Raw genomic sequence first — 72,089 nt, 5'->3', positions numbered from 1 at the left:
AACTTTAGATCCCTATACTTTACTCGAGTTTTGCTATAGGTCCTTCTATACTTTTTAATATTCTAGATCCCTATACTTTTATTTTTTTAGTATTTTAAGTCCCTTCATAACTAGTGTTATAGGGACTTAGAACACTAAAAATAGTGCAAGGCCTTAAAACACTGTAAAAAATGTATAAACCTATAACAAAAGTTGAGCAAAGTACAAAAATTCAAAGTTATGTTTTTCCTTTCTTTTTTCTTTGTTATCTCTTGTTCATTCAAATGTCACAAGTGATAATATTTTCTTTCTTGTTTTTATCTTCTCTCCATTTTCTTGAGTTATAAATAATGTGAATTTTTTATAAGTATTTTTATTATATATAAATATAAATCTAGATCGATGATTTAAAAAACCATGTATGCTTTTTCTCCCAAAATTTTAATCCTATATTTAAAGGTGCATAAATGAGAGGTTAGGCTTGGTTTGGGTAGCAGAAATTGGAGGAAAATAATGAACAAAAAATTGGAAAGAAAAACCTTTAAAAACATTGAAATTAAATGACTAGTTCATTACCCAGGAAGAGATACAGTTGAGGTAGATCCTCTAATCTCAAATCCATCTAGTAGGATTCAAATTTGTTGTCTTAGCTGGAAGGGTGGAAAATAAAGTCCAGAGAGGACTACAGTCTTAAAAAATAATATACAATTTATAGAAAATATCAAAATACCATTCTATTGCATTCTTTTTCAGAGGTCAGATTATAGAAAATTCCTGATGAATTCTGAAGACCAATACAAAAAAAAAGAATAATATTTTGATATTTTCCAATACATGTTATGCTTTCAAGATTATGGTCCTATCTCCATGTTTTATTTTTCCCTCTGTCATAGTCCTCCCATGTGACAATGTTTTTTCTTCGGGGAATCAACAATGGTGGAAATAGGTTGATTCGAGGTATACAATTAACATATATGTGTAAATATGAATTTACAGTTATTGATTTTTTTTTTTTTTTTGCAAAGTATCCTAATTCTTCCCGTTCCTATTATAAGATGTCTTTTAGAAAGATTTTTTTTTAATCCTTAATATAAAGCATGTGATAGGATATTAATTACATTTTTTCAATGTTACTCTTATTTAAACTCATTAAATATGAAAGAGAATATGATACAAATTCTAAAATCCTTCATTTAAACAAGGATAATATTTAGAGTTTATTCTATTTTCAAACAAAATTAATGACTTTACCGTATGTTATTGATTGTAATGAAATATTAAATAGATATGCTTTTTAATAAGGATAGAGGGAGTACATTTTAGACTAACATTATCTAATGGAAAATGCCTTATATTTTGGACATTTTGAAGTACTTCTAACTATCTTACCCAAATTAATAAGAAATAGTTAAATATTTAAAATAGTCTAAAAACGAAAAAACTCTTTTGGTTCAATGCTACTTTTTTTTGCCAGCTTGGTTTAATGCTGCATAAAAAGTATGAATTAAAAAGAGAGGACAAGTTCTTAGCACTTGTAATAAAGAGTGATTTTTAGAAAACAGAAAATTAATGTTTCGTTTTTCAATCCAAAATAACTAATTTATATAATCATTAATTTATTTTAAAAAGTGACTAATATATAGAATCGAAATGAGTGCGAGATGACTTTTAAAAATGCTATTTGATCCACAATAGGATATTATGTAATATTTACGTGTTTTTTTTTTCAATCTCATCTGTCTCTCAATGATTATTGGTTTGACTTTAATGTTTTTAATTGCATTGTGTTATTGGATTTTTTTTTAACTCCAAGATGTCACTTAATTTTGATCATTTATTGCATTGAAAGGTAAAATTGAAAGATTAATATTTCTTCCATCACAGTTTGTAATATACTTTTAATTTGGAGGTGATTTTTTTTTTCAAAATACAAGACACTTTGACAAAAATACGATTTTGTTAATTGTATTTGTTCCAATGTTACCCTTTCGTTCTTGTATTCTTCTGCTATCTCTATTTATTTAATGTTTCACAAATAATGATATATAAAAGTAATAGTATTTTTGAAAATTTATATTTTTATTTTGTAAAAAAATTGTAAAGTGTAGATTTACTAAATTTTATAGGTATACATAATTTTTTAAAAAATATCTTATAAATTGGTATCAAGGGAGTTACTTTTAACAAAAGAGTATAAATACCATTTTTTGAAAAAGTGTGAATTAGTTACTTTTATCCTATATTTTCTTTGGTCCTATTTATCAGTAAGTATACTTTTAAGTTTAGACATGCTTTATCAGAACTAAGGAATATTTTAAAAATAATTAATTCTCTCTAAAGTTATAATAAGTTTTTAACTTTGTTCTTATTAAATAGACATTTTTTGATTATACATTCTCTTACACTCACAGGTGATCAAAATGACATTTTGAGATAAAAATCAATGATATGCCTTATGATTAAGATAAAAAAATCTTTTCTCTACATCTTATAAATAGGAGCTAGAAGAGCACTCCATCCGGCCATGATATAGGATATTTGTAACTAGTTCATAGTTATAAAAAAAATTAGATAAAATCTTTATCTCTTAGAAAATTTTATATATTTCCAATTTCCAATTATACCCTTAATGAATACCCTATATAAGTGCCTTAGTAATGGCAATTGAAATTTAGATGCATCATTTTTAAAAAAAATTATTAATAAATGTAGTAATATAATCAAAAAATAATTGTAAAGATTACTAAAAATTTCTCCATACTACGGAGTGTTGAAGAAAAAATAATAAATGAAATAGTAATATAATTAAAAAAAACAACTAAAAAATTACTCCATGCTAGGGATTATTATATTTAAGAATGGTACGCTTGCATAAATGCATGTGAACGGGGAAATCATGCACCACGTGCAACACGTTCAGTCTTTGTGCTCATCTGTTAAGATTTTAATCTCATATTTGAAGTTTTCATTCTATATTTTGAGTAAACCAGTGACCACCCATCCATTTTGCTAAAATTAAAGAGACATGTCTTTTACTTTTAAAACATACACTTTAATCTAATCCTTAATACCATTAGGAATATTTTGTTAAAGATTCTAAAATAATTTATTTTGTATTTGTAATTATGTAAAAAATTTTAAATTATTAATTTGTCCTTATGATCTAATTGTTACCCTCTATCCCAATAAAAACTTTAAATAATTAAGATTGTCAATATTTAAAATAAATGATTTAGATTTTTTTGTTAAAATTAAAAAAATGAACACAAATCAATGAGTAATATGTTATATTAAATTATTATTTTATAAATTTTTTGATGAAAATATTTCTTAAATTTTTTGAGCTGCATGTTTGAGTATTATTTTGGCCAATTTATATATTTATTTTTTAAATCACTAAATAAATACATTTACATAATAAAAAATTTAAAATATAAATGAAAAAGTAAAAAAATATATGCATTAGTTTTGTAATTATTGACATTATTGCCCTGTTGTTAAAAGACCAAAATGTCCCTGGCAAGTTAGATTTGAAAATCTAAAAAAAAAAAAGATTGACCAGAGGCTTTCATAGGCAATGGAATGGGCAAACAAAGAGGAAGAACTGGTAACATCAGTTGCTTGTTAACTTCTTGGCAACTTGAGGAGTTATCTGGTGATACCAAGAAGACATTGATACCCAGGGGACATTGGCAGCAGCATTGGAGTTTTTGCAGCTTTGGGTTTGAGGTGCATTATTCGACACCCTTAACTTTGTTTCTGAACTTGTTTAATTTATTTTGAAGTTTCTATTGTGATTTATGGGGATCTTATCCCATGACCAGTAAATTACAATTAATTTTTGGCAATGTTGAAAGAGGTTGTGAACTTTAGGAAGTTTGGGTGGTAAGAAAGGATGGTGAAGGGGAAGCGGAACTAACAGTCTATCTCCATAACTCATTACTATCAACTTCAAAAAGTCCATGCGCAAATGTTATTTTGCATAAGAGGGAGATGGAGAAGAAAGTGGTATGCCATCCTTCCAATAGGATATATTTTAAAAATTAGATATTATGTTATGTACTTTGGTTATAATTTCTTTTTGAATGCATATAAGCGCAAAAATTTTATCAACTTCTTGTACATATGAAACCTAATGAATATGGAAAAATACCTAACTTAGCTTTCCAATTTGCACTTGTCCCACAGCAAGACAATTAGTGAGTATAAAATAGTTGAAATATATATAGGTTTTGAACTTCGTAATGGTTGACACATTTGGTTAATGTAGGCGGGACTGTGGGATGCATGTGATCTTGTGGTTGCAAAGATGGAAAAATGAGAAGAGTGTAGATTGGGATGACAATACAATGATGCCTACATGACATGTTCAAGTTTCTCTCAAGTTGAGTGAAATTGCATGATTAAAATAAATAAATGTTTTGTAGGAGGATATGACAAAGAAAAGGGTGGAATTAGTTTGGTAGCTGGCCACCCATGAGAAGAATAGATTGTAGGAGAACATGGTACATTTTTATCATTTGGTCTACAATCAAAGAAAGAAAAATAGATTATGAGTATAATTAGGATGGATTTTCTTTTTTTTTTTCTTTGTACATGTTCATGTCCATCAACTAGCTTTTATCTGCATAGAAAAATATATTATGTACCTTGTATTTAAAGTTTAGGAAATGAAGATTTGCATAGGATATCATTTCTATCATGAAAATTATATTTTATTATACATATATATTTGAATATCCTTTATGGTTATCATGAAAATATGTGTTACATAGGCTTTGCTATTACATGTATATATATATATTCGAATATCCTTTACAGTTATCCTGAAAGTTGAAATTACAGAAGCTTAGTAACATTACTAACTGTTAAAATTTCAGGATATCTCAAACGATTATCATGAAAAACTAATATTTATTTAAATATATAGGTCAATTATCCTGAAAATTAATGACACCAAGGTTCTAAAGCATTATTAACCCACATGCAAGTTATCTATAGCTGAATCCAATAACTCTTTAGCCATGTGCGATAAGTTTTCACATGTGCAGAGAAGGAATGTTGGGTTATTTATGATAACCATAGAGTATATTCAAATAAATGGCTATCCCTAAGCTCTAAATGCAATATTTGTTTGAATATATTGGTTACCTATCCAAACAAATTCTATATATGTACATGGTTATTGTACTAGAGGGAGATATGTTGCATATGTTAGGTCAAGTGCTTGTTCATGGAAAATAATTACATTCACTTGAAGATGTTTGCATTTATGGGAAAACCAGTTGTATATATTTGACAATGATTGCACCTGTGATAAAAAACATCTCAAGGAAGATAAATTGCATATTCAAACTAATTAGTTGCATATAAGGAAGACTTTTGCATATGAGAAGAACCTACTGCATCAAAGGGAGATATTTTACATATGCATGATCAATTGCTCATTCGTGGAAGACAATTGCATTCACTTGAAGATGACAGCATATATAGAAAAATTAGCTACATATGCTTGATAATGTTTGTACCTATGACAAAATCCACCTCAAGGAAGATAAATTGCATATGTGGACTAATTATTGCATATAGGAGAACTTTTGCATATGAGGGGAGCTTACTGCATTAGAGGAAGATGTTTTGCATATGCATGGTCAATTGCTTATTCATGGAAGACGATTACATTTGCTTGAAGATGCCTGTTATGCGGGAAAACTAGTTACATATGCTTGATAATGTTCGCACCCCTGACAAAATCCACCTCAGGGAAGATAAATTACATATATGGACTAATTAGTTGTATATAAAGAAGACTTTTGCATATAAGGAGAGCCTACTACATTAAAGGGAGATGTTTTGCATATGCATGGTCAATTGCTCATTCATGAAAGATGATTACATTTGCTTGGAGATGCTTGTATATACAAGAAAATCAGTTGCATACACTTGATAATGTTTGCATCTGTGACAAAATTGATTTCAAGAAAGATAAATTGCATATACAAACTTGTTAGTTGTATATAAGGAAGACTTTTGTATATAAGGGGAGCCTACTGCAATAGAGGCAGACCTCTTCCATATGCATGGTCAGTTTCTCGTTCGTAGAAGATGATTGCATTCTGTTGAAGATTCCTGCATATAAGAGAAGACCAATTGTATATCTTTGATGTCATATACACTCACGCATCCCATATATGCTTATGGCCTTTGTATTTGTATTCAGAATATCATAATTATGTATTTGAATAATGAAAGGATATTTGTTCATTTTCTGCATATTGATATTTTGAAAACGTGAATGGATATTCTAAAAATTTGCTCATTTTTCATAAAAACATTAAAGGATATTCTAAAAATGCAAATGAATATTCTAAAAATACAAATGATTATTGAAAAAATTTACTCATTTTTCATGAAAACACTAATGGACATTCTAAAAACATGAATGGATATTATGAAAATTTACTCATTTTTAATGAAAACACTAAAAGATATTCTAAAAATGCATATGGATATTCTGAAAATGAAAATGATTATTTTGAAAATTTACCCATTTTTCATGAAACACCTTTGATATTCTAAAAACGCAAACAAATATTCTGAAAATTTGCTCATTTTTTAATAAAAACATCAAAGGATATTTTGAAAAATTAAATGGTTATTTCCAAAACACCAAAGGATTTTGTTATATATCAAGCTTAATCATATCAACTTAAAGCATAAAGAACAACAATTGAACACCAAAAATTGGATTGAATCCAACTTCATTTCATTAAAATATAAAATTACAAATGGTCCCTCTTCTACAATTAAACAAGTCAATTGGCATTCCAATTGACAAATAACACAATCCAAAACAATAATTCATCTATCATTATACAATAACATGTTCTTACATCTATTAACAACATAAACTACACTACAATAAGATAATATATAATCTTCTTCTAGTTCTTCACATGATTCAAGTGCTGTCATTGCTATTTTAACTTTACCAAGGCCTTTTTGTTTTGTCACTTGATAACCTCAAGAATTTCATATTATTTGAGCACAATTTTCTTAGTTTCTAATATATTTTGACACAATAATGTATATTTTAGTTGCCCAAATTAGGAAAATGTGTATCTTGTACTACTACAAAATCGAGTATACAGGATGTCTCAGATAGGACAGTTTTATAGAAAACTATCCTATATCTAGCAGCCGGACTATTAGGCACATTTTTTTAAAAATTTTAAAAACCATAAAGGATAGTTGTATAAAAAACCATCCTTTATATTGAAATTATAAAGGACGGTTCCAAGCTTAACTATCCTGTATTTGATTCTGATTTTTGAAATTTTTTTAAATATATTTTTTTTAAACTTTTAGAGGACGTGGTCACTATAGAGGACGATTTTCATTTCAATTGTCCTATATAAGAAACCTTATAACATACCTACTACTCTACTTCTTCGATCATTTTCATTCGCGACAAAACCAGAATTACTCACATTCGTCATTACTTTCAGAAACCTAAAACCCCACCATCATTTTCGTTAGAAACCCAGAACCAAAACCTACTAATCCTTTAAGTCTGTCTTGGTTTGGTTTGTGAGTTCTAGAACTTTGTGTTTGTCTTGGCTTCAATTCATTGTAAGCTCCTTTAACTTCTTTGATGTGCTATGTGTGTTTGTCTATGCTCAAATTAACTAGGCATTTTGTCTTTTTACTACTCACTTTTGAATTTATTACGATGATATTTGGGGAGGAAAGAGATTATATTTATAGATTGAACTTTAGTGCACATAAGGTGTTCAATAAAATGTTTGAAAAGAGAAAATTTGAGCATTATAAGCTCAGATTAAACCTAGTTAGTTGGTCAAACAATTCCGCTTGAACTAAGCTTCAAATTACACCTAGAATTGTAGAGCTTGAAACTCAAAATTGTGCTTGCACCTATGTATTTTGTCTTCTCCCTTCCTCCCTTATGCTTGTGTTGCAGCTGCTTCACCCAAATTTTTTTTTTCTATTTTCTGAGTTCTATCATGCATTTAGTGTTCATTGTTTTTTCTTTTAAATTTTTCTCATGGGCAGCTTTAATTCTTGCTTGTGGTTGCTTTTCAAGCTTTAATCCTTACTTCTATGTCCTGCTTTAAGCTTTACAGGTACTTTAAGTTTTGTTTTGGTTTAATCTATGGATTAAATTTCATGAGCTTCATCTTTAATTTGCTTCTATGACTTTTTATGAGCTTGATGTTGATTTTAAATTAAAAAAATAAAGCTTGTGAGCTTTAATGATTGAATTCTAAGAAGTGCATTCAAATTTTTGTACCAAATCAAAGAACTTTGTAATGGAAAAAATTGCATATCATTAAAAACAATTGCCAGATGTAACTAAAAGTGTAAAATATGAAGAAAGGGTTAAGTACTCGGGAAAGTCCTAATTTTAAGCTGTTATGCTGTCGAATTTTTGTTTAACAGTACTAACAACTAGTTAGCACTCTTAAACAAAAAAATATGGCCTTTAGACATACACTTTTAACATATAGGCTTGGTTTTCCCATTTTACTCTTCTCAAACTATTCATCTTAATATCCTTTTATTCATATAGTATCATTTACTATCGATCTTTGATTCATTGAAGAGAGGAGTTTGAGTTGTTGTTGTCATTTTTGATTGAATTGGGTTAAAATTGGATTATTTAGCAATGAGTTTAAGTATGAAGAGAGGGCTAAGTGCATGAAAAAGTTTCAATTTTAATCCGTTATAGTACCGAATTTTCTTTTAAGAGAACTAACAACTAGTTAGCACTCTAAAATGAAAATTATGGCTTATTAGACAACTAAAAGAACTGTAAGTCAAAATATACTTAAATTTATTTTTAATAGTGGGGTTTTTAATTAGGGATCCCCACTATTTTGTATCAAGTGGTTCATGAGTAATGCATTGATGAGTTAGTAGTTAATTTATTATCTTCCACCTACGATGATTGAGGCACTCATCACATGTCCCTTAATAATTTTTTATAGATTTGAGATTATGGGTAAAGAATGAATGTCTGCAGATTGACGATCGAGGGAATATATGGAGGGGGTGAGCCACTTTATTAAGGTTGGTGTTGAGCATGAGGGAGATAGTAAGAGCATTGTGTGCCCTTGTTTAAGATGTGGACTTATGACGTGGATCACTGCATGGGAATTGGAAGACCACTTAATGGTTAATGGAATCAATCAAAATTATAAGTATTGGCACTACAACAACTTTTACTTTAGGCAACAGTTTTATTTGCAATAATTTTAAAAGTGTTATCTAATATGGGCATTAGTAACATTTTTTGTATGTTGCTATTGTTCTCATACTTTAAGCAACATAGTTTTGGCAACGTTTGAAAATTGTTTCCTAAAATAGAATAAGCAACAGTTTTTAAGTGTTGCAATAATTTTTTTGAACAGGCAACACAAAAATTGTTGCCTATAAAAGATCTTTTATGGCAACATTTTAAAAATGTTCCCTATTCAAATAGGCAACAAAAATGTAAATGTTGCCTATAGTTTCTCTTTAAAGCAACATTTAAAAACTGTTGCTTGTTGTTTTTCTAAACATAAAAATTTATTTTTAATTTATTTTTATAATTTTTTTAGATAATTTATTTATTTATTCTCTTAATTTCTCAATTCATTATTTGGATAAATTAAAAAAATTAATTTAACACGTGTATATATATATATATATATATTATTTTGCATTATAATATCAAAAAGTCAAGTTAGAAGAATGGTTTGAGACACCTATTCCTTTCAATAGGTACTGGGTTCGAATCTAGAGGGAGGAAGGAAATATTACATTTTAGTTATTTAACTATTTCGCAATAATTCTTAAATGTTGCCTATTTTATGTGATAAGCAACATTTGAAAAGTGTTGCAATAGATCTCCCAAAAACTATTGCCTATTCTCATAGTTTTAGGCAACAATTTTACAAACGCTGTAGCCAAAGGTAAGAAAACTGTTGCCTAAAGTAATAGGCAACACTCAAGTTAGAAACACTTGGAAACTATTGCCTATAATTTTAGGCAACATTTTTCAAGCCTATAGCAACACTTTTGAATTGTTCATAGATAACAAAAATGTTGTAGTGATGGTATAAGCATGGAGAAGTAAGGGACATGACCAGAACTAGCCACAGCTATGTGTCAAATGATTTTGACACAAGTGTAGGTGAGGTAGATCATGTTAAAGAGATGGCCAACATAGTTGAAGTGGAACTCAATGATTATCCTTAAATGCTTGAAAGGTTAAGAAGTGATGCAGGGATGGCATTGTACATTGGTGCTAAGGAACACATGTCAAAGTTGACTGCAGTGTTAAAATTATCCCAATTAAAAGCAGGTGGGTGGAGTGGTATGAGCTTCACAAACTTGCTTTCATATTTGCATGATGAAATGCTACCAAAGGACAACAAATTTCTAAGGCAGTTATGCAAAGAAGATGTTAAAATCTGTTTGCTTGAGCTATGAGAAGATACACACTTACCCAGATGATTGCATTTTATTCAGGAAAGAACATAAATCATTATCTGAGTGCCCTAAATGTTCAACATCATGTTATAAGGAGAATGGAAAGAGTCTAAAGAAGGTGCTATGGTACTTTCCTTATTAACTTATATTTCTTTTACATTTAGGGTGAGGCCGAGTGTTCGTTCCGGGCCAATAGCCTAAGTAGACATAGAGTTGCCATGAGAAAAATGTATAATGTCCTGGGGCAACAAGTTCACAATAAGTCTGTGCCCGAAGGGTAGGTCAAAAAGGCTGATTATCAAGCCTAATGATGCCAATTACAAGCAACTCAAACAAAACTATGAGTTAAAAATTATAGCAGATGCAACTAGTTCTTATATTGTATGGCCCAAGCATCTCGTCTAGTTGGGAGCAAAAGAAACTCCACCACAAGTATGTCATTAATTTGCACTATCTTAATTCAAATTCAAGTTACAGTCAATTTAAATTCAAATTCTAATAATTGATGTTAATTGGCACTTAGTCCAAGAGGAATGACCCCCTAGACAATCAAGTTAGCTATCAAAGATCGGGAAACAATTGACCTCCAAGCCAGCACTAATGGATGTTGCTAGCAAAGTATACGCGATTGGCCAAAATCACGGTGGCACAGTTTGTACTGCCAAATGATGACATGTATCGAAAAGAGGTCAATGAGATTATTGACTTTAACATAGTCAATACCGTCTTGACACACAATGAGGTCGTCCACAGCCCAGTGAACATTTATATGAGGTACTTAATTACTCTTCCTATTCATATATCTAGATTACAATCTTTATTCATATTTACTTATGTCAATTTCTTCATTTAGGTACTTGTATGATACCTTCATCATTCCTAGTAACTTGGGATCAAGGTTCGGGTTTGTCAATCCTCATGAGTTCCCAAGTTTTAAAGGCAGTCAGAAGGATAAGCGTTTACAACAACAATCTCAAACACTGACCATGTACTTTAAGGAAAGATCGGCTTCAAAGGGGATGTTATTTTTGATTCCTTATCTTAATAGGTTAGTTACGCATTTTATTGTCTTTCTCAAATTTCAATTATAACATACATCATCCAATTCTCCTAGGGGACACTAGATGCTTATTGTGATTGAGCCAGCAAATCCTAAAGCTCCAAAGGTATACTATTTAGATTCAGCTCCTCATAGTAGGGATTTAACTAACCGACCGGATATGATGGAGCTATTTAATAGGCAAGTATATTTAGTAACTAATATTTTATTTGTTTCTAAAATTCTACATTTCTAACATGTTTGTCTTCCATGTATTAGGGCTATTGTGCTATATCGCATCGATACAAATCTTCCAAATAAGAGATCATTCAAGGAATATAGGGATGCCATTGAATGGAATGTAATACAAGTATCTTTAAATACAGCTGATTGCTCAAATGTTTTCATTTGTTAATGTCAATAACATAAATATTTATGGTTTTCTTCATGTAGTGCCCCCAACAAATCAATAATAGTTATGATTGCAGCCACTATGTGATGAGATATGCTAAAGACATCATCATTCATGGGTAGCCTACAATCCCCCTCATGGTATCTATAATTTGTGTAATATATTTTTTATATTATAATGAATATTAATTATCATCAATTAACTTCATTTTTATGAATGTTGCAATACTATCCAGATTGTGCTACACCTCGTTTCGATGATACCCAAATTAATGAAGTTCTCGAAGAGTAGAGTGAATATGCATATGAAAAGTGAGTCACATCTAATATGAGGTGATAATATGTAGTTAGTCTAGGAATAGATTAGTTTAGTTGTCAATATATAATTTAGATATAATTTAGGGATTGGTATTTTATCTCAAATTGATTGATTTATATCATTGAATTTTAAATTCAATACTTTTGATGTAATTAAATTGTAAATATTATAGTTTTTAATTGAGTACGGTATATCTTCTAGGTTGTTTTAGAGTATTATTGAGTATATATGTTTTTGTATTACAAGGGGCTGTTGGAAAAGCAGCTAACCCATTTGAAAAAAAAAAACATGACATTAAAGGACGGTTATCTAATATAACCATCCTATATTTGTTTTATAGAGGATGGTTGTTACCATAACTATCCTCTATATAACAAATATAGGATGGTTATCTAATATAACCATCCTTTAAGGCCTATCTATTTTCAATTTTGACTAAAATTTGAACGTTATATAAGACTATTTATCTTCAATGTAGGATCATTTTATAATCATCCTATATGTCTTAGCAATAGAGAACAGTCAAATAGAGGACCATTGTCAACCATCCTCTATGGTCAAATCTGTTGTAGTGTTGCTTTAGGTTTGCACATTTGTTTTTTAATTCAATACTTTTGAGTTAATTTTGTGTTATTTTAGTTTAAGATTTGATTATATTTTTTGACCTTTGTTGATGCTTTTAGAAGGCTTTTGGATGAAGAAATCAAGTGCAAAAAGGATAAGTTTCGTTAATTGAGAGAATAGTGCAAAATAGAAAAAAGTCATCCCAAAGTCATGACTTTTGTGTTGCAACTTTTGACGTGATAGCAAAATGAAGCTTTTTATTTATCTAATAAAATTAGGGTTTTGGACTATATATGACCCATTCTCAATTTTAGCTGACATTGTGGACTTCTTGGGAGTATTTGGAAGCATTGGGTGTGTTAAGGCATGGATTTTAGTAGAGATTGAGCTTGGACTTGAAGATTGGAAGAGATTTTGACTTCACATTTTGGTTCTTCTTCTCCATTCTCCTTCCTTTCCTTTTGTTCAATGTTTGTTACTAATATATTTGTATTTTCTCATGGGTTTTATAAACATTTGTAGCAAAATCCTTGATTCTAAGATTATTTTGACCCCTTTGTATGGATAAAATACTCATTGCCCTTTTTGTATTTGTGATTAATGATATTATTATGTTGATTTTACTCCATATTTAATGCTTCTAGTTGATTGGCCATCAATTAGATTGTTGGGTTCACTTAATCATGCTCGAGAGAGCTAGGTTAAGTATAGAACTTTTGTTAAATTATGTGAGAACTTGAAGTTTGCAAGTTGAATAGATTGTCTTATTAATGAGGTAGAGATATGCTTAACCTCACATAGTCACATAGGATTTGCAAGAGAAATTAGAGTTTAATTAGTTAATTAATAGATTAAGGGATTAATTAAACTAAACACCTACTTGGAGACTTGAGAGAGCATTTGTGGGTAATTTAGTATCCTTGACTAGCATAATTCATCATTAAGAGCAAAATATATTAAGGATTGATTATCGAGTATTCTTGAAGTATACAGGGGGATAAATAATCTTAAACCTAATTACTTTCAAAAAGTCTTGAATTAATTTCTTTTCTTCGTTTTCTACTCACTTCGTGTTACTTATTGTGACCTATGCACTTGCGAAGAGTACAACATCACTCTTTCATCATATGGCTCTAGATGGATGCTCTAATTGCAATTCAATTTGTTTGACGATGAACAACTAACACATAAGCCAGGATTTTCCAAAAAAAATGATGAAGGATAAGAACTAAGTAGCTTCATCAATGTCTTTAGTGTAGGACCATTGTTAATTTTCCCATCTCTGAGGGAATTTCACCTATTAACCAATTAAATAAGATAACAAAAAATATGAACATGCAAAGCTAATAGAAAAAGTTCACCCAAATAGGACAAACTGAATAAATTGAAAGATTCCCAACAATCTAAAATTGGTAGATGGAATTAAGTTGATATGAAGAGAGAAAAATCCAAAGTAAAGACATTACACAACCTAAGACATTTACTACAAAACTACAAGTGGAATTAGTAGTTTAATAGGGCTCAGTTTTGCCAACACACACGTCACTTCTTCACCGACCTAATGTTCATAGAATTAGGCTTACTTTCTTATAAAAACCAATTGAATAGAGAGTATCTTCTGTCCTAGAAGGACAATGAAGTGTTGAAGTAAATAATCCAAAGTTCATTATGAAAGTGTAAGTCATAGCAAACAAAGCAAATTTTTGATGTATTTATGGAAGAATTCATACATGGCTTCAACTTATAATTTTTTGAAGAAAAGTAAATTGGTAGAGTACCTCTAGTAGCATAGAGTTTTGCTAAATAGGGATTCAAGACAATGGCTTCTCTTAGTAGATCCACTACATCATCCAACTTCCATGAGAAAGATAGCCAATCAAATTGACAGAGAAAAGTGATCTCTAAGAAATAGAGTGTGAGAGATCTCATAAAAAAGCATTATCAAGGAAATTTAAACCATGCCTTCTAAAATAGAATCCATGAATGTTCACTGCTTTGTTTACTAAACTAGGGTGCTTATAAAAGTTCATGGTTTAGGGTCTCTTCAAAAACTTTGATCTAACTTGATATGTGTGGCAATTAGTTCTAGCTCTGATACCAATTTGTCACACCCCAAAACTTAGGTGTGACCGACGCAGACTATGGGCACAAAACTCATATGCTTAAGCCTTGATTGGCGAAACTACAAAGCTGATACTTTGAACACATTAATAGGATGATTAAAATTTTTTTACAATATTAAATCAGATATTCAATCTTAAAAAACTTATGAAATCCTACCTATAGCATACGTGGAGCACTTAAAACCAGACTCTAACATAAGTACAAAGTTTAAATTTTTATCAAATTAGAATTTGTCTAAACTAATTCTTTTACTTTAGTTCAGCAATAAAACTTCTCAATGGAAACCTCAAGGTACAAGTTTAGCTGTACCATATGAGACCAAAAATAATTTTTTGGTAAATAGTATCCCAATAATAAATAATTAAATGTGTACAAAAAGAAAGTTTTACATAATTATGTGTGCTAGAAATAACAATTTTCACAAACAAATATTTAATAAATTTTGCCATAAAAAGACTTTATGTAACTTTAAATAAATTCTTGATTTGTTAAAATATCATATCAAACGTCATTATCATGTAATTTCAATAAAGCAAATAATTGCATAAAATAATTATAAAAATATGTCATTAATCAAAACCAATGAAAAATAGATCCATCAAATAATTAAAAACTCATAATTATAGAAATTTATCAGAACAAGCAACAAATACGAATACACAGTCCATGAGGGTAAATAACCAGCGAAAATAAATGTGGACACACAATCCTTGAGGATAAGTAACCAAATACAGTCTAAGCTATGAAACAAACATGGACACACAGTCCATGAGGGTAATGTTAACTAAGCATGGCTCGAAACCACGAAATCAAATATAGGTATGAAACCCACGAATAACAAACAAGAGTGCGATGCTCATGAAAGTCGAACTAGCTAGTTATAACCATGGCACACTGAGGGCTAACGGAACTTTCGTTAGCAACCAGTACTATGTAATAAGTCCCTTTTAAATTTAATTTCAAACATGCGAGAAAATGATCGGTAATAAATAAAGTTTTTATTTTTAGAGTTGAACTCACATGAATCATTCTCTGTATCAATCCAATATTTGATATAATGAAATCTTATAATCAAAATCCAAATTTGCAGTAATTAATCAATTAAAATTTCAAAATTGATAAAGGTAGTTTCACAAAATAAAGAAGATTAATAAACAAACTATTCAATAAAAACATCATTGTTATTAAAAAAATTTGCATAAAAAAATGTATTATTTTAATATAGGAAATTTTTATTAAAAAATCAGTTGGGATGCTATCCACTTACTTGAAAAAATTTTAAACAGATAGCTTACTCCTAATTAACCCCATTTGTGATATGGTCTGCATCTTGTTTCCCTAGTTCCCAAATAATCATTTTTGTTATCTCCTTTATTCATTTATAAATCCAAAATCTTAAATCTAAACAAATTTAAAGAATGGGAAAAGATAACATCAACATCAACATTTCACAAATAAGAACTCATATTGAGTTTAATTAATAAATCTTCAATAAACACATATATAAATAGTATTTAAAATTTTTGAGTCTTCACATAGAAAATAAACCACTTCTGTGATTTCATCAGCATTATCCATCACACTCATGTATGTGCAATTTTCATAAACTTCCTTCATCACACATTCCATCGGACATTTCACAAGCACACAAAAGTTAGCATAAGAACAAATAAACTTGATCTTTGAAGTATCAGCCAAGTACTTTTTAAATCTCTTAACCAAAAATCCAAACATATAAACAAATTCACTATGCTTCCTAAGCACGTTTCTTTATCAAGAATAAATTAAAATTCATAACACAGAACCTAAATCCATAGTATTAGCTTTTAAACCTTGAACATAATTACTCCATTTAAACTCTTCTACACATTTTCATGAACACCATAATAGCATTAACATTCAGACCACATCATCAAACTTCTTATATATTCCTCAAAACTAACAAAAAGAAAACCCCAAATTTCTCTTTTATTCAACGTCCAACAGTAATAAAGCAAAGCAATTCCAATTCGTTGCATACAAACACATCAAAGGCAGAAAAGATTTAATCAAGGACCGAACTTCCAACCCACTCACAATACACACATAGATTCGATGATAGGGGGAGAAAGGATAGAACTTGGCTCAACAATGAAGCAAAGAGGAACGATAAGGAGGAGTCAAAGCCCCCGTCACCAGAACAGCCCCGAAACAGGGGAGAAGAACTTGCGAACTGAATAGCGACTGGCAGCAGTTGACGAACTGCGACGTGAAGCATGAAGAAAAGGAGCTTTGTGCGCACGCTCAAACACCAACACGAAGACATCGACGGAAGTCAAGTAGGAGAAGAGGGACTCAACTCAAAACAGGGCAGAAAAAAAATATATTCGAAGCATTGAGCAGCAGCGGCCAAATTTCAAAGTGATTCCAAATTTCTGAGAGCATCCAAAACAATTTCCCACTCTCTACTCACACCGACAATGGAGAACAGTGGAGAAGAGAATGAATGGAGAGAGCTTTTTAAGTTCACTCCTCTCTCCCTCGTAGATGATAGATGTCAGTAAAGGGCATAAATGGGAAAAACATAAAGAGTATGGTTTTATGCTTTTTTTTTTCTAAGAGAGTTTAGTAATTTCCCAAAAACTGATGCAAAAATAATTATAATAAAAATAAAAATAAAAATCCCTCCTATTACATTACAAGGATTCAAAATAGAGATTGATGGTAAACATTGAGAAGAGTTTTCATTGAGCCACTAATACATCTTACAGGTCAATCTTAATTTATAAAAATACATTTAAAATACTTTATAATAAATATTTTCTTAAAATTTGAGTTATTAAATTACTATTTTTTTTTGTTGGCCATTTTTCCATCACAATTATTGAATTACTTGATCAATTAAATATTTATTGTATATTTCAGAATTTGATTTTTTTTTTTTAGGTTATTACACTCTAGGTAGCTTAACCATAATTATTTAACGAAGATTAATATGTAGAAACCTCAAGGAATTCAGAACCCTAATCCTTACATCAACTATCAACCTCAAATCGCCTAAAACATAAGAAAGGGAAGTGGGTTAGAGATTGGAGTCACTTACTAGAGAGTTTAGAGGCCTAAATCTGTTCTCCCAAACTCTAAATCAATGAACCCTAGCTCTCCACCCCTCTCTCCCAATTCTATCATTTGATAATTTCTGGAAAAAGTTGATACTGAAGTTATTCACACATGGCATAGATTGCATCCTGAAGTTAACGCATAACATTAGAGGTTTCCTACGAATCTATAGTTGCATGAGAACGAAAAATTAGCTCTTGTTATTCAATTACTATCTCAAATGTACAAATCTTTTTAACATAACATCAATTTAAAGCAGTTTGTCATTTTCTGGGACAAATTTATAGTTGTTGCAAATAACAACCCTTGTTTGAATATTATATTCCATCCCTACCAAAATATATAAAAGTTAGTTGGGAGTTTTGTTTTGGGGTTAAATGCCACAAATGATCGACTTATAAGAACAGAAGAACGCGAAGGAGTAAGGTATATGTATTACTTTGTTAAAAAATTATTTCTATTTATTATTGGTCATTTTAAAATTCCAATACAACAACAACAGCAATCCTTTCAATATAAGTATGTACTTGTGTTAAAATTAAAAATTTAAAAGTTCAAAACTGGACTAAATGCTAAAATATATTAACCACGTATTATAAAAATTAAAAGGAATTGTGAATAACATTATTTTGAAGACAAAAACTAGTGCCATTAACTCTTAATGTGGAGGGAGAGAAAAATAAGAACAAATACCCAATAAACTTTCAAAAATAGTAAAAAAAATTATTATTTTTGAATGTTTTCCTCCTAATATTTTCTCCTCCACATTTTCCTACCATTTTCCTTGCTATCCCAGCCAAGTCTAAACGAAAAAAACAAGAGATTTGGAATTAGTGTAATAACCTATAAATTTATAAGAAATATTAAAATATGTAATAACACATTTTAACAGGATTTTTATTTGTTTTGGGAACATACATAGTAATTAGTAAGAAAAAGAGCTAATCTAGTGGTGATTATGCAGCTACTTATGTAAGTGGTTTTGAGTTCAAACCTTTGAGGATCAAAGTGGAAATTTTTATTTGCTTTAGTTACAAATTATCATTTTGCCCATGTGAAAAAAAAAAAACAAAGAAAGGATAAGAGACGAAAGAAGGGGCCAGAAACTCACACCGCCATTTCTTTTCTTTTTTTCCCTCCGCGTTTTTTTTTTTTTTTTCAAATTTTCCAGAGCTCCTGAGATTACCTTCCTTTTCCTCCGTCTTTCCCATCTTCACCCACTGAAGGTGCGTCAAATTTTTCTCTTCTTCTGCTGTTTGTGCGCTGCCATGGGAGTACTGTTCTAGCATCCTCTCCCTCCTTCGTTTATGTGTTGCTGTGACGGCGCACCATAAATTTCTTCGCCCCATGAAACGCGTTGCTGCTGCCTGAGTGCTTGCTAGTGGATGAGAGATTTCCAGTGGTTTGATCATTGCTGGTACAGGCTGGGGTTGTGAAGGTTCCTCTCTCTTGCTCTGTTTCACCTCTGATTTCTGCTCCTCTTTTATCTCTATCGATGTGGCTGAAAGAAACACGTCTGGTCCTCTTCTTCTTTTAGTTCTGATTGTTTTCAGTGTTGTGAAGAGAACCGTTCAACTTGCTGACCTTCTCCCCTGTTTGATTCGACCGTATTGGTATGGCTGAACCTTATTCTCTTTCCTGTTCTGTCGTAATGGATCTGGAGCTAAGGAGCTTCAAATCCTTTTCTTCATTCCTTTGCTGACTTTGTGGTGAGTCATAAATCCATCTCTCCTCCTCCTTTTGTTGTGTGCATGTGCTGTTGGGTTTTGGCTGAAAATGGGTTTTAATTTTCCTCCCTCATTGTTTATGCGAGTGAGAGATAGAGAGTGAGAGAAAGTCAAGGGAATTCCAGCAAGTTCTGAATTGAGCATTAGAAAACCTATTTAAGAAAGAAACTTCATTATAAATTGTTTGGTGGATGTAAGAGGAGAATATGAGCTTATATTTTGTGTTGTTTGAGCTTAAATTAATTCTTGGAAAGGTATTCAATTTGTGAAGCATAATAAATTTGAATATTAACAATCGAAAATTATTGGAAAAAAAACAAAGAGAGAGAGAGAGAGAGAGAGAGAGAGAGAGATTTAAAGAAAAAGATGAACACAAGCAATGTTTGGTAAGATGTGTAAGATATGGATGTTGGTCTTTAATAGGAAATTTAATAGGGAAGTGGACATGTAAAGTATTGAAAGAATTGAAGGAATGGAGATTTGGTTAAGTGAATTATAAGGATTTGGAACCCAACTATTTATAGTGTTGCTAACCTTGAAAGATAATTATCTAATTAGAGTAAATCTATTAAATCCTTCTTTATATTGAATAGGGTACTTAGAGGAAGGAAGAGTTGATTGAAGTCCTAAGAGATAAATTATAATACTTGGAAACACTTGAGGTAAGTGAATAACGTCCCAATTGATTTATATATTTGAAAATTTTTTTTATCAAATATCATTTTCAACAATTTACAGTTATTAACATATGTCACTCAAGCATTGATTAATATTGTTAATTAAATTTCTTTAGCTCTTGAAGTTGTCATGATTTATACTTGTAAGATTGGCAGAAATGTTTTTGTGAATTCTAGTACCTTCTTTTCAATAAAGACAATCATGAAAATTGGCGAAGAAGTTTATGAAATGTTGTGAATTTTCATATTTTAAAGAATTGATGTGTTAAACAATTCATGTGAGTTTGATATTAAGAAAAGAAAACTTTATTTTGAAAGTGATGACTTTCTTGCATATTTGAAAATGAATTTGAAGGGGAATTTATATAAAACACTGGTTGCTAACGGCAATTTCGTTAACCCTTGGCGCGCCATGGTTAAAGACTAGCTAGTTTGATTCTTGTGAGCCTTGTTCTTATGTTTGTTATTCGTGAGTCTCGTACTCACATTTATTTTCGTGGCTTCAAGCTGCGTTCAGTTAGCATTACCCTCATGAACTATGTGTCCACATTTGTTTTATAGCACAATCTGCATTTAGTTACTTACCCTTGTGGACTGTGTGTCCGTATTTATCTTTGTGGCTTATGCCATATTTGGTTATTTACCCTCGTGGACTATGTGTCCACATTTGTGAATTGTTCTAATAAATCCCCAAGAGTATGAATTTTTAAATTAATTGATGATCTCATACTTTAATGGTTTTTATTAGTAAGATAATATTATTTTTATTTATTTAATCTATTTGACTTGTTAGGGTTGAATTTTAAAGATTCTTTGTCATTAAAGTTCTAAAGTTTCATGATATTGAAGTTGCATAAAAATTTGTTGTAAGTTTACCAATTTTATTATATTGTGTCATCTTCTCTTTAATTTGCATAAACATTGTAAATTATTCATTTTAATCCTACAAATTTTATTATTAACTGGTGTTGTATCTTCTATTGATTATTAAAGGGCTTTAGCATCGAGTGAAGTGCAGAATGGTGGGTCAAGCCCCTTCTAATGTTAACCTAAATTCATGTAATATGTATGTAAATATTATGTTAGGTGCTCCATATTGACTATAATTAGGTCTTTATATTGTTATAAACATTGTCTGTTGGTTGGATGGAGCAGAGCTCCTATTTGTTAAGATTTTCTGTTTAAAACTTATATTGTAGAATTTTTGGGAGGTTATCAAAATTTTACAAAATATATATAGATATATATTAATGCATATGTTTAGGGGAAAAACACACTAAGGATATCCTAAATTCAATATAAATATAATTATGATAAAAAAAAGAAAGAGAAAATAAAATAAATAAATTTTTTAAAAAACTAAGGCTTAAGGAATCTGTGTTTTATACTCATATTTCATGCCAGCCACTTTTATATTGGGGCGTAACAATTAGCCTTTTCTTTTTTAAACAAAAGTGAAGTAGGTATTAACCCGAACCCAAACACATTTCCAATTAGATAAACAAGTGACATAATGATTTAAAGTTTTGAAGATTGCATCCAGTTTAATTTTTAACATTTAAATATTACTAAAAAGTACGTGGAGCCCGATGAATTATGTAAGAAACAATGAATGGTGTTCATGTCTTGATTAATATGAATTTAAATTTGGATCAAATCTCTCGTTTAGGTACAAATTTTTTATAGATTTGGATTTAATTTCATCAAATCCATTTCAAATTATATTTTTTCTTGTAATTTCAAATTTCCTCTATAACCTAGTTATTTAAATTTATAATCATTTCAAACATATCGTTTTCTTCCCATTTTCACTTTTAGTACGTCTATGACTTTCTTATCTTTTCTCATCTCTTGTCAATTAAAAAATAAAAATAAACTCTTCATATGTAATTTTTTATTTTTCTTTTTGAATCTCATTTCATCTTTATTCTTTATTTGGATTTTTTTAAACTACCCAAACAAAAGATTTTAAATACTTTGATTTCAAATGTGAGATTTGAAATGCAATCCAAAATCATCAATCCAAATGATACTTGAAGGTTTAAAAGCAATTTCACCCCTAAATTATTGGTCTAAGAATGTATGGAATTCTAAACTCATTTTTGAAACAATGTTGCTTTTTAACTTTTGAAAATTGTACAATGTCACTCCTATCATTAATAAAAATTAACTTTGACCGTTAGTTAACTAAAAAATTACAAAAAAAAGGTCCTTAAAAATTAAAAAAGAACTCAAAATTTTCAAAACCATTAGTTGACAGGACACAAGAAATTATAGAAAAGGACTAAGAAAATTTTTTTAATAATATTTGTAATAGTAGAGGTAATGTAGTTGCATAAGAATGAAAACTATAAAAAAAAATAAAGAGTAAAGTTAACATTCATTAATAGTAGGGGTAATATTGCACTGCTTTAAAATGTTAAAGTGATATATTGCATAAAAAAATGAGTTTAAGGTCCTAGATTCTCTCATACTTATAGTTTAGGGGCAAATTTTCTATTTAATCCATAATTAAAAATAAATAAAAATGCACATAATCCAAAAAGAAGGACGGAGATGCAGAAGGTAACGGCTTTTTTTTTTTCCATTTTTACTTTCTATTTAATACTACAACATTTAATACAAAGATGTAATTAAAAGGTGGGATAGGAAATTGTATTTTCTTAGAAGGGTATTATTTGAAGAAATTCATTATTATACCTAAAAATTTTAAATTGTATAAGTACATATTTAGAGACAAAATGGAAATACAAATCAAAACATAAGAATAGAGGAAATACATATAGAAAGAGCTTCAGGCGAATTTCAGGAAAGTATTAGATTGCTTTTAGAAAAGCTCGGATTTCTTAATTATTATTTTGGTTTATGTAAAAAAAATGTTATAAATATAAATATTATGTGTGGATGTCCATCTCTCCATGTTATAATTATAAGAATGTTCATCTCCCCATATTACCTCACATTACTCAAAAGTTGTGACTCATGAGATTCTTAAGCTTCATCTTCCCACATAGAATTCAGGTCTTCTTCATGGTACATTATTGATAATCAATTGTTTAGACCTTTGAGTTGTAAGCGTTTGCCTATATATATATATATATATATATGGCATTCATTTGTATTATTGGAAGTATGAAAGAGAATGCAAGAATTCATCCTCATTCTATTGCCTCCATTCTTCCTCCCTCCTCCTCCTCTTTCTTCTCATTTATATTGTCCCTATATTTTATTCATAACATGTTATCAATACAAGCTTTTAATGAATTTGTGTAAGGCATAGACTTAAAAGGTTCCGTACTATTTACTTGAAGGTTCTTATCTATCATAAGAAGGTATGATATTTTGATTTCTCTTATTAAACTCATTTGAGACTATTAAAGGCTATCATAACTCTTTAACAACCACATTTATGGCCTCCCAACCACCAAATTCAATCCAACATTATGATCCCAAGCTTATGATACCTAAAACCATCAATACTAGGTTCAATTAACTCAAACAATTTTCATTAATTTCATTTAAGTCTATGGGTTCGGACCCATAGCCTCATAAGTCCAAAAATCACTTCCTAACTACAAATCCTAACTCAAGAATGGAGTAGAGAGGAAGATAAAGGGTAGGGAAGACTTACCGTCATGATTAGAAGCTACCAAATCTTCCCAAAGCCCTCAAAATCTTGTGCCCTAATAGAGCAAGTGGCGTGCTCTTCCTTTTTTCTGTTTCTTCTTTTTTTTTACATGAGTCTGAACGTCTAATTTAAAAAAAAAAAAATTTATGCCATATACCATGGCAGATGATACTGAGAAGGCTACATTCATTTTGAAACTAGCCTTCCACCGCGGTGAATTTTCTCGATTGTTTTCTTTCATTTTTTTAGTTATTGTCCATAATTTTTGGGTCTTTTACTATATGTATAAATTAACGGCTCAAATTAATTAAACACAAGTTATTTTCTAATATATATAAATTATATATAAATGTCACCGTTTATTCCCTATAATTATCATAGTTTCACTTTAGTCCTAATAATTTATTTTTCCAAATGGCTTCCTATTGTTTACAAACGTTTCACATTCAATCCTTAGATACCCTCAGACACTTGAAATTTAATCTATAAAGTATAGGTTTATCATCTCACACACACACACACACACACACACACTAATTTACTATAATTATTTGATAATTGAAGGATGGAAAGCATTCACACAGATGAAGACAATTTTCAATAAAATTCCGTCTGTAATTAATCGAGAAGCTAAGCGTTAAAGACAAATTTAATAGAGATTACATATATAATAGATTAATATTGTATGTAATACTATATATTATATCTTTAATTATTTGCTCATCTTGATTTTCATTTTTTTAGTTATAAATACTCCCGTTTCCTATATATGAATCCGCATAATTAATAGATTTGGGGATGTGGGAGGGGGACACAAGGAATCTCATCTTACAGTGATCTTAGTGAAACCCCAATGAGCTGTGTACTTCTTTCCAAAAAAAAAAAAAAACTTTTCTCTGGACATTAGAGATCTCATTTTTACAATAAATTATTAAAAGAGATATAGCGTTCTTTGTGTTTATCTCGTTGTCTAATTAATATATTTATTACCATCTGTTTAGAAACAATTGGTTTATCGTTTCACGTGAAACTTAAAAGAGCACATTTGATTGACATCTCACATATTTAGAGAGGCAAATACTGCATAAATTGGCTAGCTTTAGAAGGCCCGTGAAATAATGATCAACAAATTTAAGTCATATATAACGAGTGTGAGACTCTTGTTTTTCAACATGTGAGATGGGCCTCAAGCCTTGCTTCATTATTTTTGTTGGGGAGAATCACTATGAGGTCCCAAATCATTGAATTAATTATAGTTCTGTTTCAACAAAGTTTTTCAAAGAATGAGTAGAAGATATCAATTTAGGTAACGCAAATTTAGGAGTTTCAATTATTAATAAGACATTGAGTCCAATCTAAATGAAAAAATAACGAAGAAATCAGAAATAAAAAAGAATGGAACGACTAAAAATCAAATGGGGTAAAATCAGTTACATCATTAATTCATTATACAAAAGCTAATAAAAATGAACATATGTAAGGAAAAAACTTGTCTAATGGTTTCGACTTTCAATTCGATTGGAGGAAGTAAACATAAGAAAGGTTGAAAAAAGGGGTGGAGTGAATTATGTTCTAATTCTTAAATGAAATATTATATATACAAATCATATATGTGTGTGTGTAATAAATTATATAATAATAACATATACGTAAATAAACTTACATGGGCTAGGCCTTGAAAAAATAGATTAGACATATTTATCTAGATAGATCTAATCAAATGACTAAACTTGGGCTAATCTGTTTAATAAATAAGTCAGGATAGGCGTAAAATCACTACTACAAAAATTTGGATATAAGATGCTAAAAAAAATGACAGTTAAAAAAAAATGTCATATGTCATATATATATATATATATATATATAAGTGAGATGGATGATGGTTAGAAAATAAATTAGGAGTATTTTCAACACCTATTATTTAGTATTTTCTACCTGTCAGATAAAGCTTAAAATCCAGTTTTTTAAAAAAATTAAAAAATTTAAACAATAAATGATGGGTGTTTCAAACACCAGTCATTTATTGTGAAAATTTTAAATAAAAACACCCATCATATAACATTTCATATTCTAATTAGTAAAAAAATTAAAAAATTAAAAATTTAAATTTAAACTTTAAATGATGGGTGTTTCAAACACTCATCATTTAAAGTCTTCACAATAAATGGCAGGTGTTTGAGACACCCATCATTTATTTGGGAATAAAACAACATGCATTTAAACACTGGTCATTTTTTCCCTTTTAAAATGCTATGTTAGTTCATTTTTGGTTCACGCCCAATTGTCTTCCTCTCCTATTCTCTTCTCCACTTGCACAAAAAATTTTAAAAAAAAAACTCCCACAACTTCCTCCATTGTTGCCGTCAGCCACCATGAGTTCCTCCGTCATGAAGTTGTTGCTACCTACACTGTCGTTCGTCATCTTGTTTTCATTCTCTTTAGGTTTCAATCCTTCCTGGTTTAAGATGTGTTTCTTTGCTTTTTCTTCTTTTCTTTCAATATCCATTGATTTCTTGGTTGTGGGAATGATTTATTCAATGTTGTGGGTTGTTTTATTAGTTGATTTTACTTGTGTAACTTTCTGCTCATTTGTTGCTTATTTTATTCAGCATGACTTTGCTGTTGTTCATCCAGATCTACTAGTCCATTTGAAGTGCTAGCCAATTCACCATTTTCATCATTTGTTCACTCAGATCTAGAACAAAACTCGTCATCCATTTGCTCAGATCTAGAACAAAGTTTGTCATACATTTAAGAAGAAAAGGTGTGAGGTTTTAATAATACTAGTTGGCTGTATAATCCTCACGATTTTTACAAGTCAAGGGCCATAAAAAAGATGGCAACTTTAATTTGATTGCCCCTTTTCTTCAAGATTTGTCCCGTGTTCTCCGAAGCTACCAAACATCAACAGGTGCTGTTCAATTATTGCATCCCTTATGATTCACATGCTTATTCTTTTATTATTTATTTCCCTATCCTTCATCGCGTCCTCTCTCCCTCTGTCCTTTTTTTATTTATTTTGGTTGCCTTTTAGCTTCATTGAAATATCAACATGAATTGATTTCAATCATTGGTAATTATATTCGAATCTTTTCCCTAATTTTAATGAGTTCTATTTTTTGTTTCATTGTGAATTGATTTCAATATAAGTTCAAATTGATATTGTTATTGTTTGGAACTGCTACTATTGTTGTTTGAATATAAATTTTGCATGACTATTACAAGTGGTTGTTATAAAAACAAACCCCTATGTAAAAAATAAAAGTAAAAAATGACAGTTATTTAAATAAATATCTTTTTTGTTATAATATATGACAATTATTGTAAATAACCATCATATATTGTGCCCATATATGATGGTACAATAATCGTCATATTTTCTTTTGTTCATCTAGAATAATTATAATGGAAGAATCCTTATATGATAAGGACATTTAACCATCATATATAGTCAAATATATATGACGGGATATAACTATCATATAAAGGAATAAACTTTAAATGACAAGTCTATAAATGATAGTTGTTAGCTGTCATTTATAGGCAAAATTAAATAACCATCATTTATGTCTTTTTTTTTTTTGGTAGTAGTAGTAGTGAATAGAACAAGCTAAACCCTTGATAGGCCGCGTAGCTTACTTCCATTCTTACGACTAAGACAACATTGAATCATTCTAGATGGATTCGAGGTTAGAAGATTATCTCAACCCTTTCTCTTTCCCCTAGTGATGAACAAGTAATTACATTTCAATGTTTTAAAAACTTTTCCTTTCTAATTTTTTCACTATTTTCCTTCAATTTTTCCTATCCAAACCAAGCCTAACTTCTCATTTATGCACATTTAAATATAGGATTAAAATTTTGGAAGCAAAAACTATTTCCAAAATGAATCCAATAAGTACCACATGGTTTTAAATCATGCATCTATATTTATATTTATATATAATAAAAGTTCTTATAAAAGATCACATTATTTATAACTCAAGAAAATGGAGAGAAAATAAAACCTAAAAAAATATTGTCACTCCTTTTGTTTGAATGAAAAAAATAACAAAGAGAAGAGAAAAGAAGCAAAAATCATAACAGCTATAATACCTTTTTGTCAAAATATATAATTTTCAATGTAATTACCTATTATCTTTATAAAAGTAATTTGAAGGCAAAAGTTACATTAAAATTAAAATTATCAAAATAATTTAAAATCAAATTATTGAATATATTTTCATGTTATTTATATATTTAAAACTAAATAATTCCTGAGAAGGGCCAAAAAAAAAAGCTAGTTAAATACTCATAAATAAGATGACCAATAATTTGGATTTCTGGCGAAGTTTCCCCTTTTAAAATTTACGATAAGATTTTTTGTTAATTTATTTTGTTAATCTGAACAACTTTTCATACATTTATCATTGAATTATGTGTATATATATATTGATACATCTTTATACTCAATGGGGCGGTTTATAATTATATATGAAACTTTTCTAATAGATACTCCGGTCTAAAATATAAGTAGCCTTAATAATATTTGCAAACCAATAAAATTCTTATTCTCATGAAAATATATACTCTCTTCATCTTATACATAAGGTGTTTTTAACTGAATTCCCTATATCAATAAAAGTTTATTATGTAGTTGAAATCATAATAATTTTTCAATGTTGTCCCTAATAATGTCAATTAATATCATAGTGGGGGCCTAGTGGGTTCTCTTTTTTTTTTTTCAAGATAAGAGCAAAATTGTCTAATTGCTTGAAAATATCATGACACCCCTCTATTTATGGACAAAATAAGTTTCTAGAAATTGTCTTATATATAAAGATAGAGGGATATATAAGGATGGAGGGAGTATTGTTTTCATTTTTTTACCCTTAATTCCAATTTATGATGAGTGAGAAGAAAGTCATTAATTCACTGGCACAAGAATCTAGATTAAATAGAAGGGATAAAATGGAAAAAACAAATTTTTACAAATACTAAATTACTTATATTTTAGATCAAAATTAACTAAAAAATGCTTATAATTTGGATTCGAGGGAGTACACACACATAGCAACTGAACACACAATATAGGTTGTATTATTGTATTCAAATTTAGAACCGAATACAACATCCTTAAACCACAATACCACACGACTGAAATCAACAAGGTACCACACAGCTGGACCCAACAGGATCACTACTTATTCTCTCAAGCCATTACACAATCATTAAACCACACACAATCAACTTAACACCATCACACTATCAAAGCCTTAAACAAAATCACGGACCGACTTTAATTATTGACTCCAATATTACCAACTTTAATGCCTTATATAATGGCATTATCGAACGACTTTACTTATTGACTTGTGTGTACATTCAGCTTATATTTTTCTGTAGACGTTCTCTCCTCTCCTTGACAAGTATCTCAGCCATCCTACATCGATAACAAAACAAAAGAGACTCAATAACCAGACATTAAGAACTATATATTGAAGATGCCAAAGTAAGATACTAAGATTCTTGTTTGATCTAGCAAGGTTTTCAAGTTGTGCAAGTAAACTCTAAAGAAATAAGCTATATGTTAGGGCTATGTATATATATATATATATTTACTTCTTAATAGCCTCTGCATTTGTTGAACCACCGGGTATAGGTTCAAGCTTGAAGGTGTCCAAGTTCATCCTCGTCTCTGTTTGGTTTAACAGACTATTTGCTAAAGCTTCAAGATCGTCCAAGTTCTCCTTAGTAGCGCAATCCAAATCAGCCATATTTTCAGTCAATACATCCGTCTGCAGAATATGAATGAAATAAATGGTTTAGTCAAATGTGTGTGTAATAATAGGCTTTCAAATTGTCTTTGGCAAAACTTGGCTCTGATACAAAAGAACACCACATCATAATTCAAATCTTAAGACTCAAGTTTATTGTTCCTCCTTTTTTATTATATATTAATTGTGAAACCTAATTTTATCTAGTATGAGAATTCTTATATGTACTCAAGTCCACTCACATTGGTTCCTAACAATAACATGCATACATAGCCATGCGTTGAAGTGTGGATAATAAAATATGAGATGATGGATGTACCTGAATTCGAAGGTAGTTGCTCTCAGCACTAAGGGCACGGAAAACAGATGCAAGACGGTAATCAACAAGGTCTTGACTTCCATCAAGTGCAAATTCAATAGCAGGTTTAGCCCATTTCAAAATACCCCACTTCTGTGCATCTATGGCATTATAAACATTGGGTTTCAGGAATCCAGTTCCAAATGATACCAACACCATACTCTTGTAGTCGTTTGGCTTAAAAGTTGAGAAATCTGGATTGTTCTTTGTTATTTGTTGTGTCACCTCACTTATAGCAATCAATGCCTACAATGTTTTCAAGTCCTTTCAAATTTAATAAATTATATGTCATAGTTTTAAACATATATATGCATGGGAGTTATTAATTAGCTTACAGGATTATTGGCTATGATACCACCATCAATCAAATTGAATTCTGTTTCACCATCTTTGAAATAATAAGGTGGTAGATAGGTTGGCGCAGCTGAAGTTCCAATGCAAATATCTGACAGCTGGGCATCTAATTAGCCACCGGGGAGCTGCATCGTCCATATCCATCCAAGTTTATTAATTATCAACTTTTGATGATCATTGCAGCAAATTATTGCAACAAAATTTCAACCCTTTAAATCTATTTCATAATTAAGATGGTTTCAATGGAGAATGAATATGATTATTATATATATACACACACACAGACGCACGCACCTTCAAGCTTGAGAAAATAGTGGGTCGAACTTCTTTCATATCGAATGTTGGGATTACAACCCTAGTCAATGTGTCATGCAGTCTTTTTCCATCCAGATGGTACTGTAGTGAACTATGTAAATACTCTCCATCGTACTTAGGCTTGTAGAGATAGTGCCAGATAGATTGGAACCAACTTGAACAAAACAATATTGAAAAGGAGTACGTGAGTATCATATAAAAAATTCAAAATTGAACAGCTGAAACCATAAACAGTGCTTGGGTTTCTCATCACATAATTACTTTAAAGGATATTTAGTCATACAAATTTAAAATTTACATACTTGTTTGGGGGGAAAATTTGTGGGGATTCATTTCTATAGAAATCTTTGATTTGTGGAGCAGAAAACATTGGACGATGGTTCCCATCTGGAGCTGTGAGCATTGCGGTGATGATTCCACCTGTGCTAGTTCCTGCGATCACGTCCAAATAGTCTGCAATCCTGGCATTCTCATCTCCAGAAGCTTTCTGAATCAAATAAAAAATAGAGAACATCATATCTTAATTCAATGGATGAGTTGACCCAAATTTACATACTATAATAACAATGTGCGTACCTGCAACTCTTCCTCTAGTTTCATAAGTAGGATAGCAGGTATGATCCCTCTAACCCCACCTCCGTCAATACTGAGAATAGTGATAACATTCCCAGCTGATGGAGGTGGTAGCTTTGCTGTTTGTAATAACCCAAAATAAAAAATAATAATAAATAAAAATACAAGTCAGACTAAAATTAGTGAAAAGACATTTTGATTATAGGATTTTATATTTTGGAACCAACTGAAGAAGGTGAATTGGTATCTTAGTGGATGTTGTGATGGTTATGTATCTGTAGGTCGTGAGTTCCAATCTGACCGGTGCAGGACAAGAGTTTTATTTTTCATTTAACCTATGTAAAATTACCATTATACCTTTATCATCAACCAGATTTTTTCCTCCCCTCTTCTGTATTTCAGAAGCAGCGAACTCTACGGCAGGGGAGAGGAGAATTTCGAATACCCTTCCTTACCCTTTTTCCCTTCGGCCTCTATCATTCCTCCGTCGTTCTCCACCATCGCAGTATCGCGGACCATCGCTGGAGTGTCTGAATTCTTTCCCTTCCTTCCTTGTTCGTGCGTTGCTTTGGAGGTGCCGCAACCACTCTTCCTTCTTTGTCCTTGCTGTGGGGTGGAGTGCGTCGGACCCTCTTCTCCTCCTCCTCCTCCTTCCTTGTTGCAGCGCTGTTCACCTTGCCTTAGTCTTGCTATCAGCCGTCGTCGGTCGTCGATGCTGGTATGGGTTTATAGGAGTCTTATTCTCTCTTTTCTTTTATATATGCTGGTTGTTTTGGTGACTGAAAGAGGAAGTTTTATTTTAGCTACAGCTTTGTTAGATGAGTTTTGCTTGAAGTTTTATTTTCTGAAATTCCGTTTAGTGGAAGCACGACAGATTGGGTGCTTTAATTGTACGTTCAAGCCTAATCTTCTCTTCCTTGCGTCAGTCATGAGTGAGTTTTGTGAATCTGGGTTGTTGCTGGAATTTTTATTTATTTTCTTCTGAATCAACTGTTGTGAGTACAAAGGAGAGCTTACTTTTCAAACAAACTTAAATTGAAAACTTGGTAACTCATTCTAGTTAAGCAATTGACGTAATGATGTCTTAAGCAATTTGGTTACCCAAGGAAGGAAATTGATTTAAATGTTGTTCTTTTTTTTAGGATTTAAATTGTTTTTTTAATAAAGAAGTGTATTTGGGAAGCATATCAAATTTAAATGCTGATGATTGGAAAATTTTTTAGAATGATATTTAAAGAGTAGGACTGTTATTGTATGGTTGCTCCTCAAATTTGATTTCTGTTCTGTCTCTCTCTTTCTATGTATATTTGATCTAGTAGGTAATTTACACATTTGGACATGGAATTGCAAATTATGATTTGAAATTTGACTGCTTTTTGCTGTTGCCCATGTCCATTGTTAGTTTAGCTTTAAGTGAGATCTAATCAAGCTTTTGATACTTGAATTTATGATGTGGTTTGTTCTATGTGATAATTGGATTTAATGCTTAATATTTAGTAAAGCGTCTGCCCAATGTTTCATTTTTTTTTTTTGGGGATGGTTATCTTAGTTGGTGTGTGATTGGGATTGGTGAATCTACAAATATTAGGTTGCATATTGACTTAAAAGAGATTAACAATCCAGCGATGCATAGGTAGCATGATCTTCAATTCTTCTCCTTATTACTCATTCTTGAGTTGTAAACGGTATCATCAATAGAAGTCTAGGCAGTTTGGAAAGGCAATGGCATATTGGAGTTTCGTGCTCATTCTTGTAAATTAATTACCCAGTTTGGATAGTTGTCAGTTGTGATTTGTGAATGGGAGTGGAGGAGTTTTATATTGGCTTGGCTCTGTGGAATGTTGATGAATATGTGTATCTGCAAAGGTTAGGCTACATTGAGATAAGAATTTTGGAACACAGCAAAGCTTCTTTTCTTAAATTATGTATTTGGGAATATCTTAGGCAAATGAATAGCATCTCAATTAAATTGTACACAAAATTCCTTTTTGTCAAATATTGTTTAAGCATATTCACATGTATACTGGTATAATTTTATTTCTAATATAGGTTATTGTGATTGGATTGAGTCTGAATATATATACTAATTGGTTTTTAGAGGAAGAGCTAGAATTATCCTATCATTGAACATTCTTGTCTATTTAATATACTGATGATGATTGATTTTATGACTTAATGGTTGATTAAACATTATGATCCATGCATGGAAAAGTTGGAAGAATTTCTTGAATACAAAATATGATTAGTTTTGTTGGGAAAAGAAAATTTATTTATTTATTTTAAAATGATTTTTGGTTGATGAAGTCATGCATGGATTTTTTTTAAAAGGAGATTATGAAAGGTGATTTTGAAAGGATTGATGTTTTAAAAGGATCACGCGAGTTTGATATTGATAATAAAAAATTTTATCTTGAAAATGATTATTTTCTCACATATTTGAAAATTGTTTTCAAGGGATTGATTTCAAAACGCTAGTCAATTCCGTTAGTTCTTAATGCACCTTGTTTAAAACCTTGCTAGCTAATTATTTGTGAGCTTTGCACTCATGCTTGTTACTCGTGAACATTGTTTCTCATGTTTATTATTTGTAGGCTTCATACTTGCACTTGTTTTGTGACTTCTAGTTGCAGTTAATTATTTCATGATTTTAAGCTGCGCTTGTTAGTTATTTACCCTCGTAGACTCTATATCTATGCTTATTGGTTATTTACCCTCATGAATTGTTTGTCCATACTTGTTATCCATTTTGATTAGTCCTACTAAAGAATGAGTTTCAAAATTTATTTCTTTTAAAATGATTATGTGAAACAAGTGGTTATTTTTCTTCCTTTAGGGATTCTATATATATTGAGTTATACTTAATTGGTTAAAACAGATGTTGTAACTTAAAAATGAAACTTGATTGTTTTGTAATCATTATTCGAGAATATATAAGTTCATATATTTATATAGAATTGTTTGGTATATGAGATATGTGCTCCTGTTACTTTAAATGGTTATCTTTAATAAATTCATAAACGTTGCCACATTCTCTGTTTATAAATCTATTCAATCTTTCAAAATAAATAAATAAATGTTAAGCAGTCCCATTTATTTTGATCTAGTGATTTCTGAATTTGATGTTATATTCTCGGTTGGGTTCAGTCAGCCAATGTTGCTGCCCTTTTCTATTTATTATAGTCAAGTTCTATGATATTTTGTTATTTCTATTTAGGGATTGATGATTTATGATGTTGATGAAAATATTTTGATTCCAGGATTTAGAGATTATACTATATTACATTGAATTATTCTTCTTTCAATTGTGTATATAATTTCTTGAAATTAGTTATATGCATTCGCTTAATTTTTATTATGGGGACATTATTCATTTAAAAAAAAAATGGCTTCAAGTAGATTAGTTGAACTTGCATCTCAAGATGATCATTGAACGGCTTTATCACTAATTCGAGGAGGAAGAACTATTTTTGGACAAATTCCAACTCAGAAGTAATTTTAACCTTATATTAATTTGACGGTCTGTCCTAGGTGTTCCACATAGGTTATATGCAAGGTCCTTGCTTTCTTGAACTATGGTGTATAACCATTGTTTAGTGTAGAGCTCTAATTCAATTAAATTGTATTGTATTGATTCCATTGTTATAAAACCTTCAGAGGATTCATTTATAGAGTAAACTTTGCCAAATTTTCTTCAAAAGCTTTTGACCTTTGTTAAATGATATACATGTATGATTAAAAACAATTTTGTAGTTTTTAGGCTTAAGGGATATGGCTTTCTCCTGAGCTTGCCACACCTTTATTTTTGGGGTGTGACACTGTTGCTTCCATTACTTAACCACCAATGAAGATCTTAGACAAATGATGAGACACACACACACACACAGAGGGGGGGGGGAGAGAGAGAGAGAGAGAGAGGGATTGCTCGTGTGCTCTTCGTTCGTTGGTGTCCATGGTACTTATAGACCTCACTGGGATACAATAATACAATAAATTCTGTGTCTATGACTATGAAATCACATTTGTCTTAGAGCTAAATTTATTTACAGAATGGACACTTTTTTTTTAATTTACGGTTCTATCAAACAAGTTTTTTACTTAGTTATACTTCCTCATGTCCTAAATATAAGATCTTTTTTTTTACAGAATATTATGAATAAAAATATATAGTTATAACTAGGTAACAACCTTAAGTTTTTTTTTCTAAAAAAATTATACTCTTTTTTTCAAATCCACCACTATTCAATTTTATTGCAAAAAAAATGAGATAATGAATATATACTCTATTTTTTCACCCACTTTTATATAAATTGAATGAGATATATTTAAGACAGAAGGAGTATTATTTAAAAATATGAAAATTATATTTATCCAATTATATAACATATTGATGGATGTGTCCAATTGTGCTAACATTTGTGGGAAAATTGGTCACGAGAATTAAGAAGTTCAATTATTTGGATATAATTTTTAAATGTTGAAATAAAGTCCACAGAGGACTATGGTCTTAAAAAATATATAATTTATAGAAAATATCACAATACCATTCTCTTGCCTTCTTTTTCAAAGTTCAGATGATTGAAATTTCCTGATGACTTCTGAAGACCAATACAAAATATATATATATATATATATATTGATATTTTCAAATCCATGTTATCCTTTCAAGATTATGGTCCTTTCTCCTGGTTTTATTTTCCCTTCTGTCACAATCCTCCCAAGTGAGAAATGACAACGTTTTTCTTCGGATTCGAGGAATCAACAATAGAGTGGAAATATGTTGGGTCAAACCAGGTTTTAATTTGGCCAAATAGGCTGAGCTTTTGTAGGAGATTGGTAGTTTGAGTTTAGCCTATAGTTCATATAAAATTTTTTTCAAGGCTCATGCTTGAGTTTATTTAAAGTTTGGCCTGATCTGAAAACCTATTTAAAAACCTACTTAAAAGTATGCCTTTTAAATATACTTATATTATAAGCTTTAAAGATCTTGTATAAGTTTTAGAATTATTAAACATAACAATAAAGTAACAACATTAAATTCAATACATGCATGAGTCCAATCTAATTGAAAAAATGACAATAAAATCTCTTTGAATTATATAAATGACATTCTGATCCCTTGAAATGTCATAATTCCTCTGAAGCCCTTAGGAATTTTTTTATCATTAAGAAATTAATATAAATGATTAAATTACCTTTAATTCAAACTTCCAAAATGCTGTTAAATTCTTGTGATTTTTAAAAAAATTGTGAATCTTAAAACAAAACTTGTGAATGGCAATTGACATTTGTAATATTTGAAGAATATCAGGATTTTAAATGTAAACTTAGAAATTGTTGTTGAATTTTTGTGATTTTAAGAAGAAAATTTGTAAATCTTAGAACAAAACTTGTGAATGGCAATTGATATTTGAATTAAGGGTAATTTAGTTATTTATATTAATTCCTTAATAACAAAAAAGTCCTTAAGGACTTCAGGAGAATTATAACATTTTGAGGGACCAAAATATTATTTATATAATTTAAAGAGATTTTATTGTTATTTTTCTTTGAAAAATTAAACATAACCAAGCAACTAGAAATGAAAAGGAACATATTGATAAAATATCAAATGGTGAAACCAATATATTTTAAATTTATCATACAAAAGATAATAAGAAAACATAAGTAAAGAAGAACTGTCTAATGCTTTTGAGTTTTGATATAGAAGAAGAATAAGAAGGGACTAAAGAAAGGGGATGGAATTGATTATATTCAAATTTTTAAATTAAATATTGTATATTACATATTATGTACACATAATATATTATATAATAATGTATACGTAAATAGACTAGCCTATAACATTCAAAGGCTAGGCCCTATTAAAAATAAGGCTGATCTAAATCTAGCATAGCCTATTTAAGTAAATAGACTTGGCTTGAAATAAGCCAACCTGTAGGTCCCTGATAAGGATCTGACTTACTTTCACCCTTAATAACATGACATGAGTAGAGTGATGTCAAGCTAATAACTTAATTATTTTTAAATTTTTTATATAATATCTTTCTACAATACAATTAATAATTATATGTGTAAAAATTTTTGAGCTATTGATTTTTTTTTTGGTAAAGTATCCTACTTCTCATTTCTATTATAGGATGTCTTCAAGAAAGATTTTTCAGTTCTTAATATAAAGCGTGTAATAAGATATTAATTACATTTTGTTCACCATGCTATCTTTATTTAAACTCATTAACTACATATGAAATAGAATATAATACAAATTTAAAAAATTTTCATTTTAACATGGATAAAATTGGAAGTTCATTCTATTTTGAAACAAAATTAATGACTTTACTATATTTTCTTGATTCTAATGAAGTAGTTAGAGGTTCTTTATGATAAAGATAGAGGGAGTACATTTTAGAGTAACATTAACTAATATAGAAAATATCTTATATATTTTGGACATTTTGGAGTAAGTACTTCTAACTATCTCACCCAAATTAATAAGAAATAGTGAAATCATTAAAATGGTCTAAAAATGAAATAACTCTTTTGGTTTAACGCTACTTAGAAAATGAATTGAAAAGAGAAGACAAGTTCTCAGAACTTGTAATAAAGGGTGGTTTTTATAAAACAGCCAATTAATGTTCCGTTTTTAAATCCAAAGTAACTAATATATATAATCATTAATTTATTTTAAAAAAATGACTAATATATAGGTTCGAAGTGAGTGCAAGATAACTTTAAAAATGCTACTTTATCCAAATAGGGTAATGTGTAATATTTACGTGTTTTCAATCTTCTTTCATAAATGCATGATCAAGTATGTGTTTGGATTAAAAAAAATTCACTACTAAGGTTAGAGTAAATTGAGGATAGAAAAAAAGTTTGTAACTTTAATGTGATTTATGTCTGAATATCTTTTTTTCAAAAATCAGTTGAATAAATTAAAATTTATTTGAATGATTTGATTTAAAAGTCAGTTTATATATAATAATAATAAAAATAAATGTGAATTTTCTTGTATATACTTTTGCAACTAGTTTAATATTTTTTAAAAAAGTATTGAATTTAAAATTATAATTTTTAAAAAAGTAGATTACAAAATATAAAATACATTGATAAATAAAAATATTAATTTTAAAAAGGTAGAATGAAAATGTAAAATTTAAAATATTCAATTATGAAAAGTTAAATAAATTCTTAAATTAAAAAATTTAACATGTAAATAGATAAAAAAATACACATACTTTTTGTATTTTTTTAAAAGAAAACTTATATACTTAATGTTCTTAATTCTAATTAAATAAAGACATGTGAAATTTTTATAAATTATTTATTTTATAAATTTTTATTATTAATATTATTGACATATTAAAATTCACTTGTCTTGATTTAATTAAATAAAGCTAAGTGCATAAGTGTTGCATTTTCTTTTAATTCTTATTTTTTACCAGCTTCTTTTAATTATGAATTTTTTTTCTAAATTCAATCGCTCTCACTTCTCTCCTCACAAGCCCAACACCCCTCACAAACCCTACATCAATTCTCCCTCCTCATACCAAATCGCACATCACTCCCTTCAACAATAATTATCTTCTTCTTATGAGGGCGAAGGATTTGCACATAGAAATTATGACACAGAATATTCAGATACAAAGTGAGGTTGAACAATTTTAATTGACTCTAAATAATCATGCACACTCATGCTCAGCCTTAATCTGAAATTTCTAAAGATCTCGACCTGTCCACATCAACACCGCTGTCCTCCACCGGACTCATCTTTGTCATTCTCTCTTCCTCCATTCCTAAACGCCATCTCCCAAATCCACATTGTCAAGCCATCCCTCGTTAGTGTTGTTGTTTAGATCTATGCTCATCCTCACATGTGAGGTGAAGACTAAAGACAAAACAAAGAAGAGATTAGTAGCGATCAGGAGGTGAAGATAAAAAGGAGGGAGAATCTGTTACCAACATTCTACCCACTGACCATCAAAAAGCTCACTCACCTACACTACTAGAAAAATGTAAATTAGCGAGAAAATTTAGAGAGGGATCGTCTATTCCTCTCTAAAATACCAAGTTAGCGAGAAAATTAACGAGGGATGTTGATTTCGTAGCTTGACTTAAAATTAGCGAGGGACTGTCAATCCCTCTCTAAAATAAGAGAATTAGCGAGGAAAATAACGAGAAACTATCAATCCCTTTCTAAAATAAGAGAATTAGCGAGGAAAATAGCGAGAGACTGTCAATCCCTCTCTAAAATAAGAGAATTAGTGAAGAAAATAGTGAGAGACTGCTAATCTCTCTCTAAAATAAGATAATTAGCGAGGGATTTAATGAGAAATTCTATCCCTAGCTAATTATTACAAAAAAAATTAACTTTTGACAATGACTTGTAATGATACATTTAATTATTTTCATTTAAAAATGATAATTAAATTTAAAAATTAACTAAAATATTCATAATAAAATTATTTAATATTTTCTTTATTTTAAGTTAATTTTAATTAATAAAATAATATTTTATTAAAAATATAATATAAATAATAATTTAAATAAAATATAAAATATTTTTAACATATTAATAATTGAAAATAAAATTTAATATGTATATGTGTTTATTTTTATAATATATTATTTGATATATTTATGTAGTTAAATAATATATATATATATATACATATTTAATTTCTTATATAATAATTGCAGGTGCTTTTCAGTTCAACTGGCAAAGAAGGAGAGTATAAAGCTTGGAAGGTATGAGATCAAAAGTTCAAACCTTGGCTTTGGCATAAATATGATGAATATATGATATGGTAAGGAGCAAGTGACATGGTGCAAGGTGGATAATGACGTGTCATGAGTTGTCGCACATGTGGTGGGTGATAGGGCACAGGATAGTAGGTGACATGATGATTGTCAAAGCATGAGGTTGTTAGTGATATGTCACAAGTTGACATTACACATGGCGGGTGATGTGGCATAATTATTTTTAAATATAAACATATTTAGTGAGGGATTAGTGGTGGACTAATTCCTAACTAAAGTTATCAAATTTTGAATAGTAGTAGAGAGTGATTAGCAAGGGATTCAATCCCTAGCTAATTTTAGCGAGGGATTGAATCTCTCCCTAAATCCCTCACTAATTAGCGAGAAAAATACAATTTCTTGCTAAATTTAGCGAGTCCTTTTTTAGCAATAAATTTAGCGAGGGATAAAATTCTTGGCTAAAATACAATTTAACTATGAAAAATGGCATTTAGTGAGAGATTCATCCCTCGCTAAATTTCATTTTTCTAGTAGTGCTAGCTTCACCTCAAACACTTGTTTATGGTCTACTGCTCGTTTAGTTTTTGGATAAAGGTGCATTTTTGCTCTTGAAGTATTTTTCAAGAAGCACCCAATATCCAAACATTTTTGTTGGAATAATTCTGCCTTTCAAGTTACTTAAATGGAGTATTTTTGCTCTTTCCATCAAATTTTTTAATGGTCAACATGTGAGGTGAACATTAAAAATTTGACGAAAAGTGCAAAAATGCTCCGTTTTAATAACTTTAAGGGCAAAATTACTTTAACAAAAATGTTAGGATGTTGGGTGTTAGATGCTCTTTGAAAAATACTTCAAGGGCAAAAATGCACATTAACCCTTAGTTTTTTTTTTTTTTTTTGGTTTCAAAACAAGATATATGGAAAATGGCGCATCACGTGCAACACAATCCGTCTAGAATTTAATATCATATTTAAAGTTTTTATTTTATATTTATTAAAATAAAATTATAAAAATTTTAATAAATATATTTTATCATCAATCTAGATAATTTATATTTAATTTGAATAGCCTACATTTAATATTAAAATTTTTATAAATTTATTATATAAATTTACTCTAAATGATTTAAATTTAAAATTTTTAACTTCTAATTTTTTTAAATTTTTGAAAATTTTCAGTTATCAATATTTTTAATATTGTAGCTACTAAAATAAAATTATAAAAAATTTAATATTAAATTTAAACTGTCCAAAATACATTTGAATAATCAATTTATAAGAATTCTAAAACTTGTAATATTAATTAGACTATTTAAATTAAATATATATTGCTCAAATTGGTGATAAACATGTTTATAAAAATTTTTAGATTTTTTATAAATTATATTTATTATTTTAATAAATATAAAATAAAACTTTAAATTTGGACGTCCAAATTAAATTCTGGATAGTTCAAATCTTATCATCTCTGATGATGATCTTCGTTGTAGTGATGAGCACCGAAACTTCCAACTTGTATTAATTAGGATAAAAAAGTATTTAAAAATGGTAGGAGATGTCCTTGTGCTCTCGTGAATGCATGATTGAGTTTCTTGTTTCATAGGTAACGCATGGGAATTGAGCACCATGTGCAACTTGTACTAGTCCTTTGTAATGCAAATTTTGTTTTATATAACGTGTTGTATAGTAAAATTTGATGTTAATTAAAATAATCTCCCTTGCATATATAAAAATAGATGAATGAATTGAAGTTTATCAAAATTAAAAACCCACCTGCAGTCACTTTCACCCATTATAATCGCACCCACTCATCTTCTTTCTACTCATTCTAACCCATTATTGCGCCTAAACGGCATAGTTGCTGCCATAAATGTAACACCTCACTTGCTAAAACATTTTTAAACAATATCTACTGTGATAATGAAATCTAAAACCAGTAAAAATATTTATTATGATAGAAAATTTTTAAATCTAATAAAAATATTCAAATATATTTTTCCAAAATACATACTCTCTACCATAGTAAAAAAATATCTTATTGTGATAATTAAAATTAAAAATCAACCTGAAATTAGAATTTAAAAAAATACATTAACAAAAGGGAGAGTGACAAAGAGGTCCCAAAAAAACTAATTAATTCAAGTTAGATCTTAAGTGGCAAACTCCAAAAATTTATAACTCAATCTCTTGGTGTGCCATGGTTAAATCAAAACGTTGGTTGTTAACAGCAGTTCCATTGACCCTTGGTGTGCTACGGTTAAATCCTAGCTAGCTTGGCAATTCGTGAGCATCGTACTCATGCTTGTTATTCATGGGTTTCATACTTGCATTTATTTTGTAGCTCTTGCCATGCTTATTTCGTGACTTTAAGCTAGGCTTTACTAGTTAGTTACTCTCGTGGACTGTGCATCTATGGTTGATTAGCTATTTATCTTCGTAGATTATGTTCACACTTGTTATTCATTTTGACAAAGTCCTGCCAAAGAAAATTTTGAAATTATTGTTTTAAAACTAATCCCATTAATAAGCCAGCTTTTATGAATGGATTTCTTTATAATGAGCAATGCATCTCTTAACTATTTGATACAATCTTGATAGTTAGAATTTAGAATATGATTGTTGTGTTATCATCAAGAGGATGTTTGTGGATCAAATGTTTAAATGAATTTATTTTTATTTGATGTACGAACTCTTGCTATTGTAAATAACAGTTTTTGTTAAACTCATGCTATTCCATTTATATTTTTTTATTTCCTTTAATTTTAAATTTGGGATGTTATTCATTGTAGAAATATTTTTTATCTTAGATATTTATTGAGATGTTTTGTCGTTGGAATTAATGGAGTGAAAGAATTATTTTAGGAAAATCTTATTTGATGTACATTGAACTTTATATTAATTTAATGATTTAGTCCTAGGTGCTCCACATTGGCTATAGGTAGGATTCTCATCTTTCTTATAAGATTGCATATTTCTTGGTAAGGAGCGAAGCTCCTTTGTTTGAAATGTTGTTCTTCTTTGTTGTTGATAAATTTTGGGAATTCTCATTTTTAAGAAAGATTTTGCTGAAATTTTTGTAGGAAATTATGAATTTTGTTTGCATGAAAAATATTGAAAAGAAAATAATAATTCTATTTCTATATTAAATGTGTTTATGCTTAAAAACTTAAAGTTTCTTAAGTTAAGGCTTATGAGATATGAGTTTTGTATATATATATCTCATGCCTGTCACACCTTATATTTTGGGGCATGACACTTTCAAATAATTAATTAATATGGAGGACATTATTTATAAAAATATTAATTGCTACATAGATTTAATTTTGAAAAATAATTTATAAATAGGATCATGTAAGGTTTCTAGAGAATAACATATAAATTGCATAGGAAGAAGTATTCCAAATATAAGATATTTGATAAACCTAAAGTATTAGTTTTTCGTCCTAATTTATAAGACAATTTTGAAAGTGATTTTTGTTTCAAAATATAAGAAAATTTAATAATGATAAGGTTTAATTAAATATACTTTTCAATATTACCCTTCCCTTCTTATTATATTATTTCTCTAAGGTAATTAATTGAAGGGTATTTTTAAAAATTTATATTTATCTTTTGAAAAAATAATATTGTAAGATGTCTTTAATAAGATTTATTAGTATGCATAATTTTATAAAAAAATTATCTTATAAATTGAGATGAAGGGAGTATAAGATACTCTTTGGATTATTAATTGCCTTTTTTTTTTTTAGAAAGCATGATATTAATACTATGATATTAATTTTGACATTATTAGAAGCAAAATTAGAAAATTGTTGTAGTTTTATATGCTTTTGAGTTTCGATTAAATAAAAAAATTTTATTGATAAGCAGAATTTGATTAAAATTATAACATTTTATATATACGAATGAAGGGAGTATTTAATTATAGTTGAATGTCTTAATATACCTAATCCGAGTCGTTAATTTTTAGGGGCATTTAGGATAAATATATTACTTATTAGTTAACAATCAGTTGTCCTAGCGGCAATATCACCTTTCTCTCTTGGAAGACGTGCTAGGTTCAAACTCAACATTGACATGATTAATGGTGTGCATGGTTGCATGTGTTTATATTTTTTATGGGAAAGGGCTGGGTTAAAGGTAAAATTTAAAGGAAAATTATATTAATTATTCTTGACATTCTACAAAATGCCAGGGAATATCAATAACTCAAGAATGAATTATGATGGAGAAGCATATGAATATTATATACCTTCAAGCTTGAGAAAGTAGTCGGTCAGACTAGTTTCATGTCTAATGTTGGGATTACAACCTCAGTTAAAATGTCTTGCAGTCTATTTTTTCATTGATGGGTTTCTCTCTACTTTTTCTCAATATTACTTTTTTATTATAAATCTAAATCATTTAAATTAAATTTGTACCTGTAAAAATTATTAAACTTAAATTATCAAATTCAATTTAACAGTCTAGATTTACAATAATTTAAGTATAAGAGGACAATTCTTTTTTTTCCCCCCATCCAGATGGTATTGTATTGAACTATGTGAATACCACTTGGGCTTGCAAAGATAGCCCCACATATTTGCTGCCCAACTTGAAACAGACAACGAGGAGGAGTTAGTATCAAAATTGAATAACCAATTAAACCATAAACATAGATATTTTCTAGGATAAGATCTACAAAGATATTTGGGAGAATAAAAAATAAATCCCATCATTATTTGAAATTAACATTATTAAGCTCAATGAACTGAAAAAATGTTTTATAAAATTAAAAGATCAAACTAAAATCTTTCATAAGATCTGAGGATTATACACTTTTACCACGGAGTTATTTTAAGAAAGTTTGTTAAATTAATACATAAATTAATATTCTAGTTTCCTACTATACGCTTGCAAGATATAATTTTATATATAATCATAAGAATAAAAAAAAATCTATTAAGGTATGTTTGAATAAAAATTAAAGCTAGTAAAGTCTGGTAATGAGATAACAAAGGAAAAATTAATTTCACCTAAACTTATTTTTTCTTTTTATAGTATGTATGATACAATACAATGAAAGAGTAAAAATAAAAGACTTCCTAATACAATACAACTCATTTTTCTTTTGTATAGTATGTATGATACAATACAACGAAAGAGTAAAAATAAAAGACTTCCTAATATTGTTTCAAATTTTTTTAAAAAAACTGATCTTTTAAAGTTCCCCACTTGAAAAAGAATGACGAGGAGAAATTTTTTCAAAATAAAATAAATATTATCTATAGATACGCCAACAAGCAATTTTCGAGCCAGTCTTAAATTAAACTTTAATAAATTAAAGTGAACAAGTGGTTTATTTAAAAATAATTATATTACTCATTGACGTTTTCTATTTAAGTGTTGACCTATTAGACTCAAATGAAGACAATAAGACCCACCGACTAAAGAAATTAAAAGATTGTGATAAATGCAAGCCAATGATCACTGAGTTCCCAAATATGAACACGAGCGTGTGAACTCGAAGAAAATAAAGGAAACGAGCTGGCTAGTTACCAAACTGCTTTTGTGTCTTTTTCTTCAGTCCTTTTCGTTAATTTTTTAATGCGTCTATTATTTTATTTTGTTGTTCTCCTCTTTTTCTTAGCCTTTGGATTATTATATGCTTTATCCACTTAATCCACAATGTTTTAGTCCGCAATGTTGACGTAGAATACTTTCAACCTGTATCACACATACTAAGAAAAAAATATTCTTTAAAAATATAATAAAAAATTAGCTTTTTTTAAAGTTTTGTCCTTATAATTTTCTATGCATAATTACTCAGCCCACATTAACTAATATAGGGGTAGATAGAAAAGATTATTTTTTTAAAACTACAAAATATCTTACATTTTAGACTAACAATAACGCCTAGAAAATGACTTACTTTATAGAAAAAAGTTTACTTAACAATTTGGCAATATTTTTTTTTTTAAACAGTTTAGGTGAGTTGGATTTGGGGAGCTCATCAGAGTCAGGACATGCCTTTAAATTTAAAGAGCACCTAAAGAGATACTTGCAATTAAATCATCCACCAACGATATCTTCACATTGATAACGAGATTTATTCCCACACCTTATGGGTTATAATCCAATTTTTTACTTACGGGACCAACTTTTATTGACAACATTTTGATACTATGAAGCCATTCTTTTGAAAGCTTATTTTCGTATCATTCTTGATTTGATTTTAGTAACTTCCGCAATTGATTTTGACATACCTTTACCATTCATGTAACAAAACCTAAATTCATATCTTTTTGTTTGTAATGTTGAAATAGTATGCTATCCATATTGGGCAGTGCCAACTGTCAAGTTAGTTAATATTGGGCCAAACTTGCCCCAATAAAAAGTGAGATATTTATTAAAAATTTTATAAATTTTTAAATAAAATCAAATTTTATTGACCCCTTCTTTAAAAATATAGTTTAGGTGAGTTGGATTTTGAGTATTTATCAAAGCCACAGTATGTCTCCAAGATCAAAGAGCACTTACAAAAATATTTACAGGTCATCGACCAACAAGGTTCTTTACATTGATAATGAGATTTGAATACATGATTTTGTAAGTTATGAGTTAAATCCTTATCAAAAGAATTATTTGGTAATAATCTTTCTTCACTAATAAAAACATAATTCACCTCATTCTAGACATATTTTGTTGAAAAACAGTTTGGATTTTATCTTTGCCAAAAAAATTAATGTTTGGATTGATAGTCACATTCTTCGACGGTCAATATTAATACTCAACATTTATTCAATATTTTTAAAATATTCAAATTATAGGAAAAAGTCTATATAATATCATAAAATCAAATATTCGGTGAGATATATAAAAAAACCTTATAAAGTCAATATTTGAAAAATCACACACACACACACGCATGTAACTTGGCACAGGGTTGGATCATTGATGTTCTGTTATTGATCTATAATTCAGAATCCGCGCGTAAACTCTGATGCAGTTTGTTGTCCTGCTCTTTTCTTTAAAAATTAACAGTGACAACGCTCTTTGAGATCAAAATATAGGACATTAATAATTAATTTATAATTTTTAAAAAATATTAGTTGAAATTTTAATTTTTTTTTTTAAAAATTGCATCTTTTCAATTATACTCTCATTAAATATCTTATATAACTATCTTGATAATGATAATTAAAATTGGAAGAATATCAATTAAGGACCATTGGAGAAAATTTATATCAGTCAATGATTATTTATTGTCAAAACTTAAATGAATAGTTATTAATTCATGTTAGTCTTTTATTAATAAGTATTTATTTAAATTTTAATAATAAATTATTATAAATTAACAACAGTTCATATGAGTTTTTTTTCATTCAAATTAAAAGATTGTGATAAATGCAAGCCAATGATCACTGAGTTCCAAAATATGAACACGAGCGCGCGAACTCGAAGAAAATAAAGGAAACGAGCTAGCTAGTTACCAAACTGCTATTGTGTCTTTTTCTTCAGTCCTTTTGGTTAATTTTTTAACGCGTCTATTATTTTATTTTGTTGTCCTCTTTTTCTTAGCCTTTGGATTATTATATGCTTTATCTACTTAATCCACAATTTTTTTTAAAGAAAAAAAACAGAAATTTAAACCGCAATGTTGAAGTAGAATACTTTCAACCTGTATCACGCACACTAAGAAAAAAATATTTTTTAAAAATATAATAAAAAATTAGCTTATTTTTTTAGTTTTGTCCTTATAATTTTCTATGCATAATTACTCAACCCACATTAACTAATATAGCGGTAGAAAAGAAGAGATTTTTTTTTTCAAACTACAAAAATATCTTACATTTAGACTAACAATAACTCCTAGAAAATAACATACTTTATGGAAAAAAGTTTACTTAACAATTTGGCAATATTTTTTTATGAAAAAAGTTTAGATGAGTTAGATCTTGAGAGCTCAGCAGGGCCAAAATATGCCTTTAAATTTAAAGAACACTTAAAGAGATACTTGCAATTAAATCATCCACTAACAATGTTTTTACATTAGCAGTGGGATTTATTCCCACACCTTGTGGGTTGTAATTCAATTTTTTACTACCTGAACCAACTTTTGTCGACAACAATTTGTCACTATGAAGCCATTCTTTTGAAAGCTTACTTTCGTATCATTCTTGATTTGATTTTAGTAACTTCCGCAATTGATTTTGACAAACCTTTACCATTCATGTAACAAAACCTAAATGCATATCTTTTTGTTTGTAATGTTCAAATAGTATGCTATCCATATTGGGCAGTGCCAACTGCCAAGCTAATTAATATTGGGCCAAAGTTGTCCCAATAAAAAGTAAGAAATTTATTAAAATTTTTGTAAATTTTTAAATAAAAACAAATTTATTGACCCTTTTTATAAAAATATATTTTACGTGAGTTGAATCTCGAGTATTCACCAAAGATAGAGTATGTCTCTAAGATTAATGAGCTCTTACAGAAATATTCACAGGTCATCGACCAACAAGGTCCTTCTATCAATAGTGGGATTTGAATATATGATGTTGTGAGTTATGGGTTAAATTCTTATCAAAAGAATTATTTGGTAATCAACTTTCTTCACTAATAAAATTTAATTCACCTCATTCAAGACATACTCCCTCCAGTCCTATTTATAGGGCAAAGAAAGAAGAATTTTTTTAGTCTTATTTATAAATCATGTCATTAAATTTTTATCACAAATTTTCTCTTTTACCCTCCATTGAATGTTGGAGAGAGAAACTATATTATTGAAATATGTATATTTAATAGGGGCAAAGTTGAAAACTTATTAAATTTTAAGATAGATTTAATGAGTTTTAAATTTTTTTTGTTGTACTAGTGAAATATGTTGAAAGTGACTTATAAAGCGACTCAATGAATATTTTATTGAAAAATAGTTTGGATTTTTTCTTTATCAAAAAAATTAATGTTTGGATTCAATGTCACATTCTTCGACCATGAATAAATACTCAACATTTATTCAATATTTTTAAAATATTTAAATTAAAGGAAAAAGTCTTTATAATAATCATAAAATCAAATATTACATGAGATATGTAAAAAACCTTATAAAGTCAATATTTATAAAATCACACGCACACACACGTGTGTAACTTGGCATGCACAGGGTTGGATCATTGATGTACTATTATTGATCTATGATTCAGAATCCGCGTAAACTCAGATGCAGTTTGCTGTCCTGCTCTTTTCTTTAAAAATTAACAGTGACAACGCTCAGATCAAAATATTGGACATTAATAATTAATTTATACTTTTTAAAAAAATATTAGTTAAAATTTTAATTTTTTTAAAAAATTCATCTTTTTAATTATATTTTTATTAAATATTTTATGTAAGTATCTTGATAATGATAATTAGAATTGAAAAAATATCAATTAAAGACCATTGAAAAAAAGTTATATCAATCAATGATTATTTATTATCAAACTCGAATAGGTAGTTATTCATTTAGATTAACCTTTTATTAACAAGTATTCATTCAGATTTTAATAATAATTTATTATAAATCAACAACAATTTGTTCGAATTTTTTTATTCAAATTTTAATAACAACTAGTTCTTAAATGATATAAACTTCTTTCATTAGTTCTTCATTGCTATTTTTTCATTAAAATTTCAATACATCATTTTTAAAAAAAATAATAATTAATAAAGTAAAAATATAATTAAAAAATAATTATAAAAAATTAAATAAAATTTTTAAAAAATATCTTATATCATGGTCAGTAATATTTCTAGAGGATTATATGCCAATCGACGAGTCTCTATTCAAAACCTTACCCAACCAATAAAACGAAACCCAGAAATTAACAAAAACGACAAAAACTATAAAGTATTCGAAACTGAAAACGACATGCAGACGTCGTCATGTCAATCATTCTCTATATATTAAAATAAACTTATAGTCAATCGAGCTTCCAATTTCTTTTTCTTCATCATTCTCACTTTGTCCGGTTCATAGACTGAACAATTATAATAAACACCTTCAACTCCCTCAGCTAGCTATAGTATTACTACCAGAATCTGACGATGAGATTCTCTTTCGTGTTTGGTGTGATCTTCTTTCTCTTAACCCTACTTTTAGCTTGTGATCGCCTTCGAAGGTACTGGTTTTGCTCAAATTCTCTGGCCGTCGGAGAAGAAAGCAGCTCCGATGGCGTCGTCGACGGCACTGATCATGAAAGCACTTTACAAAGAAACTCGAGGCCGCTTTTTTACTCCGAGGCGAAAAAGATCAGTTTCTTCAATCCTTTTTCGTCTGCTTCTTCTTCTTGTTCTTCATGTTGTTCAATCTGCTTCATGGATTATAAAGAAACTGATAAGTTGAGATTGCTTCCTAATTGTGGCCATCTTTATCACCTTCACTGTGTTGATTCATGGCTCAAGTTAAACCCTACTTGTCCCTTGTGTCGAACTTCTTCTTCTGTAGTTTCTAGGCGGGACACAGTGATCATCAGTGTTGCTTAGAAAATTAGGTTCGTTGAACAGTTCAAAATCACGAGGCGATGAACACAAATCTAGACTCTGTCTAAATCAAAATTAGACGATGCAGCTTTATCATTATTTCATTTTTATATTCTCAGTGATGATATTAGTGTTGTTTAATTAGTGGAGTAGGTGATTTTGAACAAAGGAAATCACCTGTGTGTTTGAGTAACACAATGAAAGTGGTTATCCGATCTAACAAATTTTTTAATTTTAAGAAAGTACGTTTTTCTTTTCCATTATTTGCTGAACCTGGATTGAATGTCTGAAACAGACAAATCCAAATACTTGCATATGTTTTTCTACTATAAAATGTTTTAAAAACTGGCACAAATAGGAAAGGTTAATGGTGGGTTGCCGTTCTCATAGTTTAACCAATCATATCGATAGTTGAACGGTATCAATTCTATTGTTCAAGTCGATCCGTGTTTTAAAAGATTGGTACTATAACCGGTCTTTTTTGGGACAAGGGTAATATCGTATACTTACAAAACTTTTTTTTATGTTTTGGTTAATTGCATATTTCAAGGTTCAAAAGATAGAGTCATAGAACAAAATCATCGCTCATTCGACCGAAAAGGCAAAAGCTAAAAATTGGTTTTGATTGGACGTGAAACAAGGAGGATAAAAAAGAAGAAACTTTATTTAGACATTGAGACACATTGATGAGACATTTAGACAATAGAAGAGAGAGAGAGAGAAACTTTATTTCCCTCTATTATCTTCACCAACTTTTGTTTTCTTTTTTCTGTTTTCATCATGATAATTTTTGTAAAGAAAAACAATTAAATCCTAAAATATTAAATTATCAACTGTAAGATTTTTAAATAATTTTTTAAAAATAATTTATAAATATTATAATAATATTTTTTGAAATTTAAAATAATTTATTTATAATTAAAAAATTTAAATTTATAATTATTTAAATTAATATTTTTAACTTATCAAAAAATTAAAAAACTTAACTATAATCCATCCTAATGTTTAATTCTCTCAAAAGCTTCTCTCCCTATTCCATGTGACCATGTCTCCACTCTTTATCTTTGCGTGTCAGCTTTTGCTTCCCTACATTCACCTATTTAGAAGTTCCCAATGACATCACAAAAGAACCAAGAAAAAAATAATAAAACTAAAGGCAAGGCTTAATACTCCACTTTATATATTTAATATATTTATATTAAATTAAAACATAACATATAAATCTTAATATATTAATTTAATTAATAATAAAAATTTTTTATAAAAAATAATTTATAAAAAGATTTACATGTCTTGATTTAATTGGATATAAGTATCTTAAATATATAAGTTTTTTTCTAAAAGTAATAAAATTCTCACACTAATTTTTTATAAATGATATTATAACAATTATTAGAGAATTTAAAAAAAATAATTTCTATCCATTATTTATAATTTTATGATTACACATGTCATTTGACTTTTTGAATTTGAATACTAAATTATAAAATGTCTTATCCTTGAATTATTTTATTTTTAATTATGTATGTTAATATATATAAATAAAATATTAATTTAATTATAACCGGTTATTCAACTAATAAATTTTAAATTTATATCTTGATTGATTTAGTCATTAATAAATAGGTTAAAACTCCTCATAAAAAAATTATCCCAAGGGTTCTTCGTGCTTGGGAAAAACATGTAGGACTATATATATCATGATAATTGTCAATGAGGGAAGAACTCAAGACACTAAGGGTTGATTTTAAAAAAAGCTAACATCAGAAACTTTGAACAAACTAAAGAGTTTCAGTATCAAAGTGCTCGAAGAGATTAGAGTGCCTCAAAATGATCAATAACGTCTTTCATCATTGAATATGTACTCCTTTAACCCTATCTCTTTGCTGCAGCAATGATTAATGAACAAGTCATCACGTTTTACGGTGGTTTTGTGGATACAGTAGAAGGAAAGGAATGAAGTCCAATGAAAAAGGTACGCATATACATATCTCTCACTTGCTTTGGACAATGATTTTTTACTTTTCTCATATATAAAATTAAGAGAAAACGTAGTTGTTGGAGGAACCAGTGCCTATCCCTCTCGTGCAACACTCTGAAAACTCCAAGAGCTCAGTGACAGAAAATTTTTAATTATTTATATAAACACATATTACGCATACTTCAAGTTCAACATGTTTAAATATTTGTCTTTATAATTTGAATTATACTTGTCAAAATGTTAATTGAACTTGTCAGTTTAGTAATATTTACTTATCAATTTACTAAGTGAAACTTGTTAACATTCAATATGCAATATGACAATTATAACCTAAGGTGTACTATTTATCAAAATTATATGTTAACTTATCATTTCAGTAAACTTAAGTTGCCAATTTTTTGAGGAAAACTTCTTAATAATGTTTAATATGCAAATAAACATTAGTAAAGTAACAATTTTATGATAATAGAATAATGACAAATTCGATTAAACTTTTGATTAGTACATTTAATCTCATAAAAAAACTTGTGCATATTAAACTTTCTTCAACAATTTTCTTTCATAAATTGACAAGTAAATTTTATTAAAATAATAAATTCACCTAAGCTTTTGATAAGCAATGATTTAAAAAGTGGAAACTAATTAAGTTGAAAATATATATAAATTTGTATAGTATATATAATTGAGAAGCATTGATAGTTTAATGGTGACAAAGTCTTTTGATGAACCACTTAAAGGGATCGTGGGTTCAAACTTCTCTTGATCACCTAGCATAGAGATTGAATGGTTACCTACATTGGAGCTATAATGATGGGCAATAGTGGAGGATGGTATTTTAAAAAAAAAAATATCTAAAAAGTAGTTTTGTCTTTTCAAAACAAAATTTAATTACATTCAAGTTCCTTAGTTTTAAAAAGCAAATTCAGAATTATTTAGTCTTTTCTTGCAACAGATGTTCTTCAGTGGTTGTTAGATGCGATTTTTCCTATAATAAGTTATCCAACTAATAAATCTTAAATGTTGCTATCTTTGAATGATTCAATAACTAGGAAATAGGTTAAAACCCCTTATAAAAAAAATATTCTCAAGGGGGCTTTGTGCTTGGGACAAACATGCAACTTATTATGATAATTAACTGAGACGTGCAAAAGAATTCATGGAACAAAAGATTGATTTGGAGAAAGCTTACATCAGAAACTCAAAATAAACTAGAGTTTTAATATCTAAGTGCTCAAAGAGATAGGAGTGCCTCAAAATTTAATCAATAATGCCATTCATCATTGAATATCTACCCTTGTTCAACTGCGTTGTTGTGAAATTGAGCCAAGACGACAAATTAATAATTTAAATCCTACTAAATCAATCTGAAAACGGTGGAACCTCTTTCAACCCTATCTCTTCGCCGTGGTAATGAACAAGTCATCACATTTTACTATGATTTTGTCGATGCAATGGAAGGAAAGGAATGAAATCCAATGAGAACTAGAAGAGGTAACACCTATATATATATATATATTGCCTTTTCCAATGGTATTTTACTTTCCTATCCTTTCAGGGACATTCGATAAAATTGGAATGAGACAAAAATGATTAGCATGCTCCTAGTAAGAATGAAACGCACAGATAAAGAAATGGTAAAAAAAGAAAAAGATATTTTACTTTTCTCATATAAAATTAAGAGAACACATAGTGGTTGGAGGAACCGTGCTTATCCCTTTCACATGCAATACTTTGAAAACTCCATGAGCACAGTGACAAAAAAATTGAGTTAAAGGACAAAAATATCAATAAATTTTTTCTTCAAAAATACGAACAACGTTAAATGAATAAGGATAAAAAAAATATCAATAAACTTGTCTTAATGAATGTAATTTTTTTTTAATAGTAAAAAATGGCAAGCATAAGTTAATTTTGCAAGATGAAGTCTACAGTCATGCCAGGTGTCAATTCCATCTTCTCTTCTCTCCTTTTCTTTTCTTTTTCTTTGTTTCCAAATCAATGTCTTCGTCCAAGATAAAAAAGAGTAAAACAAAAAAAAAAAGAAAAGAAAACAGAAAGGTTAAACGGACACAACAGTGCCTGGTGAAAAATAAAAATTGAAGAAAAAGTTGGCATCACATGCAAAGAAGAAACATTTAGGAAAATGACAGAGCAAAAGAGATATGTCCTGAAGCAGGGTATCCGCAGAGCTATTATCACCACATACGCCGAGCGTCTTGAGGGAATTTTTCCGATAACCAACAAAGGAGATTGGCAGCTCCCTGAGATTCCAGTTTGCAGAGTAGTTTCGGATCCAGCTAAGAATCGCACTGATTGAATAAAGCAAATCAGAGTTTCTTCTTTGATTCGAACCAGAGTCCCTTTTGAAAGGTAACATATCTTCTTCGAACAGCTTTATAAGAAGAACGCATTGCTTTTTGCCTTGAATTGCGCATTTTTTAAACAATATAGACCATCCTTTTTTAATGATAATGATATTGTTCTCCTTCCAAAAAAAAAACAAAAAATCAATGTCTTCGTCTTCTCTCTCACAAGCCACTGTCATCCCCTGTTCGACGTCTGGAACCAGTACTCCTGCCTCCTCAACTCCTCCGTCAGCCGCCGCATGCTCCCTCTAATCACCGTCGACGATTGGTAGAAGGGCTCACAGTGGTACCAAATGCCCTCAGCACTGATAAGAAGAAGAGGAAAGCAATATTGTATTTGTATATCTCAATTTGCATGAACAAGTAAAGTAATATATGGGTACTTGAAGAATTTATGAGCGCTTGAGAAAGCTCGATTATCTCAAGTGTAGACAAATGCACAACCCACTTGTCTCAGAGTCTTCAGAGAGTGCAGAGATAATGGAGCAAAAGAAAATGAGTCGTGTGTTTGCGGTTATCGACTGATCGACTTATAAGGATCAGATCGGTAATCGCCTAATTAAATAATTAAATAATTATATATTTTATTATCTCTGACTCAGTCAGTTAAGAGATAAGAAATAACTGATGGTTACTGGGTTGTGGGTTGAGCCTCGACCCATTGGGCTCACTTGTGTAGTCCACCTATTACGGTCCACACAATATTATAAAGACCAATCTGTTTGAGTTTATTAATTAATGTTAATCCATAAATAAATAAATATTTAAACAATCTCCCACTTGGATTGCATTAATTAAGCAAGTAGTATAAACAAGCCACAAACAAAATTTAGAAAATGAAACTCCACAAAATCACTAGATCTTATGGGGAAACAAGTGATATGATGTATCATAATCTGAATAAAATGTGAAATTTTATTTCAAACACAGTTAAGTAAGATAACAACATAAATCACTGATTTCTATGGGGAAACAAGTGACATGCATAGCGTACCACAACAGAATCATTGAATTCTATGAGGATACAAATGATATAGACGCATCTAATTGAACTGAACATAACTCACAGAAGAAAACAAAGCCTAAAGAGAAAGTGCAACACAAAAGGTTCTCAAACTCCCACTAAACCAGGACATCAAACGAATTCATAATACCCATACAAGTTATAAGATTTTGAAAAACTTCTATAGGTAAGCCCTTAGTCAGCGGATCTTGTAACAGCCCTCCTGGGTCACCACTGCCTCTCCAGGGTCTTTTCCCAGGCGCTGGACAACACACATGTCACCACATGATTGCCGGCTTTCCCACTGGTGGTACAGTGATTATTCCTCATCCCACCCTCACGGGGGTCTTTTGGAACCTCCCCAGACTCGAACCTCCAACCTCTACCACCTTAACGAAGTTGAGGCGAAGTCTGGTACCACGTGGTACCAGACTTCGCCTCAACTTCGTTAAGGTGGTAGAGGTTGGAGGTTCGAGTCTGGGGAGGTTCCAAAAGACCCCCGTGAGGGTGGGATGAGGAATAATCACTGTACCACCAGTGGGAAAGCCGGCAATCATGTGGTGACATGTGTGTTGTCCAGCGCCTGGGAAAAGACCCTGGAGAGGCAGTGGTGACCCAGGAGGGCTGTTACAGATTTGCAAGCATCTGCGTGCTAGGAATGTGTGCCACATGGGTCTGAGACTCAACTATTTTCTCTTTCACAAACATAAGTTTGATATCAAAATGCTTTGTACGACTGAAATTTCTATGGTTATTAGCATAATATACTGCAGATTTGTTATCACAGTAAATGGTTAGAAGACGTGATATTGACTTAATTAGACGCATGCTAGATATCAACTTCCTTCGCCATATAGTATGACGTGTAGTCTCAAAACAAGCAATATACTTAGCTTCCATATCTAAAAGTGTCTGTTTCACACTTTTCCAACAAACGGCTCCTCTAGACAACATGAAAATATAGCTGGTCATGGACTTACGATCATCCAGACAGGAGGCAAAATCTGAATCTGAAAAGCCAACAATTTCAAGATCTTCTAATCCCTTAAAGTCATAATCAGAATACCCAACAACCTTAAGAGAATTTGACCTTCTGTAAGTCAACATATAATTCTTCATACCTTGAAGATACCTCATAACTTTCTTAAAAGCTTTCTAATGATCCATACCTGGATCATTTAAGTATTGACCTAGTACTCAAATGGCAAAGGCTATATCTGGCCGAGTACATATTTGGACGTACATAAGGCTGCCAATAGCAGAAGCGTATGGTATCTTTCTCATTTTAGCCTTTTTCTTATCATCCTTAGGATACTATAACTCTGATAATAGCTCACCTTTCTACACAGGAGTAAGTGAGGGAGAACATGAGTCCATTCTGAATTTCTTAAGTACCCGCTCAATATAGGTGGTCTGTGATAAACCAAGAATACCACGAGATCTATCACGATGAATCTGTATCCCAAGAACGAAGAAGGCTTCACCCATGTCCTTCATGTCAAAATGGCAAGACAATAGGCATTTTATCTTATCGAGGAAATTCATTGAATTGCTGGCTAACAAGATATCATCAACATAGAGAACAAGAATGGCAAAACTATTCCCATTAAACTTCTGATAGTTACACTGATCTAAGACATTCTCAACAAAATTGAGTAAGGTAATAACTTCATCAAATTTTAGATACCACTACCTAGAGGCCTGTTTTAGCCCATAGATAGATCTCTTCAATCTGCACACTAGATATTCTTTACTAGATTCAATAAAACTATCAGGTTGTGTCATGTAGACTTCTTCATACAAATTCCCATTCAAGAATGCAATATTGACATTCATCTGGTGAAGATCAAGATCAAACTGTACAACTAAAGCCATTACTACTCTAAAAGCATCTTTGGTGGATACCGGAGAAAAGGTCTCTGTATAATCAATGCCTTCTTTCTGGTTGTAGCCCTTAGCTACAAGTTTGGCTTTGTATCTATCAATTTCACCTCTAGCTCCTCATTTTGTTTTAAAGACCCACTTGCAACCCACTAGTTTAAAACCCTTTGGTAGCTCTACAAGCTCTTATATGTGATTGCGATACATAGAGGCGATTTTTCACTCATAGCCTCCAACCATTCAAAAGAATGCAAGCTAGAAATAGCCTCTTGATAAGATATCGAGTCTTAAAATATCAATAGCATCTAAATCAAATTCCTACAAATACATCATGTAATCATCTGGAATAACAGATCTGTGAACCTTTTGGGAGCGTCTTGGTTCAACAACCAGATCCTCATCACCCTTTAAAGGTGGTTCATCTTCAGCTTCATCTTGATCCATGGTATTATTTCTGTCAACATGAGGGGTTGGCACAATAGGCATAGGCAAGATATTGCTTTCATTATGTAAAGTGATATGTCTAGGCACAGAGCTCCCACTGTCTAAGGCATCTTCAAAGAAATAAGCTCAGTCAGATTTAATTACCCTAGTAGTGTGATTTAGACAATAGAATATGTACCCACAAGATCCAATGCAATAGCCAATAAAGAAACCATCAACAATTTTAGCATCAAGCTTCATCTATTATGGATTGTAAGGTTTTACCTGTGCATATACTTCAGCACAGGAGTCCTTTCAAAATATAACTCGTACGGAGTCTTTGGAACTGACTTGCTAGGAACTTGATTCAAAATATAAATAGCAATTTTAAGTGCATCAGCCCACAAGAATTCCGACAGTGAGGAGTGACTGATCATGCTTTTAACCATATCCATGAGAGTACGATTTCGCCTTTCTGCAATCCCATTCTGCTACGGGTACCAGGCATAGTATACTGAGCTTCAATGTCATGCTCTTGAAGGTACAAAGTGAATGGCCTAAGGTTCCTGCCAATCTCAGTATATCTCCCATAAAATTCTCCTCCTTTGTCAGATCTCACACATTTGATCAACTTGCCAAATTTTAATTTGGCTACTGCTTTAAAGGTCTTGGATGTATTAAGAGACTCGTCCTTTTCATGTAAGAGTTCAATCCATCCATGACGAGAGTAATCATTTATGAAGGTGATGAAATATCTAAAACCACCCATAGCCAGAGGTGTAATAGGTCCACAGATATCAGTATGGATTAGGTCTAAGCTATTTTTAGACCTCTTTGCCCCTTTGATTCTAGCTCTAGCAAGGAATTTTTCCTTTATACAGTCAACACAATTCTCAAAAATTTGAGAAATCAAGGTCTTGTAAGACACCTTACTTGGCCATGCGTTCCAATCTCTCTCTAGAGATATGACCCAAATAACGATGCCATAACATGGAGGAATAATCATTGGGCCTTTGACGTTTATGCCCAATAGCAGCATTGATATGAAAATTAGGAAGTTTAATGACCAAGCATTCAATCAATATAAACCATATATCAAGGAAGTACAACCAACATTAATGGAATCAAAACAAATATCAATTTTCCTATTTTCTTAGAAGAATTAATAGCCACAAATATCTAATGCAGAAGTTGAAATTAAATTCCTCTTTGCAGAAGGTACATAAACAACATTGTTTAAATTAAAACATGACCAAAATTTAAATACAAAGAAATAGTTTCAATGCATTCAACCGATGCCTTGCTCCCTGCTATGCCAAAAACTAACCTCTGTGCCTCACTTGGAACCTTCTAGTTTCTTAGCCTCTATAGAGAATTCACAACATGTACAGTGGCACCAGAATCCAGCCACCATGAGTCAAAGGAAGTTTCAATGGTGTTAGATTCAAAACAAACTAGAGCTAGAGGGGCAATTTGAAGAATTATACCTTCACTTTCTTGTTTTTTCTTTAGTTTGAAGTAATTAGCTTTAATGTGACATGATTTCTTGCAGTAATTGCATAACCCTTTAAAGGGTTTCTTCCTTGACTTCTCACTTTTATCACCATCCTTCTTAAAAGTTAGATTATTAGGCTTTGGGCCTTATGCTTCTTCTCTTTTTTCTTATATGACTCTCCAAATTTGCTGCTAGAACCATAAGAAACATAGTTTATTGAATGAGAGGAATTCTTCTTTATAGCTTCCTCTTCTTGAGTGACTATTGATATCATCTGGTCAACTGACTATTCAGCTTCTTGTGAGTTGTATGAAGTCCTCAATAATGCGTACTCCGGTGGCAATGATTGAAGAACACGATAAACTAAGGTACTTTCACCCAAGTCAATTCCATATGATTTAAGCTTGTTATAGTAATGAACAAGCTTCAAAATGTGCTCCCTGACACTAAAAACTCTGTCATATCAAGTACTGTCAAGAAGTGACAAATAGTAGTTCTTTTGGGTCTTGTCAAGCTTCTTATATTTGTTACCAACAGCTTTCAAGTATTCCACTGTAGTATCCTTTTCAGGAATGCTGTCCCTATTTCCCTTTTCAATTATGTACTTAATGATTGCAAGACTGATCTGGTTGGACTCACTTCATTATTTATGGAAGGCCATTTCAAAAGCACTAGACTCGGAAGAGAGATTCGTAGGCTTAGGTTCTCTCTGAGCTAAATCTTTCTTAAAAATAGTCAGATACATATTCAAGGATTCTTTTTAGTCATCATAGTTAGTCCCATTGAGAGCCTTCACAAAGGATAGTTGTATAAAAGTAGAAATTGAAATCGCAAAACAGAAAATAAAAAATATTAACTATGCATACACAACATAATTATAAAACAAAATTTCCCAACAAGCGATTATCAATTATGCAACTATAATCATACACCAAGAAGGCTCAAATACCATAAATATTTAGCTCATACAAAAGTTCATACAAATAATATATTAAACATTTCCATATCTATAGGGTACAACAAATATATAACACATTAAAGGAGTGTTATTAGCCTATCCTCAAAAACCAACTATCAAGATTACATTAATAATGTCACACCTATGGGGTATGTTCATTATCAATGTTACAAGATCCTAAACATCATCAATAATTCACAAATTCAAAAATTTTATGACCTTAGGACAAAACAAAATTATTTTAAAGTCCTTGGGGTCTTTTAGGAATTAGAGAACAAATTTGAGACTTAAGTAAAATTTTAAAAAAGGTGTCTAGGGTAAATAAGTAATTCTAGAAGAGATTTGGGTCAAAATTGCAATTCTGGAAGTTAAGGGATCAAAATATAATTTTAAGAAATTTATTGGGGCCACGACAGAAATTCCAAAAATTATGGGCCGAAGGAGGTAATTGTATCCTAGGATCAAAACGTAATTAATAGAATTTTTTTTAATCAGGCTACACTGTTCTGGGCCCATACAATTTGGGCCCAGTACCAATTTCATATACTATGTGGACTCAGCCCACTAAAAACTGCCTCCATTTTGCCTTTTTTTTTTAAATCAGGCTTAGATGACACAATGAAACTGAATCCCTAGGATCCGATTTTTGACCCATTTCATTTTCTCTAGATGCCACGAACCACAACTCTGTGGAGAATTGCGTCGACAATTGGGAGGAAGCGATAATGGTGAGCAGCGCATGCCGTGAGCCACAGAGATAGCGGAGACCATGTTGGAACTATAAAGCAGTGATCTCCACGTAGGCAGCTGGGAGGAAGCATCTCCGGTGACCAAACAAATTTGTAGCCTTTTTTTTCTCCGGCAGTGCGATCTAGAAAGTTTCTAATAGCTTTTGAAGCTGCATCTTCCCCTGCAACTTAGAGTGGATGCCGACTTGTGAACGAGACGGGAGACTCAGGTGAACATGAACCAGTAGCCTTCGCCAATGATGTTTTTTTTGGTGCATTTCACAGTGATGAAGACTCATGATAGCAACCATTTGACTCGGTGACTCAAAGACAAAGTTGGGAACAAGAATAGGTATTGGCAACAAAACAAATATAGAACAATCATAATACAATGGAAGAGAAATAAATCCATATTCACATAAATTATGCAAATCTTGAGAACCTCACAGGTTTACTAGATTTTCACCAATTATATACACAAACGCATGAAATTAATTCTTTAAATTGAGATACTTCAAATAAGCTTAATTATATTCAACTAAGCTCTGATGCCACGTGTTGTATTTGTATATCTCAATTCATCTGAATAAGTAAAGTAATGTATGCATACCTGAATAATCCATGAGCGCTTGAGAAAGCTCGATTATCTTGAGTGTAGACAGATACATAACCTACTTGTCCCCAAAGTCTTTAGAGAGTGCAGAGATAATAGAGCAAAAGAAAATGAGTCTTGTATTGCGGTTATCGACTGATCGACTTATAAGAATCAGATCGGTAATCGCCTTATTAAATAATTAAATAATTATATATTTTATTATCTCTGACCCAGTCAGTTAAGAGATAGGAAATAACTGATAGCTACTAGGTTGTGGGTTAAGCCTCTGCCCATTGAGCTCACTTGTGTGGTCCACCTATTACGGTCCACACAAGATCATAAAGACCAATCTATTTGGGCTTATTAATTAATGTTAATCCATAAATAAATAAATATTCCAACAAGCCATAAACAAGTAGGAGAGACAACGTGCTGTAGCAGAAAGTAAGGGCCAGATCTCGTCAACCCTGAATTGGATTCAGGAAATGAAATTTGAACATTTAGATCGGAGCCAAATCTTGTCAAATAGAATGAAGGTTGGAAGAACTCGTTAATAAGCCCAAACCCACGTGTGGAAGAACCACATTTAAGCTGGATTTGGATTGCTTGTTTTATTACTCTTAATTAGTCGAGATTCTTAAACGTAGATTGAGCGTGGGTACTAAAGCAATTTATCCTTCTTCTGCAATCTTCCTCGCCTGTTCTATTTTCTCATTAAGTCTGAATAAGAAGTGATTTTGGGGAGGCCTGCTGCCATGTGGCTTGCCACATTAGATTTTTCAATCCTCTTTTGGTCAATGTTAGTCAAACATTGATTAGAGGTTAGAAATGAGCCACATTGCTCCATTTTTAACACTTCTACCAATTAAAAACACATGGTATTGAGTACTCCTTTAAAAAAATTTTAAAACATTTTTGCCCCGAATCCTTTTTCTTTTGGCCTATTAGGAAATAATTTTTAAATGTTGCAATGAAAAAAGTTTTATAGTTTGGCAACTATACATGTTTCCTATTTTCAAATTTTATTACACAATTGAAAACTGTTAGCAATTCACAACTACAAAACAAGTGATATTGGACGGTTATTTTTGTTCATATTGGTCCTCCCATCATATATTGGAAAAATAAATATTGAACAGTTATCACAACCATCCAATATTACAATATTGCACAATTCAAAGAAGTGTCAAATATGTTGTCCAACAAAGAAGGCATAAGAGGGAAGAATATATTGGACAGATATATATTATCAAATATTGGATGGTTATAGTTAATAGCTGTCCAATATATTAGAATTTTTTTTTATAATAGGGAGGCTGCATTTTTAGTAGCCCTTTTACAATAGTACAATGCAGATATAATAATCAATTTAGTACAATCCAGTCCCATCCAAACTTATGCTAAACTAAACGTAATTATACTAAACTAACAATTTTATTAAAAAAATTATTTTCTATATAATTGCTCAATATAATAGTAAGTAAAACATAATTGTTTGCTATACTAAACCAAAATTATTTTAAATTATAAAATCTGAATGAGAAAAACTACATTAAAAATGTCTAGCTCACTTATTTTTGGCCCACAACTGAAAAAGATACTCACACCATTCCTCAATGACTTCATTGATGTGATGGTCCCAAAATTCTTCACAATATGAATCATGATAATATTGCAATAAATGTAATATGACAATAAAGTTAATTACTTCAGTAAATTAAAATTCATAATCACATATAATTGATCTCAATAGCATACATACCATGGCGGGGATTAGAGTCATCCCATGAGTGATTATGTCTTTGAGAAGTCTCATCATGCAATATCCACAATCCTTGCTATATACTATTTGTTATGGGTGCTGCATAGAAAAATCAATAAACATGTCATTGAATTAATTAAAAAATTAGTGTTGATTGTTTAAATTAGTAGTGATAAGTACCTTTATTATCTTTCAATTAGTGTAGGCTAGAACATATGACTTATACCTTAATGATATAGGAAAGTTCTTTTGGATGCGATAAAACACTACAGCTTTAATAAGAAAGAAAATAAGTTAAAGTTACTAGAAATTCAAAATGATAAAAAAAATATAAAAGTTAATGTCACACCCAAAAATTTAATATGGCTAGCACATGATATATGCATAAACATACATCCCTAAAGCCTCGATTAAGAAAAGTTATAGATTAATACATCTAACATACTATCAGCATGACTATATGTATCTAATTTTAGTTTTCACGAAAATCAATATTTCAAAATTTTATTTTTTTTAAGGAATTTTGGCAACATCTTCCCTAAAAGTAGGATTTCCTAAAATCTCTATAATAGAAATTTTACAATATATATTCAGTAATATAAAGCTTTACTCCTTAGTAATAGATAGACAACATAAACAAAGGGAATTAAGACCCTAACTATAATCAATGTGGAATACTCTAAATTGTATTTTCAAAACATACAACATAGATTTTAGAATTTACATAAAAAGGAAGATATTCTCATAAATAATCTTCTAATCAACTCAGCAATGAACCCATCAAAGGTCGGCAGAAGATACCACGTTAGCTATGCTATTTGAGACTAAACAAATTACTTTCTAGTGAATAACATCCCAACCATAACATTTTGCAAAATTAAAATGAATAAAATACAATATTTACATAAATTAAATAAGAAAGTAATTCAATGTAAACAATTTATAAACTTGAAATATAAGTTCTATATAACTTCAATAATAAGAATATTTAAATCTATAATGACAAAATAGCTTTAACATTTGATCTTGATAAGTCAAAATGATTAATAAACAAATAAGAATAACAATTTTTACTAAATTAAAAACTATTATGTATGAAATAAATAATTAATTAAAATTCATATATTTTTGGGGGATTTAACAGAACAATTCACAAACGTAGATATACAGTCTACGAGGGTAATAATAATCAAACACGACTTGAAGTCACGAAAACAAATGCGAGTACGAGACCCACGAAAAACAAATGTGAGAACAGATCTCACGAAAATCAAACTAGCTAATCATTTACCATGGCATGCCAAGGGCTAATGGAACTGTCGTTAGCAACCAGTGTTTTGTACAAAGTCCCCTTCAAATTCATTTTTAAACATGTGATAAAATCATCACTATAAAAATATAGTTTTCATTCTCAAAGTTAAACTCGCATGAATAGCTTTAAGCATTAAAAACTTACCACAATAAAATTTCATAACTAATGTTCATATTTGGCATTTATTTAGTAACCCAAAATTAACTAAAGTTGATAGAAATAGTCTCACCAATCTTGAAAATATCCTTCGTAAAGAAAAAATACATAGACACACTATAATTCAAATATCCTTTAACATTTCTTTATAATTTTTCAAGATAAAAATAATTTAATTAACAAAATATTAAATACATAATATAATTGTTATTGAATGATCTATGTACAAAAAAAATCTTGGAAAAAAAATTTTATTGATAAATCAGTTGGGACACTATCTACTTACTTGTAGTATTTTCAAGCACAAAAATTCACCCTTTAACACTTCAAACAAACCTTCCTTACTACTTCAATCAAGATTTCTTTTCTTCAAATCCCCTATTCAATAATAGGGAAATTTTAGTGAGCTTTATCCAAGTTTAATAAAACTCCTTTTCTATAATAGGGACAATATACACTAAGTTTTCAAATGAATCTGATACATATTTTAAGTCTTTTCAATCCTCACAATACTACATATTATATATTTATCCAAAACTTTCTCTGTTACACTTGTCTTTCCAACTCAACTCAAGCATAAGTAGCTAAATTTTGATCAAAATATGTACATGCGTGCACACCTGAACTTTATTACTCTATTAAATTAAGAAATTACATCTATAACCTACTTTATCAAACATCTTAAGTGAACCACAAAACGAGTCATAAATTAATACCATAACTTATGAATCATTAATAGTACAATTTTCAAAATTCAATTAGCCACCCAATAGTTACATAATTAACATTTTTCACAACGTTAAGTTAACTTAAATAGCACTCATACCGAATGCATTATTTCATAAATTGCATAATTAGATAAAACTCATCCTAATAGATATTTTTTGTCGATCACCTTTCATGCATTAATTCTTAAACTCAAACAAAACTTTTTCCTCCTTGATTCTATCTCTTAAACTCTTATTAAATAGATAATAGATGATTGAATCAACTAACCAAATTCTGTAAAAGATAAATTACTTCTAATGAAAGTTTATCTAACTAATAACATAATCATCAAATATATATATATATATATATATCATGTCGCTATATAACAAGATTCCTTCTTGAACTTTTTGTGGGCATTGATTCTCAAACAATTACCAAGATTATTTAACAGAAATGCTCACATAAGCTTTAAATTCAGATTACTCAAATCCCCCCTGCTATACAAAAATCATCTACAGCAACAGAGCAAGAAAGAAGGCATCAAAATTTCTAGCCATCTAATACGCACATAGCATCAACAAGGAAGAAGAGACTCTAGGATCCTTACCTAAACAACGGCAGCAACAAAAGGGAGGAGATTCTGGGTGTGTGAACAGGGAGTTAGAACACAGATACCCCTCCCAATCAGACGCAAGCAAATGACGGAAATAGGTGAAGAAGATTCAGCGGTGACGCAACGCAAGGGGGAGGAAGAGGAAGAGATCTCCAGCTGTCACATGGTCGTCAGCATGAAGAGAGAAGAAGCGAAGGTGAAGGAAGAAAAAGTGGAGGCCGGAGATCGCAGAACAGAGGGTTTGGAATTCTCTCATCTCCAACGAATTGCTGTGCTCACCAAAATGAATCAGGAAGATATTTTTGGTACCAAGAAACAGAAGCAAGGGAGGACCGACGCACGAACCAGAACACGAGAGAAGAAAGGACTGGAACCTTGATTGAACCCCCTGTAGCAGCAAACGAACGGTCACCTGACTACACTCCGGTGATAGCTGAAGACGAAAACGGGAGATCGAAGAATAGAGGTTTGATCGGAGCTCTCTCTCTCTCTCTCTCTCTCTCGGTTCTGGAAAAATTGAAAATGAAGATGGAGAAGAGGATGAAGTTCGTGCGTGCTGTTTAACGTTCTGATTGTTCTCTGTTTTTTCAAGGGCATTTTAGAAATTTTGTCATGCTAAAACAAAATAAAGCAACAGGTAGGAACTCAGAATAATTGCCACTAAGCTACACATTCACTTTATTATAACTACTCCAAATTTTATAAAATACAATTAAAATATGTTATTATAAATTTTAATATTATTATTTATTTCTTTATTTTTCAGGGTTATTACAGTTAATTAAAATATAAATTTATATGTTAAATAATTCTATCATGTTGATCTATTATCTGGCTACTCACTAGCAATATTTAAGTAATAAAACTTTACAATTTTAACAGCACCCGATATAATCAACATTTAGTAGCTCCTAAAATAATTTAAAAGTATATGTCATGAAATTTAAAAAGAAAGGATAAATTAAATTAATTAAGATACCACCAAGCTCATCCTTGCACATAAGGTATCAGAAATAATATTCCTACAATAGGGTTCTTTGCCTCGAAATAACTTGCCAATGTTTGAGTTTGGCCATGCTATGCCTCGGTAGTGATGTTGCGATGAGCGAAGACATTATAAGGATAAACAAAGTCAAACTTTGACATAAGATCGTCAGGGACGATAAAATTTTAATACAGATATCTAAATGGGAAAAAAAATAAACAAACTCAATTAAATATAGTAGAAGGTCATGTAAATAATATGTACCTCATATAAAAGTAGACCACATTTTGGCTGATTGAAACACGCTTCAGGACTTCGTTGACCATTTCGACCCGAATCATATCATATTGTTTTTTGTCGTACATGCTTTAGTTAAAGCTGATAAGCACTGTAGAATCAGCAAACAATTTTGCATATGCCTCAACCACGCTTTGACAGGTTTTGGCAATTGACCCAGCACGACTGTCTGAACCTTGGATAATTGACCTGATTGTCTGGTGATGTCCTTTCCCTTAGATTGCTCACCAATTATATAGTTAGGAACCAATTGATAATTTATATATTTTACACACTTACCTCTTTTATCTTAGTTTTTTAGCACTTGTTTTGATGTAATTTGAAATAATTGGGTAATATTTGTAGTAAAAGGGCAAAGAAATATTTTTAGAAATCTTTTAAGATTTATTGCATATTTTTCTAAATTTTATTGAATATTATTTTTAATTTCCTAAAATTTATTTTCTATTTATTTTATTATTATTATTATTTTGTGTAGGTGGTTATTTGGAGAAGAGAAGAAGCAATTACCTATCTTATCTTTCATTTTTAGTTGCCTTTTCCTACTTTTACTTTTTCATTTATTTTCTCTTCTTTTTCATAGATATCTCTATTTAAAACAAAAAAATAAATAATCGATTTTCTTAGATTTACCAAAATCACGTGATATCCAATATTGAGATAGACTCATAGACACAATCAGATTCAATCACGAGGGGGAGGGTTAATTCATTCATTTGACATACGCGAACTGCGACTTCTCCGCCATATATTCTTGGTTTTTGTTTTTTTCCAATTGGTTTTTTTTTTTTTTTGGATTCTATCTACAAAACCAGCGAGGATCATCATTTTTCTTTGATCATCTTCTCCCAATTTCTGGACTGAATAAAAAGGATCCACTCCATTCAAATTCATCTTCTCATCTTCCTCTACAAAACTTTATCTTCAATTCTTCAATTGGCTTCCTCTTTCAGTGCGAGATTTTTCATCTGTTAGTTAGCAATGTTTGTGATTTTTGATATAATAACTCAATAATTTTAAGTAAAAAAATTAAAATTTATGATAAGATATTTAAAATATTTTTTATCAACTTGGGAAAAAAAAAAAATTTTATCAAGGTGTGATAATCTAGTGGACCTTATGTTAATAATATATCTATTAGGTAATGAGCTCAAGTCTTCATAGGTTCTGGGAATAAATGTTCTATTTCTTTTGTTTCAGGCTTTCAGCCTTTAGGAAATTGCCATTTTTGCCCTCACACACACACACACACACACACACAGGAAAAGCGAAAGAAGAAGCAGACATATTGAACTTGTGGTCTATACATTTCTTTCCCCTTCTTCCTCATTTCAAAATTTCTAGACGAAGCAAGAGAGAGAAAGTGCTCCTGCATCATCCAGCTTCTCCATCCCTTCTCCGTCATCATTCAAGTTGCTGGCAGTGCGAGTATGAGGTGCAGTCCGAGTCGTAAGTCCTTGGTTCCCATTTCATCTCTGGGTTTTGCATCGTTTTTCGTTGTGGGTGTTGTCGTACCCTCTTCCTTCTTATCCATTTCTTCCATTCAAGAGTTGTGAGCATGCAAGGAGCTAGTCTAGGAATTTTAGAGGTCCAGTTCGTGAGTTAGAACTAATCGGTTACTGTTCTCTTTTCCCCTGTTCAGACTCAGGTCCGTCTTCTTCCTCCCCTGCATGTTGTCGCTGATGATCGCTGCTGTGGTTGGGATGTTGTTGAAGTCACATTTTTTTTATTCTGATTGCTGCCATCAGAGAGTGTGAGTGGAAGGAAACTCTCTCCTTATTCCTGCTCTGTCTGTGCGTTGCTGTGTGTGTTCTGCCATGGTTTCGTGATTCTTTCCCCTGCTTTCGTCGATCTTTCTTCTCATTTTTATCATTGGTGATTCTAAGGTGAGAAGCTTCAATTCTTCTTCCTAATTGCTGTTTGAGCGTGCTATAGGTTAAGTTATGGAAATTCCCTCTTTTTTGTTTTTTGTTTTTTTACTTGAACCGTATGAAATGAGGTGATATGAATTGGGATTTCTTTGTGCTTGAAATTGATTTTTCTGTTAAGGAATACACATTTAAGAAGCTGAATGATTCAAATATCTTTATTGTGAAATTTTGGGTGTTGGAATAGAGGGAGAAGGAATTTAGTTTGAGTTTAAGAATTGATGCATACAAGGTGCTTGACAAAATGTTTGTTAGAAGAACTTTTGCTTGATTTTATATTTCCTGATATTTCATTAATTCTTGTTAGAAGTATGTTAGTAGGAAAGTTATTGATTTATGAACTAAATTCAAGGTTACAAAGGAAATTTGATTGTAAAATTAGCTTGTAACTGTGGATTCTTGAGAGTGGATGAGTGTTGATAAATTATATGATAAAAGGCTTGAATGTTATAAAGTCCTTTTTAGTGGCTTGGGAAATTAGCTATGTTCATAAAGAAACTTTAGCGTAAATTTTGGTTCTGAAGTTTTAATCTTGTATTTTAAAAAAATTTTAAATAAGTGAATGGCATTCCATTTGCTTTACTAATAATAGTCTTTACTAAAGATTTCATCTTTGTCTTTATGAAGGTCATTTCTAATTATTATGACAATTTGGTTATATTATTAATTAAATTATTTTATCATGTGAAATATAAGACTATTGTGATGAAATAAATATGATGTGGTAGGTACATGTAATTTTTTTCTAAGATTATTATTTTCAAAATTTATGAAATTATTTTGATTAGCTTTGGAAAATTTTGATTGTCCAATAAATGCAATAATGAACATTATTTATGAGATTTTATTTTAACAAGTATTAAATTAATACTTACAATAATCCATGTGAGTTTGGCATTGAAAATGAAAATTTTATTTCAATAATAATTTTTTTCTCACGTGTTCGAAATGTGATTTTAAGAGGACTATAATCAAAACACTACTTTTAACAGTAGTTCTATTAGCCCATAGCACGCTATGGTTGATAACTAGTTAGTTTGATTTTCGTGAACTTTGTTCTCACGTTTAATATTTATGGGTTTAACACCTACATTTGTTTTCGTGGCTTCGAGTCGCGTTTGGTTAGTATTATCCTCATGGACTGTGTATCCACGTTTGTTTTGTAGCTCTGTCTGCATTTGATTACTTACCCTTGTGTATTGTGTATCCACGTTTGTTACCAATTCTGTTAAGTTTGCAAAATTCTAAATTTCTTTTATTTAACTTGAGTATTTGAGATTTCAATGGTTTCAGTTAGTAAGTACACTATTTTTATTCACATATGGATAATTTTATTTTCTTCAAGCATGATAGAATAAAGCTACTTCAATTCACTCATATTTTATGATTATGATTAAGATTCACTAATTTATTAAGTTTATTAACTTGAATTATCATCATTTCAAATATTTTACATAATTGTTTGAGTTTAATATTTTTACTCTTTTAAATTCTATTTTTGGGGATGCTATTCATTAAAAAATGTTTTGGTCTCAGTTTTATTAATTGATGCTGAACTTCTTATTGATTATTGAGAAGTTTATTACTGATTGGGAAGTGGAGGAACTGTAGACTAAGTTACATTTTGATGTAAAATTTTAATTATGAAATTTTATTTTGTAAATTTATTGTTAGGTGCTCCACATAGTTTGTGGCTAGGTTGTTTAAGTTGTTATATATTTTGTTTGCTGGCTAGAGGAGCTTTGCTCCTAATTGACTTGATATTTTTTATTGAAACATTGTATTGTAGAATTTTTGGGAGATCTTATTTATAGAGGAAGTTTTGTCGAAATTTTTACAAAAATATTGAAGCTTTTATTAATGCAAAAAAATGTTTATGCATATTCTAATTTAAACTAAAACATAATTATGTCTTAATTATGGAAAGATTACTTGATTCAAGGCTTAAGGGATATGTGGTGGTTCACATCCTATGCCAGTCACCTTTTATTTTTTTAGGCATGACATTTGAAGAGCAAATTGAAGGCTTGGAGATGGAGCTTTGTGGCTAAGGTCCATTAGTTCCAAGGAGCTTATGGAGATGCTTGAGTCCTAGCAAGGGTCTATAAGGAAAAAAAATTCTTTCTACTTAGTTTCACTGTTTCAACTTTGCTAAGTTTCAATTTAATTGTTACTTTAGAATTACAGTGATGTATATGAACTATTGGATACTCATTTG

General features: G+C 30.2%; 1 protein-coding gene and 1 pseudogene across 1 annotated transcript; one reads left to right on the top strand and one right to left on the bottom strand.

The window, feature by feature from the left end:
• Positions 1-29,125: 29,125 nt before the first annotated feature.
• Positions 29,126-31,936, bottom strand: LOC129289117 (patatin-like protein 2; annotated as a pseudogene).
• Positions 31,937-50,235: 18,299 nt separating this feature from the next.
• On the top strand, positions 50,236-50,761 carry LOC129287966 (RING-H2 finger protein ATL70-like). Its single transcript, XM_054924265.1, has one exon. The coding sequence runs from the start codon at positions 50,243-50,245 to the stop codon at positions 50,678-50,680; it is 438 nt and encodes a 145-aa protein (XP_054780240.1). The 5' UTR covers positions 50,236-50,242; the 3' UTR covers positions 50,681-50,761.
• The last annotated feature ends 21,328 nt before the right edge of the window (positions 50,762-72,089 follow it).

Source organism: Prosopis cineraria, unplaced genomic scaffold, assembly GCF_029017545.1.
Source record: "Prosopis cineraria cultivar Desert tree isolate PC_DT_omini unplaced genomic scaffold, ASM2901754v1 PC12, whole genome shotgun sequence".
Classification (NCBI taxonomy): domain Eukaryota; kingdom Viridiplantae; phylum Streptophyta; class Magnoliopsida; order Fabales; family Fabaceae; genus Prosopis; species Prosopis cineraria.
Note: the sequence above shows the minus strand (reverse complement) of the source record. Positions and strands in the feature narration are given on the sequence as shown.

Excerpts from the sequence above, each read along its gene's own strand:
- LOC129287966 (XM_054924265.1), top strand. The coding sequence starts at position 50,243 with ATGAGATTCTCTTTCGTGTTTGGTGTGATCTTCTTTCTCTTAACCCTA.